Source organism: Trichosurus vulpecula, chromosome 6, assembly GCF_011100635.1.
Source record: "Trichosurus vulpecula isolate mTriVul1 chromosome 6, mTriVul1.pri, whole genome shotgun sequence".
NCBI classification, from domain to species: Eukaryota; Metazoa; Chordata; class Mammalia; order Diprotodontia; family Phalangeridae; genus Trichosurus; species Trichosurus vulpecula.
In genome coordinates, this window is record NC_050578.1 from 184,587,109 (window position 1) to 184,648,056 (window position 60,948).

The 60,948-nt window shown below is 40.8% G+C and overlaps 1 protein-coding gene across 1 annotated transcript; it reads left to right on the plus strand.

Annotated features, from left to right (window-relative positions):
- Positions 1-7,658: 7,658 nt before the first annotated feature.
- Positions 7,659-48,559, plus strand: LGI2 (leucine rich repeat LGI family member 2). The gene is made up of 8 exons (XM_036762307.1): positions 7,659-7,858; positions 10,044-10,115; positions 13,660-13,731; positions 20,877-20,948; positions 29,389-29,460; positions 30,187-30,356; positions 37,194-37,358; positions 46,458-48,559. The coding sequence occupies exons 1-8, from the start codon at positions 7,659-7,661 to the stop codon at positions 47,252-47,254; spliced, it is 1,620 nt and encodes a 539-aa protein (XP_036618202.1). The 3' UTR covers positions 47,255-48,559.
- Positions 48,560-60,948: the final 12,389 nt, after the last annotated feature.

The window sequence follows — 60,948 nt, forward strand, 5'->3', positions numbered from 1 at the left end:
AGAGTGGGCCATGTGAGAGTAGTCAGTAGGTGGGTGGGCAATGGTGGAAATCACAAATATAAAATCTGACATTTTTGTAAGCGTTCCCAACTTTACAAAGTGCTTTTGGGTTATATTGTTGCACAATAACCCTTTGAGGTTGAGGGCAGTTATCATTACACCCGTTTTTTATATGAGAACCCAAAGTTAAAAGAAGGTCACAACAGTTAGTTCTGACAGAAGTAGGACTAATAGCTGGGTCTTTAGACATCCAGGTAAGTGCATATTCTCCCTCCTTTTAATTAGGGATGTGGCACTGACTAAACTAGAACTTTTGAAAATTTAAAATTTTGAAGTTTTTTTAAATTAAAAATTCTAATTGAAAAAAATTTTTTAAATCATGACATTTTTAAAGAGACAATTCAAAGCCCTTTGAAACCTACCTCAGCTTTGCAGTCCCAGAGAGGAGGGATTTTCTATTAGTTCTTTACTGTGTTCTAAAGGGTTTTCGGAGACCTCTAAGAGCAACTTTAAATGGCAAGGCTTGAGTTAAAGTTACTAAACAAGAACAGGGCATTTCTTTAATGGAAAAGAAAAACCAATCAGAGAGACATTTCAAAATGGTAGTGTTAATAGCTAGTGTTCATATAGCACTTTAAGGTTTGCAAAGTACTTTACAAATAGTATCTTATTTGATCCTTACAACCACCCTGGGAAGTGTGACTACTGTTATCCCCATTTTACGGATATGGAAACTGAAGCAGGTAGAAGTTAAATGACTCACCCAGGATCATACAGCTAGGACTCATCTGAGGTCAAATTTGAACTCAGATCTTCTTGACTTCAGGGCCAGTGCTCTTTCCACTTTGCTGAAGGATAAGATGAATCTTTGTGCAAATGTCAAAGATATAAGAAATAGTAAATTATGAGTACAAGTCCAATTGTCTCTAGTCACGTAACAATTATTGGTATTTCCTCATACCTTACAGTGTGTGACAATATTAAAACACAGACCATTAATATCAAACAACCTTTCTTAAATGGTCATTTGGAAAGTTCGATAACTAGATTCTATTCCTATACCTTCCAGGAACCTATACTCCTATAATCTATTCAGTAGTAGACAACATAGAGATCTGGATTAATTTTTAAAATTTAATTTAATTAATTAAATTAACTTCCAGGAACAAGGAGGTGGTAGGCCTGTAATTTACCTTAGTACTAGAAACACTGTCAGGTAGAAGTTTTAGATTTGTCCCATTTGACCACAAGGGCAGAACTTGTACGTTCCACCAATGAATGGAAGCTGCAAAGAAACACGGTGTGAGGAGAGAGATTAAGAGACAATAATTAAACCCATACATGAGATCATTAAGGGTCAGGAACAGGGCTTGGAGGCCAGGAAAGGAGACATTTATTTTTAGGTGGTGGGAGGATGATGAACCAAAGAAGGCAAAGTCAAATAGGTAGAAGGAGAATTAGGGTAGTGAAATGTCATGTAAAGCTAATCGTGCCAATCCAATAAGAGACTAGGAGGGGAATGCTGCCAGGTCTCTGGGCTTAGTGTCCATGCATCCTGGAGTACTGGGCCCATACCAGTGGTATTCAGTGGCTAACAGAAATCATTAGACACTTTTGAGAGTGTAATTCCAATAGGGTTGTAGGACAGAAGTCATTGTGAAAGAGGAAGAGGAGTCAGAAGGTGGTGAGGGAGTGGAGGTCCCAAGCATTACTCTTTCTTTGGTGGAGGTAGCCATGATTATTCTTTCCAGGAGTTTTGGAGAAGTGGAGGAGAAGAGCTATACAGGAGGAAAGTTTAAGGAAACCATGGGGTCAAGGTAAAATTATTATTATTTGTTGCTTGTTTTTTAGGATGTGGGAAGACATGAAAACAGGAGAAGCTTAGGCACATTTCTCTAATGTTCACCCCCAGCAATGTCATCCTACCCTGGCTCACCTCCATGCTTTTGCCGATACAAATTGTTTGAAATGGTTTCTCCTCATACCGTGTTTCTTTGTAGTTTTCATTCATTGGTGGAATGTACCTGCTCTGCCCTTGTGGCCAAATGGGTCAGTCTAAGACTTCTACCTGACAGTGTTTCTGGTACTAAGGTCAATCATGGGACTGTCACCTCCTTGTTCCTGGAACTTTGAGCTCTCTTAATGCAGCCCAAGATTTTATTAGCTTATTTAGTTTCCATGGTAACTCATATTGAACTTGGAGCCCGCTAAAACTTCATTTGGTTTGCTCCTTTTCCTTGTACTTCTTACATTTTCCTTTTGTCTCATAGCTTTTCATAAATGCATCTTCCTGCCTAACCCTCTACCTCAGATCAGCTCATAATCACATTGAAAATTGGGCCTCTGTCATGGCTTTCTCTGTATCCCCAGAGTCTGACACATAGTAGATACAATATTTGTTGCATTAAATGGAATTGAGTTACAGGAATCACTTCTTTCTAGAACTATCCTCCCAGGAGAGTTCTTCTGTCCATAACATGGGAAAGATTCATTTTGGTGGGCCTCATGCCTTAGAATGATGGTCTAATAAATATTCCATAGTATTCTATTTTCCACGTTCTTTCTTTCATTCTTTTTCTTTTATTGGAGTCCTCTTGTACAAAATGACTAATATGGAAATGTTTTGTGTGATTGCGTATGTATAACCTATATCTGATTGCTTACCCTCTCAGGGAAGGGGGAGAGGAGGGAAGGAGGGTTAGAATTTTGAACTCAAAACTTTAAAAAATGTTAAAAATAGTTTTAGCATGTAATTGGGAGGATAAATAAATACATCTATCTATCTATCTGTCTATCTATCTATCTATCATAACCAAAGGCTCTTCTCCAGGACTTCCATGCAAACCAAGTTTTAGGGGGATCACTAATTTCAGCACATTAGAGAACACTCCTCTCTCTCTCTCTCTCTCTCTCTCTCTCTCTCTCTCTCTCTCAATCTTTACCATTTTCTATTCAAATAATTGACAATAAATACCATTCTAGGGTTTTCCTAATAAGTACACATACAATCTAGAGGGTTCAGTCTAAAATCCTCGGTTTAGTAAATGTTACAAGGGAAAAACACAGGCTAGAGAGTCAGAAGACTTGGTCTTGAATCCCATCTCTGACATTAATTAATTAATGTGATCACATTAGTTAATTAATATGATCTCAGTAAAGCCACTTAAAATAAAAGTGCATTTAATCAATACTGACTAGGAAGGTATTAGCTAGGAATTATTCTCCTTCCCACACAGAAATGGTCATCATCCCCATAGACCTTCATGCTATGCTCTCCAAGACAACTTAGTGCTGCTCCCCTGCTCTTTCTCCCTGGAGTTGTTAGATTTCACTCCCTCTGTTTCCCCATTGAGCTGCTGCTGGATTCTGCTGTTGGGCTTCTCTGCTGAGCTTCTGTTCTCATTTACTGCTGGACTTCTTCCCCCACAGAGAGGGATGCTGTTCTTTTGTGAAATAGCCCATGACTCAGACTGTTCAAGCTCTTTTTTCAGCCTGGACCGTAGCTATTCCCAGCCAGCACAGAAGAGAGCCCCTTAGATCAAAGTTTTTCTTTTTCTTTAAAAAAAAAACCCACCTTACTCCTCCTCAGCATGAACTCCCCAAGACTGACTTGATATTTAGATAGAAGTGAGTATTTACTTTCCACTCCCATAATGCCTCTGGCAGCTAGTTCCAAGGCCTTCCAAATTACCCTGGAGTTTTACTTGGGAACATGGGAGGGGCAGGCTGGAGCTGGCTACATTTCTGCAGCTATGCCCACGTCATTATCTCCCTAACACAAAACGATCTTTTTTGTCCTATCACCCTAAACTTTTGCTTATCTAATGCAGGTCAGGGAATGCCAGGGTCCAGTTTTTTCCCCCACAGTCTGATGAATTTAGGACCTGGGGGGTAGGGCACAATTGCTACTACATATAATGCTGTACTTCTTGAGAACCCCTATTTTTTCTTTTTAGGCAGTTACTAATCACTATTGTCAGCAGTAAAGCAGAGATTGAAAAATGATAGCTGGCAAGGACCTTTGAGACTACCTTGTTCAGCTTCCTTGTTTTAAAGATGAGGTTTCTGAGTCCAAGTTCACAGAGATAGTAAATAGCAGAGCTGGGATTGGAAGTCACTTACTCTGACTCCAAATCCAGTGGGCTTTTTTTTTTAAATTAATTCCTGCTAGCTGAGTTCAAATCCAGCCTCAGATGCTTACTAGCTATGTGACTCTGGGCAGGTCACTTAACCCTTCTAGCCTCAGTTTCCTCAACTGTAAAATGAGCTGGAGAAGGAAATGGCAAACCACTCCAATATCTTTGCCAAGAAAACCCCAATGGGGTCATGATTGAAATAACTGAATAACAATAATACCTTTTGATATGAGAAGTACACAAGATAAGAGAGTACATGATTTTCTAGCCAAAACGAGTGTCATGTGAGATCACAGGGATTTGACTCAAAAAATAAAGTTGTAGACTATAAACTCTAGGTATTTAACATAACAATCTAGGTCATTTTGAGCAAAATCCAGTCCCTCCTCTCCCCAATTTATCAATTTGACACAGTTTATCAAGTTTATATTTCTAAATATAGATCTGACCATGTGTGGTCTGATTACCTCTTTACTCAAAAAAATCTTCAGTGGGATCAAATTGCCTCTAGAATAAAATAAAAACTCTTCAATTCAACATTTAAAGCTCACTACAATGTTGTTTCCATTTAATTATTTTTCCAATTTAAAAAAATGTGATTGCCTTTCACTTACCCTCCAGTCCAATCAGACTGAGCTACTAGCTGTTTCCCAACCCTAACATTCTATCACCAGCCTCAGTAACTTTGGACAAATGGCCTCCTCTGTCTGGAATGCACCTCTGCTGGTAAAATCCCTAGCTTTACTTTGAAATGCAGCTAAGGTGTACCTTCTGTTTTCAGCCTTTCCTAATCCTCCCAGTTATCAGCACTTTTCCCTCTTACAATGATCTTGTTTATACTTTGAATTTACTTTTGTGAATGTTATATCTTTGCCAAAAGAATGTAATCTCCATGAGAGTAAGGACTGTTTTCTTTTCTATAATTTCTATATTCTTAACATTGACCACAGTGTAGGTGCATATAGTAAAAGCTTATTAAATGAAATTGAATTGAGCTGCCCCAATATTCAGATGCCACCCTAATACTTGTCGTATCTCTCACAGCCTTTGGAGGATGAAGTGCCCCATATCAGTAAATATTTGATTGCTCTAGAGATGATTGTAAGTTATTCCTATGGCAATGGAGCTTTGCCTCTTAAAGGACCTTCTATCTGATGATGTCAAAATATAAATCCATTTGCTCTGAACTACCATCAGGGCAGTGATTACCGCTGTCTTATCTCTAATGTTCTGGATGGTGTAGACCAATTATTTCTATTGTTCACTATTCTGGTTATGTTTCCAGTTCATTTGGTGGGGCATTCCCACTATGAACTATTCCATAGTCAGATAAAACTGGATATGCTGTTTTTTTCACAATTTCCCTTGGGAATCACATGTCAAATCCTGCTTGACCCTATGGACAACAGTGTATGTACTTATGTATCAACACCTGAATTAAGCGATTTTTCCCCCCAACATATTTTGGTGGTAGAGTTTTCCCATCAATAGCTCCAGTGTGCTTTTAAAACCTGTGCTGTTCTCCAGGGCTCTACTCCAAGAAGACCAAGAAAGAAGTCAGGGGTTCAGGGCCACAATGGCGGCATTCACATTTCTTCCTGCTTAAAGAAACCTTAAAAAAATCTTCTCAAAATATGGTGCCTATAATTTCCTTTCCCTGACCAGGGCCATAACTACATAGGGGTATTTGATTCCCTTTAGGAACATTTCGAGTCTAGCTGCAGACGACTCCTAGTCCTACATACATTTTCATTTATCTCTCCTCTTCTCCCACACCCTCAGGACAAAATCCCTGAATACTGAGGGTCCCACCAATGGTGCTTTAGTTTGTCCAGCATATACTTTTTTGGTTTTGGAGACTTGATATTTTGTCCATTGATGCAGCAGAGAAAGCCCTGGATTTGGAGTCAGAAAACTTGGGTTTGAATTTTAGAGCTGGTAAGTATTATCTAGGTGACCTTGGGCAAGTAAGTTTACTTTTCTAAACCTTAGATTCCTTATCAGTCAAATGAGGGAGCTGGGCTAGATAATTCCTTACATTTTTATAGCAACTTCAGATTTTTCCTAAACTAGTATATCAATGTTGAGGCAGCTAGGTGGTCCAGTGGGTGGCATGTTGGATTTGGGAGTCAGGAAGATCTGAGTTCAAATCCTGCCTCTGATACTTTCTAGTTGTGTGAACCTGAGTGAATCACTTAACCTCTATCTGCTTCAGTTTCCTCCTCTCTGAATGGTCATAATGATAGGTCATATACCCCAGGCTTCTTGTGAGAATCAAATGAGTAAAATTTGTTAAGTGTTTTGCAAACTTTAAAGGGCCATATAAATGCTAGCTATCATTATTACAGACTGGATTGTTTTCAAAGTCTCTTTCAATTCTAAAATCCAATGATACCCTGATCTCTAGAAGTTATCTTCCTTTTGGCACACTGATGGGTACCCCTGGGGGAAGGTCTGTCACTTTCTACCCCTGTGACTTTAGAGAAGTCACTTCAATTTCCTCAGCTGCCTTATCTGTTAAGTGAAGGATTTGGCCTGGATAATTAAGCTTCTAGAGCAACTTAACATTTATTATGTCATTAGACTATGATGACCCCTTAAGTTCCTTACAATTCTAAAAATTTGCCATCCCCTGAACTGTAACAGGTATCTTCCAACTTGCTTTGGCAGATGGTGGGGGAGGGGGGAAGCCCGACCTAGGAAGTGACCCTGGACAAGTGCCTTAACCTCTCTGATCCTCATCTTCTTCTTCTGTAAAATGGACTAGTAGACCTTTGAGGTGCCTTCCAGCTCTAAATCATGAGCCAGGACTGAGTGGCAGTGGGAAGGTAGAGAAGGGACCACCACCCTCTTTCCATTCTCCCAAAGGTACACAGTTCTTCCTTCCCAAGGTCAGCCTCTCTTCTCTTCCCACCTCCTGGAGCTCCAGGAGAAGTAGGTTGGAGGGACTGGTAGGGTATGAGATGGTGAAGATGGAGGGAGTTGGAGAGAAGAGGCCGGGCGATGAAGCTAACTCTGAACTCTCACTCTTAGGGGATTGGAAAAAAAAAGCTAAACACCTTTACCCCACCCCCACTTTTAGAAAGGCGCCCTTAATACATTATTCATTGGCCAGAAACGGGCTGCAGCTAAAGTGCTGATGTCAGGAAGGAGTCAGTTCAGCAAGCAAGATCAGCAGCAGCCCCAGCAGCGGCAGCAGCAGCAGCAGGAGTAGCAGCAGCAGCAGCAGCGCCAGCCGCCTCCCTCCCAGCTGCAACCAGAGCCCTGGCTATCGCCGGAGCACAGCGGGGAGAAAGAGCCAGCGTCGGGGTGGGGGCCGGGGGGCAGCATGCTGCTCGGCTGCGGCTCCGGCTCCCACACCCGCGGCTTCCATCCCTCGAGTAACAGCAGCGGCAGCGGCAGCAGCAGCAGCAGCAGAGACAGCGTGAGCGGGCGCGGCTGCAGCGTCGGCAGCACCCTGAGCAGCAGCGGCGGCAGCGCCCGGGAGCAGGGGCCGCGGGCTTAGGGGCCAGCGGCCGGGGCATGGCTCTGCTGAGGGGCTGCGGCGGCGGCAGCGGCGGGTCGCTGTTGCTGCTGCTGCTGGCCGCCGCGTGCCTGCTGCAGCGCGCCCAGGTGAGGCGGCTGGTCCGCTGCCCGGCCACTTGCAGCTGCACCAAGGAGTCCATCATCTGCGTCGGCTCCTCCTGGGTGCCCAGGATCGTCCCGGGTGACATCAGTTCCTTGTGAGTGGAACCTCCTCTTAACTCCCTCCTCCCTCTCGTTACCCCTACTGCCTCCTCGGGGACTTGCCTCCTGCACGAATGTGCCTCGGGATCAGACCCCCAACCTCTCCCCTCTTTCTTCCCCCTTTTCTCCCCACCCCCATTGCCTTTGTGTCTTCCTTTACTTTCTGTGGGGGCAGTGGGGCGTGGATCGGGGAGGGGGTACGCTGGAGATTGGCTAGGGAGAGGGCGTGTGGAAGGAGGGAGGGAGAACAAGGGGCTGGGGTGAGAAGGCCCCCAGGTGGGAGCATGCTGCACCACCCCATGGACCCTGAGGACCGGACGCTAAGTTGCTAAGTAGTGTGTCTATGTGTCTATATTTATGTGTGTGTGTGTGTGTCTGTGTGTGTAGCTCATGTGTTGTTCCTGGGTGCCCAAATTTAGGGTTGCTTTTCACCAGCCTTCAGGTGCCAGAGGTTGGTTAGATGGGGTTAAAAGCCCTCAGAGTGCCTTGAAGTAGATTCTTTCACATCGGGGTGGGGGACACCTGAAGGGGCAGGGGAACATGGAATAGGTGGCCAGGTGTCCAGGTGGAGTGCTGACTTGCCGCCTTTACCAGGGTTTGTCCATTTCTTCAACCCAGCTTTTGAAGTTGACTGCCTTTTCTGGGCTAGAGTAACTTGATGGTGTCTCTCCACCTCCTTGGCAGAGTTTCATTCAGTTACTTGAATCCAATGATCTCAAGCCCCATAGGTGGGAACACCTAATGGTTATGAACAAGTATCCCCTCAGGACTGAGGATCATTTCCTGCTCAAATAGCTTACTTGACAAAGGGCCAGTGAACCTTGGATAGGGGCTGAATCAGAGAAATAGAGGATTCCAGGGAGGCCAGGCTGTCAATGTACAGTTTACCTTCTCTTGTTCTTGGAAGAGGTCCCCAGCATGAAGCTGAAAGCTGAGGTTTTTCAAGTTTGTCCAGTAGGTCAGCTAAGGTGTTTCTTCCTCTGACCAGTGTTGGGCCAGTGAGAGCAGAGGCCTGTTTTGATGGGCAATCTTGACCAACTTCTTTAAAGTTGACTGTGACCCCTGACTATGTCACTTTGGATTCTTCATGTTGTCAGGCTCTTAACAGCTTCTCCAAACTGCAAATGAGGAAGGGCAGATAAGAGACTAAGTCAAGGTCACCTAGTGACCAAAATGAACCTAAGGTCTATGGACTGTTTTACCTAACAGATAGTTTTGCTACCCACAATACACTCCAGTTCAGGTGTCCTTAGCCCTTGCCAAGCTTTCATGGTTTATTCTGACCATGTTTCCTCATTTAATTAGCTGTGCTTTCAGCATTCTTCAGATCTTTTCCCAAGAAGTGCTAATTCTTGGAGTTTTCCTATTTGCTAACATTAAGATTGAATGAAGAGGCAGCATGTTGTATTGGTTAGGAGCCAGGAAGACCTGGATTCATGTCTTACCTCTGACATATACTGGCCATGTGAACCTGGGCAAGTCATTTTAACCTCTCACTGTCCTAGGAAACTTTCGAAGAGTTTAGGTTGCAGAGATTCTGATGTCCTTGGTAATAAGAGTGTCCTTACTCAGGAGATCCTTGTACCCAGGATTCAGTCCCTATCTCCTGTCTAAGAGAGGGAGCCTGCCAAAATAGCAGAAGACCAGAGTTCAGTTCCTGACACATAGTCATGTTGTGTGAACATGGGCCTGGCCACTTCACTTCTCTGCGCCTCTTAGGAATTACCAATGGGCTTAAATAGAGGGGGCTTGCATGACAGTATTTTCCTGCACTAATGAAATCACAGGTCCTCCACTAAAAGTTTGTAGCTGTACAAAGAAATTCAAGGGCAGGATTGAAGTAGTTATTCAAATCATTTCAGCTCAGCCCTAGAAGATTGGGAAGTTGTCTTGAATTATCCAAGACTTGGTTTTCTAAACTTTGATCAAATCCACCAGCTTTTTGCTTGCTTTTCCATTTTCCTGCTACATCTGAGGACACATAGGCCACTTCTGTGTAGCCCATGCTCTCCAAGGGAATGCCATGAATGTCCCTGCTGTAAAGTAGAAGGAAACGAAGCAAAGGTGGTAACAGTTGGGGGAGGGGGGAGTGTGGAACAACTGCTTGCACTGTCCAGCATGTTTTGGGGAATGCTAGAGTTTGTTCTTGGGGGTTGTTGGCCTTTTTCTTCCTCCTTTTAGGAGCCTGGTAAATGGAACATTTTCTGAAATCAAGGACCGAATGTTTTCTCATCTGCCTTCCTTGCAATTGCTGTAAGTATGGAAATGTCCCAAATAAGTTTATTGTTCCCTCTTCAATCCCTGCCCCTGTCTTAGCCTCTCCCTTTCTCCTCTGGTGTTCAGCACCCATCAATCAAACGGGCTTAACTTGACAAGTAGAGTCTGTGTACAGCATGTACGCTGCGATCTCTTTCATTCCTTCCTTCCTTCCTTCCTTGAGGCCACATAAATTTGTTTGGAATTTTTTTTTGTCCCTCCCCACTTAGTTATAAACCTTTACTCCCATGTTTTTTTCCTCTATGGGCCCCCGAATGCCTCTAGCAGTAATGTGCACATTGAGAAGGGAAAGCCAAAAGGAGGCTTTAGTGTGATCTCCAAGTATGCTTCCCTTACTCCCTTACTTTATTTTTTAGTTCTCTGTGTTGGAGTGGGCTGAAAGGCCATCTCTGAGAGCCTTTTGTAAATGGTGGAGTCATACCTAGTCTGGGGGAACAGACTTATTTGAGGATTTCTGAAGGCCCAGCTGTAAATCCCCCTCCTTGCTCTCTCATGCCCCTCACCCCCACCTCTTGGGATCACTTACATTGCTGTGTACCCATAACTAGGGCAAAACTGTTTAGGGACCTGGTCAATGCTTACCTAGGGACTACACGTTACATCCAGTACTGTGCTCTGCTACTCATTTTATGTTGGTTCGTGATGAAAACTTTTTTAAACACCTCGAATAACTTTCAAGAGTAAATTTAAAAAATGTAGTTGTTGGTGCATACATTTGTTGTGGTCAGTAGCTTAAAAATTAAGAAAGAAAGAAAACTAAAATGATTAACCTGGCATCTTCCTGTTGAAAATTATAATGAAAATGTCTTACCGTTATAGATCGTTTACCATTTTACAAAGTGTTTTCACATACTCTATCTTATTTGATATTAAAATGGCCAGATCCTAGGAATGAAGGCATTAACATGAATAAGTATAAATTAATGATTTAATGTTGCATTCACATTTTTATTTATTTTCTTTGATCATAAATTCTTAATTTGGTAGTCTCTAGTCATCATACCTTATCTAGGCATACATGCATGTTTATAAAATGCTTCATAGTTTGCAAAGCAGCAGTGTGGGGAACACTGAATTTGGAGTCAGAAGATACGAATTTGAATCGACTGCACTACTGACAATATGACCTGGATCTCACCACATAACATATTAGTCCAGTTTCCCTGTGGAAAATAGGAATGATAACATCTCCAGTGTGAACACGTGAAATTCAGATGAGGTATTATATACAAAGTTGTGTGAATGTCAGCTATTAACTTGAGAGGAGGTTGCTTTAGCTTTGAAGCCTAAGGGCTGGGTGAAAGCCTGAGTTCACATCCCATTTCATACCTGTGCGACCTGAGGAAAATCACTTAACCTCTCTGGCTCTCAGCTTTCTCATCTTTAAAATCAAGGAAATGGATTGGATGGATTTAGCTTGTCACACAGTAAGCACTTAATAAGTCAACAAACCAAATTAACAAGCATTTATTGAGCTTTTACCTTGTGGCAGGCAGGTGTTGAGCTAAGTGCTGGGATGCAAATATAAGCAGAAGGGAAGACAGTCACTGGCTTCAAGGAGCTTACTCTCTAATAAGACAATGCATAGAAAGAAGCCGAAAGGAACAGGGAAGGGAGCAGAGATGAAGGTACCTGGTGCGAGGGGTGGTGTGGAGATTGGAGAGAAAGTCCACGGAGTCCGGAGCACCTAGGAAAGGAATGAAGACCTGATTGGCTTGGGCATTCTCTTTAAAATGTGATCCTGGAAGGAAGAAGGCAACCAGAGAGAGAAGTCTCAGAGGTGGAGGGTACTTCCGGTGTGAGAAGTAGTTCCAGACTGGAGTGATCTTATATGAGGTTTATGGCATGGTAAAGAAAGTCCTAAGGAAATAAGTCAGGAGTTTGTCCTGGAGAGGAATGAAGGCATGTTTGGACTGATCATCCTCCTTAAAATGGGGGACCAGCTGATCAGAGGGAGAAGTTGCCGGAATGGATGGTATTTCCAATGTTAGAAGGATTGTCCTGAGGGTCATAAGAAACAGTGTATGTAAAACACCATATAAATATCAGGTTTTACTATTTATATCTATATCTCCTTGAATCCCTGTGTGGTAGGTAGAGTAAGCATTAGCTACTATCACCATTTTGCAGATCAGGGAAACTGAGGCACAGAGGGATTAGATTTTTTTAAGGTCACATTAGGGGCAGTTAGGTGGGGCAGCAAGCAGAGCACCGGCCCTGGAGTCAGGAGGACCTGAGTTCAACTCCAGTCTCAGACGCTTGACACACTTTCTAGCTGTGTGACCTTGGGCAAGTCATTTAACCCCAATTTCCTTGCCTTCCCCCCTCAAAAAAAATCACATTAGTAGTAACTTGAGTCACAGAGAGGTTAAGTACTTTACTCAAGGTTATACAGTTAATATGAGAATTAGGGGACTTTAAATGTGTGACCTTTCCACTGTAGCACACTCTTCTTTAGCTACTTTTTTGTGTCTTGAAGGAAATTAGAACTCTATGATATATCAAAGGAAACCAGGAAAGGAATGAATACATACTGATTTTCATGTTGAAATGTAAAAGAAAATCATACATCTTCCTGGCAAGGATATAGACTTTATGTGTAGAAATATTAAATATGCAATTTAAAAAATTAATTACAACTTCAATTTTGTGTAGAATTTTTTTAAAAAGTTTTCTTTAATAAGGATAATTCCCACATTTTCAGGTTATATCCAAAGTTAGTTGTACTAAGAACAAAATTCATCCCATTTGGGGTTTTCTTGGCAAAGATATTGGCGTGGTTTGCCATTTTCTTCTCCAGCTCATTTTATGGATGAGAAAAGTGAGGCAAAAAAGGTTAATTTTCTTGCTCTGGGTCACACAGCTAGTAAGTATCTGAGGCTGGATTTGAACTCAGGGAGATGAATCTTCTTGACTCCAGCCCCAGAACTCTATTTACTGCACCATCTACACTTTCAAGTACTTTGTTGTTTTCTGTACCCTCATATATCCATTAGGCTAGAATAGATGATCTTTAAAATCCCAGCTCTAAATTCCCTGATCCTATGGATCTCCTTTGAGCTTCACAAAGACCTTGTGAAGTGGGCAGGAGTTATTTTATCTTGAATTTGTATATGAGAAGACTGAGACCTAGAGAGATATGTTCCCTGAGGTCACATAGTAAGTAGTATTAATAGAATTAGTGCCAATGTCATTTCACCAATCCCCTACAGTTTAGTTGAATATGGTTCAACAGTGATTTTGAATTATGTTGAGGAACATCAAATAATATTCAATGAACAACCACAGGGTGAAAACATTCTATGATTAGCATTGCCTGAAGAAAGAGTGATAAAAGAATCCAAGCAGTTATTTTCAGTCATTGATCTTTGAGTGTTGGGATTGTCCTGTCATTCCCAGAAAAATAGTATCTCTTCCTACCGATTATGAGGTGACACAAGAAATCAACTGATGGGTCCGGTGAGAAGCAGAAAGGACATAACTGTGTTGCTAATGGGACTGTCTTTGGCTTTCCTTTCAGTTTGCTGAATTCTAACTCATTCACAGTTATACGAGATGATGCCTTTGCTGGTCTCTTTCACCTGGAGTACCTGTAAGTTCCAAGTTGGTGTTTGAGAAATTCAAGATGCTCTGGAGCAGGGGTGGGGAACCTGTGACCTCAAGGCCACATATGGCCTTCTAAACTTCACAGAACAAATCCCCTTAATAGAAGGATTTGTTCTGTAAAACTTGGACTCAGTCAAAAGGCCACACCCAAGGACCTAGAAGGCTTCTGTGTAGCCCATGCTCTCCAAGGGAATGCCATGAATGTCCCTGCTGTAAAGTAGAAGGAAACGAAGCAAAGGTGGTAACAGGAAGGTGGCCTCGAGGCTGCAGGTTTCCCACCCCTGCTCTGGAGGATTGCTGGGGGTCTTTCCTTTTTTAGGGTAACTGTCTTCTGGGAAGCATAGGAGTGGGGAAGATGAAAAAAGCTTTACCTTCTCATTTCAATGCTTTATTAGTTCCTACTTTTCTTTTCAAATAACATATGGGCTGTAATTATTGTTTTAATTCAATTCAGTTCAACAAATATTTATTAAAGACCTATATGACGTGCAAAATGCTCTGTGCAGATACAAGGATGAAAAATAACACAATTCTTGCCCTTAAGGAGCTTATGGTCTAAAGGGAGGTGTGTGGCTAAGATAAATACCTCTAATACAAAGTACAATTGTGATGGGGGAAAAGGAGAGATCCAGGTAAAACGTTCCAGGATATGCTTTATTTTTTGCATGTTATGGACCCATTTTTGGTAGTCTAGTGAAGCCTAAAAGACCCCTCCTCAGAATGATGTTTTTAATAACTGAAGGAAACTATAAATTTCAGTTATAGGTTAGTGAAAATAAAGGTGTAATTTTTTCCCTTCCAAGTTTACCAACCCGATGAAATCTATCCATAATTACCATGGTGAGGTAGGGAGAAGGCTGTCAGTGGTGGGGTGTCTCTGTGGAGCCCAGGTTAAAATTCCTCACTCTAAGGTAAATATTCTAAGAATAGACGAGAAGGCAGAACCCTTTTAGATGGGTGGGTGGGGGTGGGAATCAGAGAAGGTTTCATGAAGGACGTGGCCTCTTTGCTGGGCCTTGAAGGAGTAGTGAGTGAAGGAGAGAATGAAGAAGGGAGGCAGGAAGCGAGCAGAGAAGGGGAAATCCTCACCCAGGACTGGAATTTCTTTTGGAGGTAAGTGTGCAGTAAGCACAAATGAAGCTTCCTAGGTTGGATATTTTTAACTCTCTGTAACTACTCAATGATTTGCTGATATCAGCTAGACATAGAGACAAAGAATATTCGAGGCTGCTTTTTCTGGAGTCCATTATCCCCATCTCTGTGGAAAACTTCACAGTCCTTGTTTTGATTGCCCCTTGTCATGCTGTTTACAGTTTCTCCTGTGCTCTGCTTTTCTGGCTCTGCTAATTTTCTTCTCCCTTTTCAGATTTATATCCTCCTGTCTGTTTTCTGCTTTTCCACCAAATTCCTGTTTCTTCTTTCCACTTTCATGTCTTTTCCCCTCAAGTTCTTTCATCCTGCAATCTTTTAAACATTTTAATAACATTAATCCCGTTATCAGGTTAGTTTTCCCTACTTAGCATTCAAAGGGATTTTGAAGGCTTTGCCTATTTTCTTATCTGAAATCAACAGGTATATTTTAAAATTCAAAACACATGCTGGGTACAAGATAAGTCCCTCTGTACTAATTTTCAGCATGGAAGGAAGAAATGACTTTGCAAGAAATAATTTCCCCCATTCTATTTTCAGCATCAGGAATGTGGCGTAATATGAATTCAAAGCTTCATCAGAGTCTGTGAAAGTCAGTGAGTGTGAGTGTGTGTGTGTGTGTGTGTATGCAAAACTATTAGTTTCATGTCCTAGAAGGGGCACTTTAGGGATAGAATTAGAATAAGAAACTAGAACCTTGCAGAATTTCAAATAGTCCGGATGGCAGATCATTGTAAAATTTTCCATTATCCTTATTATTATTACTAATGGCAGTTGAAATTTTCAACACCATAAATCTCTGATTTTAGAAGCCAAGATCTCTATGTAAATAGTGAACATAATGGTGGAATAGCATGGTAACATTCTTTTGCATTCAGTATTTTTCCCAGGACCGTCTTGTTCAAGACAAAGTAATATGGCAAGTAAGTGCCACAGACTAAAATTTTAACATAGTGCTCTCTTGTTAGAATACAAATCCCATGTGTTCCTCAGAAGCTTCATGGACAACATAATAATGTTAATGGAGACACAGTATAGCATAGTAGAGAATTGTGGCCTCAGAGTTCACAAAGCCTTGGGTTCAAGATCTGCCTCTGGTACTGTCAAAGATAGCCATTGACCTGTCTTGGTTGAGGGGATTCCCAAACTTATGAAATCACAGGTCCATATCCCTTCCCATCCAAAAAATAATGATAATGGTAATTGATACTCATAGAGCGCTTTTTCCTGGTCAGTCCTGTAAGGTGGATGAGGAATCCGTAGAGTCAAAAGCTTAATACAGGGAGTCAGACATTTCTAGGCTAAATCCCTTTTAGCATAGGTGTATGAAAATGTTTGGCTCCTCTTTATTTCTTTTCCTGGTGGCTTTTAGGCCTTGAGAGCAACTTTCATGTAGTCTGCTTGCTCAGGAGTACATGTGCTAGTGACCGGGTCAGGTCATGAAAAGGTAGCCCCCTGGACAATAGAGTTGAAGGAGACCTCAGAGCATATCTGTTCCAGCTGAGGAATCCTTTCTGAGCTCTCCTTGACAAATGGTCATCCAGGCTTTGCAGGAAAAGCTCCAGTGAAGCCGGATTCCTCATGAGGCAGCCTAATTCACTTTTGGACAGCTCTAATTGGGAGCCAGTTTTCCCTTCAGAGTGAGTTAAAATATGCCATTGGTCCTAATTCTAGTAGGATGAGCCTTTTGTATCCACTCACCCCTCAGATACTTGATGGCAGCTCTCATTTCCCCCTACTACTCTCCTGAGCCTTCTCTTCCCACTTTGGAACAGGCATGGTTGGTCTCCAGCCCTTTGACCATTCTGGTGACCCTTCTCTGGAGGCACTCCCGCTGGTCAATGCCCTTCTTTAAAGGTGGGAGCTAGAGCTACACCCAAACCTCCAGATGCTTTGTCTTTAACCAAGTTTCTAAGCAATTGAATCATTAGGTCAAGTAGTCATGTTATATTACTGTTAAATTGGGCAAATTCAGAGCCACAGATACAACCAAATTAAAATTCTGTATGTGTGTTGTTTATGTCTGTAAGATGAATCAGATTTTGTGATTTGAGTCGTACACAGCTGTTACTGGTACTCCTCAGTGAACACCTACTCACTCTGTAGATTTTTCTTACTATACAGTTGGTAAATTGGGGAATGAGCTTCTTGTAACAAGAGTAGGTGACAGCTAGAGTGCCTCATGGTTTATGAAGCGCTTTATGGACATTATTTTACTTGATGCTACTGGCACCCATGAGCTAGGTAGGATGAATATTATTACGCTCTTTAACAGAAGGGGAAACTGAAATACAGAGAAAAGTAAGTGACTTGCCTATGATTACGTAGCCCTTTAGTAGCCAGATCTTTTGGCTCCAAATTTAGTAATTTTTCTTCTACAACATCATCCTGCTTCTCAACTCTGGAATTTGAGAAAATGTGCCTTAAGGGATTTCTGAGTTACTGGTATGACTACAGGAGACTTGGATACAGATTCTGTTCCCTGAATCATATTCCATATAGGAAAAATTCTACATATTGAATTTTTGTATAAGCAGGAAGAGAAGAATCAAGTTCTTATGTTACTGTGCTAGTGATAGGAAGGAGCTGTTTCCTCCTTTAGCCACTGGTGTAGCTGCTGCTGTGCTTAGCAAGCTGGAAGGATAAGTGACAAGGATCGAAGGATACCTCCTATAATTCCTTGTGGGCAGGAATAATGTCATATGTCAAATGGGACTTCCTACTAGATCATAAGTTTCTTATAGGCAGAGATGGTGAGTTCTATATCAAGTGAGACTTCTTATTAGATCATAAACTTCTTGTGGGCAGGGATGGTGAGGTCTATGACAAGTGGGGTTTCTTATTAGATCATAAACTTCTTGTAGGCAGGGATGGTGAGTTCTATGCCAAGTGGGACTTCCTATTAGATCATAAACTTCTTGTGGGCAGGGATGGTGAGTTCTATGCCAAGTGGGACTTCCTACTAAATCATGAGCTTCCTGTGGGCAGGGATAGTGAGTTCTATGCCAAGTGGGACTTCTTATTAGATCATAAGCTTCTTGTGGGCAGGGATGGTGAGTTCTATGCCAAGTGGGACTTCTTATTAGATCATAAACTTCTTGTGGGCAGGGATGGTGAGTTCTATGCCAAGTGGGACTTCCTTTAGATCATAAACTTCTTGTGGGCAGGGATGGTGAGTTCTATGCCAAGTGGGACTTCCTACTAAATCATGAGCTTCCTGTGGGCAGGGATAGTGAGTTCTATGCCAAGTAGGACTTCCTACTAAATCATGAGCTTCCTGTGGGCAGGGATAGTGAGTTCTATGCCAAGTGGGACTTCTTATTAGATCATAAGCTTCTTGTGGGCAGGAATGGTGGGTTCTATACCAAGTAGGAATTCCTACTAGACCATAAGCTTCTTGTGGGCAGGGAATGGTTTCCCCCAAGTCTCTGACCTATCTTCTTTTTTCTCTGTGTATTCTCTCACTTGTTTTCTTTATCAGCTCCCATGGGTCCAATTATAATCTCTATGCCAGTGACTCCCAGATCTATATATCTAGCCCTAATCTTTCTCCAGTCCCTCATTATCCACTGCCAAATTGGCATTTCAAACTGGATGCCATGTAGGCATCTCAAACTCACTATGTCCAAAACAGAACTTCTTACCTTTCCCCTCTAAACTCACTCCTCTTCCAAACTCCCATATTACTCCCCTCTTACTGTTGAGTATTGTTTTATTAGCCTTCCAGTCACCCATGTTTGAAACCTTGGTGTTGTTGTCCTTGATTTTCATTCTTACTCATCCCACATATCCATTCAGTGGCCAAACCCTATGATTTCATTTTGCACAATACTTCCTCCATAGTTCCCCTCTCTTCACTCACAGAGCCATTTCCCTAAATCAGCCCTAATCACCTCTCACCTGTACTGTTGAAATAGCCTTCTAGTTTCTCCTCACTCCTGTCTATCCACCACAGAGCTGCCAAAGTGATTTTCCTGAGGTGGAGGACTAAACATGTCATAACCTACTTAATAAACTCTGATGGTTCCCTATTACTTCTAGGATCAAGCCTAAACTCCGTTCTTTGATTTTAAAGCTTTGCACAACCTGGTCCCTGCCTATTTTTCCAGTCTTCTTATACTCCCTTCTAAGCACTTTGTTCACCCACTTGCTGCCCCTCAAACACTATGCTTCACATCCTAGCTCTGTGCCCTTTTTGCTGGTTGCCCCCCTCCATGCCTGGAATGTTCTCTTGCATCCTCTCTGTCTTTTATCTCCTTGACTTCCTTCAGTTCTCATCTCAAGTGCCACTTTCTACAAGAATCCTTTCTTAGTCCACCAACTACTATTACCACCTTCTCTCGAGTTACCTTCTGTTGACTCTGTAGCTATCTTGTATATAACTATTTGTGTGTATGGTGCTCCCCCATTAGAATGGAAGTAAGCTTCTTGAGGGCAGGAACAGTTTTTTGCCTTTTCTTTATATCCTCAGCATTTAGAGCAGTGCTTATCATTAGCAAGTGCTTAATGAATGTTTTTTAATTGACTAGTTGATTATAAAAAGGTGTTAAATAAATATTTGTTAAGTGAATGTCCATGGTTTCATTCCCTTCCTCAATCTCTTTTATTTCTTAGACATGACTACTTCCAAAATATTTCCTAGAAGAACACATAATGGGAGTTAGGCAAAAAATAAAGTTGTACAAGATGCCTATTTTAATTAATTTGTATACAAGTTTTTAGGGAGTAATTTATTCCAAATGTTCAGTGATTTCTCCTCTTTGTCAAAAGCAAGCCATTTTCTACCACTCTTCTGGAATAAATACTTGAATAGGGGATGCATTCCCATAGGAATGCCCATAGGGCCAGTCAGTTCAATAAACACATTCACTACCTACTATGTGCAGGGTATCTACTAAATCTCTGGTGCTGGAGACCAAATACAGACCCAAGATAGTCCCTCCTCTCAGAGAATGTACCTTCAAATGAGAAGAATAAGGACACAGTAACTGTGATGAAAGAGAGAATGAAATAAGTGTAAAGGAGATGGCCAGGCCAAGTGCTATGAAAAATTTGAGGAGAGAGAGATCATGTTCTCCTATGGGGTGGTCATGGAAGTCTTCATGGAGGAGTTGGTGTCTCATTTGGGCTTTGAAGGAAGGGACTTTAATAAATGAAGATGAAGGGGAGAGAGAAGAGAAGAGGAATGACTTCATTCTAGGTATGGGAAGGGGCAGTGTGAACAAATTAAGAGGTTTGATAGGACAGGACATGATGAGAATAGTGGGCAATGGTAAGTAGTCTAGTTTAGCAAGAATAAAAAGTATGTGAAAGAAAGTAGTATGAGAGAAGGTGGGAGGACTTAGTTAAAGCTTGAGGCAAAGGGCATTGAATGCTAGCCAGGAGTTTAGCCTTTATTCAGCAATCCATTGAAGGTTTCAAGTAGAGAAATGACTGAACCATAGTGCATTAAGAAGATGACTCGGTGTAGTGTGGATGGATCAGAGAAGGAAAAGACTGAAAGCTGGAGGACCAATTAGGAGGCAATTATAATAGTCTAGCTGTGAAAAGATGAGGGTCTGGACTAGCGCTATCAGTATCTGTATGCAATCACTGAATTGGCTTAACAGTCAGAGATACTGAAACATAAGCAGATTTGGGAGGGGGTGTACCTAGAAATGTTCTAGTATTGCTATAATGATTCCATGGAGCTTTATTATTTTCAAAGCATTCTTACTTACATTGTCTCCAGCTCTCAGGGCTTTAATGCCACTATTACAAGGAGCATACAAACACACACACACACACACACACACACACACACACACACACACATTCCCTCCTACCCTGCATTGAGAATTCCTGGTACATAAACTGCCATTCTTCAAAGATGCTTTTTATTCAGTTATTCTTTCTGAGATTGGTCAGGGACCACTGTGAAAAATAATTTTTAAAATGTTAGGATGACAGAATGCAGTTAATGATGCTTGCTTTTCTTTGTAGATTCATTGAAGGAAACAAAATTGAAACCATTTCAAGAAATGCATTCCGTGGGCTCCGTGACCTGACTCACCTGTAAGTCCTTTAAACTGTGTTGGGGACCATTGATGTGCTGAGTGAGATGCATCTTGCTGGGCATTTCTTTGTTCACTTGTGCAGTTACTACTGTGTGGCAGTACTCTCTCAAAGAATCCGGTTTGCACTCGGTCAGAGGCATTCCTCAGTCGTTTATGATACTCCTGCTAATTTGTATCATTCTCCCATTTCCACCATTCTCTGATCTCCAGTTTTGACCACTGTTGTGCCTGTTCTTTTTCTTCATTGTGATAGATCAGTTTTGTGTGCCAACCTTTCTGCAAAGTCAAAGTGAACTTTGGGGAGGGAGGTGGCCTGTTTCTAAGTGGAGGGGGTAAGAACTGGAAGGTTTCCCTTTTCAGTGGTCATGGAATCCTGAACAAGTTCAATGAATAATTTTTAATTTAGCCAAATTAGTAGAATTTTATAACTAAAGGGACCTTAAAGGTGATCCTGCCCATTTCCTTCATTAAACTAATGAGAAAACAAATGCCCCCTAAAGTTATGACTTCTCCAACATCGAAGAATGAGTAGGTCTTTTACAGCTCTCTATCCTGAATTCTTTTCCCTCATACCATGGTACCTTTTAATGATTTCTTTGAGTGCAAGCAATTTTTTTTAACATGAAATTAATCTGTGACTTGAATTATACCTTCCTTAATAACCTTTTTCCTTCAAAAAAAATTTGCAGATTGATTTGACTTGATACTTCGGAATAAGGCAAAAGCACCTCTTTTTTGTTAGAAATTCATGGAAACTCAAAATGATCATGCATTTCTGAAAATGTAAAAATATCCCATTGTCTTTGGTTAGTTAGGAACCAGGGCATGTCCATATGCAAAAAAAGCATCCTGTTGCATTTAAAGAGGGTGACATTGCCCAGCTATAATCAACTGTATGTAATGAAAAGAAAATTTAAAGGGGGAGATGGTGTGGAGAAAACGCCCTTTAAAAAGGTATAGTTATCTTAGCAGAAATTGGTTCCAGCTAGGTCCATTAGCATGGATAGATTGTCCTCATTGCTAAGTACTCTTAGAAAATCAACTTTAGATCCCTGCCTAGGGTAAAAGAAGACCAAGGGAGTGAGAAAGGATGAGAGAGGGGACAGAAAGTTAGGAAAAACATCTTTATGAACACAGAAATTGAATGTAGAAAGTGTTCTGGAGGTCTCAGTTGGGCTGGCATTATTTTTCCCAGATCACCTTCCTTCTTCCAGGGCCCAGAATCTTTTCAGAGTCAACTCCTGAGACATGTTCCTATATCCTATTGCTTTCTTTATGCTATAAAGAAATTTGGATCTCCTCCATGGAATTGCAATCTGAATTAAGCATGCTTAGCCAAAGCAGTTTTGTTGGCTAGAACAGGTTTTGGTAAGCAAATAGTTCTGAATAGCTGGCAAACAGCAGTTATGAACAGACAGTCAAGGTGCCCTTAAATGAGTAATGCCACTATTACAAGGAGCATACAAACACACACACACACACACACACACACACACACACACACACACACACATTCCCTCCTACCCTGCATTGAGAATTCCTGGTACATAAACTGCCATTCTTCAAAGATGCTTTTTATTCAGTTATTCTTTGGTCAGGGACCACTGTGAAAAATAATTTTTAAAATGTTAGGATGACAGAATGCAGTTAATGATGCATGCTTTTCTTTGTATCTAGCAAGTGGAAGCTAGATAACTATAGACCATGGAATGGTTGAGCTAGAAAGGGTCTTAGAGATCATCTTGAAAAAGGAGCTTTTTTTGTTTGTTTTGTTTTGTTCTGTTTTTGCCAAGGCTATGGATAGATTGTTAATGAAGGTTATAGCTATTTGACTGGCTGAGTTGAGCCAGACTGAAAAGTCTAGTTGACCCAGTTACCTATTGACTCACTTATATGGCCTTGAAGTACAAGTTCTGGTCTTGAGGCAGAAATGAAATTGAGCCTGTAGAGAAAGTGTGTGTGTGTGTGTGTGTGTGTGTGTGTGTGTGTGTGTGTGTGTGTGTGAGAGAGAGAGAGAGAGAGAGAGAGAGAGAGGTACAGAGAGAAGCTTGTTGTCCCTTTGGGGTTCATACTCCATAAATTTCCAGTGTTTAACTGGTGGTTGGTTAGGTACTTTACAGAGGATGCACTAAATTCTTTCCTTACTAAATGTAGTTTCCAGCATAGAAAACTTAGCTTCCAAGGGCACCTAACTTCCCCAGGGACTAGTTTGCAACTGGGGATACCTGGTTCAACAATCAGTGGACCGACATGTATTTATTGAGCACATGCTCATCACTTTGCCAGACACAGTGAAAGATAAAGAAATACAATTAGATATGGTCCTCATCCTTAAAGAATTTACTTCCTAGTTAAGGGGCTGTAACAACAATGAGACTTGCCCCTACTGTGGCTGTGTAAGACCAATAGTACCAGCACACAGGAGGGCTGCTAGCACAGGTTCTTTGATCTGCTTTTCTAAGGAAAGTAACTTTAAGGGGTTTACAATCTCACTTTAATTAAACATACATTTATCATTCACTTAGTTCAGGGGAAAAAGTCATCACCCTGAACTTCAGAGCAAATACAAACAGAAATTACAAGGAGAAATTATATAAACAGAGCAAAATAACACAAATCACCAGACAGGCTTCTAGTTGTCTGTCCAAGCAATACATAAACAGTTACCAGAGAGAGAAGCACCAATATCTGTGTTTTCAAAGGAGGGGGGAGGATCTTGACGGTTACCCAGAGTTTCTTCTGGCCAAATCACCCACACTCTTCCAATGAGTGAAATCCCCCAAAGCAAAACGCCAACCTCAGAGCTCATTGTACCCTGTTGAGGCCCCTGAGATCTCAGAGCCTACTCAGCAAAAAGGTGTGGGGTCTGGGGCTTTCTTGTTTCTTAAGCAGGTCGTCAAAGACTCTTGATTTAATCAAAGACTCCCAGTTGAAACAAAGGTCCTTGATTACCTCGGTGCTGAGAAGCACTCAAACAAAAAATAGCAAAAATTTGAAAGGCAAGACTCATCAAAGGTACTTGATTATCTCAGCATTCCAAAAGAGAAAACAGTAAAAAAGTCCCACCCAGATTAGCATTACAGGGGCAAGGCTAACACACATGAAAGAGTTTAAAAAAAACACCACCAACAATGCAGTCTGTAGTTGAAGACTAAATGGTGTGGTTTAGACTGTATGGAATTCAGGGAAGAGAGAGCTCAGGGAAGGCTAGATTAGAGCTCCATGGAAGAAGCCGGACTTTAGCAGAGTCTGAAGGGCAGGTAGAGTTAGATGGGCTGAGGGGTGAAGATGAAATAAGACAGTCCTTGTCCCCAAATAGCTTGTGTTCTAACAGGGAAGAAGGAGCAGGAAGAGACGATAAGTTAGGAACACCAATGACTTGTTTTTAGGTTCCTAGTCCAGGTAACCTTCCTATTCTTCTCTTTTCTTCATGTTTATCATAGCCAAGAATATTCTATTCAAAGAATTCCAACTCCTGCTGCATAGGTCAGTCATCTTTGCCATTAATGCACAGATATTCACTAAAGTGCAGATGGAGCCTCTTTCCTCTGGTGTGGAGAAAATGCAGAAATTTGTAGGCAAACCTGGGGATAGAAAAGGTTGGGAAGTTCCAGTCACTAACACATCCCTGGCCCTGGGCAAGTCCAAGTACAAATGATCACAGTTGTTACCACACACAGAGCACAATAGAAAATGGAAGGGAACATGTAAGGCACTGTGACTGGGACTAGGGTCACTACAAGATGTAGCCCGAACCTTTGTTGCTCTGCGTATGTATATATAAGATGTGGTATATAAAGTGGCAGGACTAAAAACAACAAACAGAGTTTTGATTTCAGATGAGTATCATCATCCTAAGTAGTGCCCTGGGAGGTGATATATTTATTTATTCCAATAATGTTGTCATTGCAGAAAGAATTTGTCTAGCTCCTCTTTTGGAGTTGCTTTCAAAGGTCATTTAGGAAGAATGCGAAAAAAAACCCCAAAACCCCAAAAACCCAAAACCCAAACCCAACATCTCATGACTTTATTTCTGTTATAACTACATATAGTTATATAATATTATATATGTATAATATATAATATAACATATATTATATGTATATATATATGTGTATATATATATATATATATATATATATATATATATATATATATATATACTATAATTATATTTTGTCTTACTCCAAATGGTGCTGTACAAAGTTGATTCCCCCCACCCCATTCATAAGATTTGGTTCCAGACCACTTCTGGCTGTTTCCAAGAATCCATCCTTAAAAGGTAAATATTGTGACACCCTCTCTTGCCCTCCCCTGCACCATCCCATGATGATGCTCAGTAGAATATACCGTAGGCTTGAGGATATTTCTTAATGAAGACTTTAAAAAATGTTTTGTTCAATGGCAGCGTGGTTAAAATTTAATAATGATAATACCAATAACTCACATTTCTGTAGTGCTTGCTGTAAGGTTTATAAAGGGCTTTTCTCACAGCAGCCAAGAGGTAGGATGTGTGAGTATTGTTCCCATTTATGGATGAAGACAGAGATGCCCCTAGATGTGAAGGGACCTTCAATATTAAAATTGGCACTTTGACCCAGATCTCCTGACTCCAGATCTTAAGCTTGTTTTGCTACAGCATGAGTAAAGACAACAACGTTTAGATAGTCTTTTGAGATTGCAAAGCACTTCGTGCATATCATCTCATTTGAGATAACAACTTTATGAGGTAGATGCTGTTGTTATCTCTGTTTTATTGGCGAGGAACCTGAGGCTGAGGTTAGGTGACTTCCCCAGGGTTACACAGCCACTAATTGTCTAAGGTTTTATTTGAACTTGGGCCTTTCTGACTCCAAGTCTAGCTCTTTGTCCAATATACTCCCTAGCTGCTTCAAACTAATAATAGGCATATAGTGACCCTGAAGGGCTATTTTGAAAATACCAACGTTCATTTGAATAAGTATGTTCGTTTTTTTTAAAAAGTCACATTTCTTTTGGGGGGCAACTTTTACATTCTAAGTTTAGTACCTATCAAGGAATAAAATGTTCAAACCAACAAATAGGGTTTTTAAATGAGATGATAGCCATAACCTGCAAAAAACTTAAAATTTGTAACTGTGTATTAAATTTGGCAAAGTAAGAACCAAACGAACCCTCATTTGCTTCCATATCCTACTGATATCTTTTTCTTCTGAGTCCCATTTCCTTGTAGTCAGATGTTTTCCATGTCTATCTATACACACACACATACACATACACACATATATACGCATACACATGCGCGTGCGCGCGCACGCACACACACACACACACACACTTCACAGCCTTATGGAAGCCTGGTTTTTAAAGGAACTCTCTAGGCACGGGTTATACTAGGTAAATTCTAAAGTCCCTTTGAATTCTTTAATGCTAAGGAAATTCCCAGATGTCTCGAAGGACCCCACTCCTGAGTAACAGCGCTCATTGTCTGGACTTTGTTCATTACCATTCAATTTCACGTTTCACCTTAGTGAACCTCACCAGCATCCACATATATTTACCTGAAACTTGCAGGATCCACAGAGAAACACAAATCATGTTTTAAAGTATGAAAGGGACATTGCCACTCTATGGCTCTCATTTAGGGCATTTCCTTTCTCTTAAACTTAAAAATCCTGAAGGACACAGAATCTTAAACAATTATTTAATTTCAGAAATAAAATAAATGACATGATTTTTAGTTGAAATGGAGAGCCAGTGACTTCCTGCAGAAATTGTTTTTCCTTTCTAACCTTTAATGTGAATTAAATTATTTCTGAGGTCTCCTCCAACTTTGGATTTGATAGGCAATCTAGATTTTTTGGCAACAGGATTTTGGCGGGCTGGTTCTATTACCAGATACATGGGGTAGTTGCTGTTTTGGTTTGACCTTAACTCCTCAAAATAGGACTATGAAACCTCAATCAACTGGAACTCAACTTAGCCCTACCTTCAATCACCTGAGTATCCCAAGCCCTGAATACTTTTACTTTCAAGAGGAAGAAAGCAATTACCACTCCAGGAAAGTTGTCCACATAAGAGATTTAGGTGTTTAAAAAACATCTTCAAAACTGTGTCTTGTGGTCAGGTCACATTCAATCTCCTAACCTTTCTACATTGATAGACCTATAGTCTTTTGTGTTGAGAATGATACTGAGGTGCTTAGAGATCCTGAATCACGAGAAAAAGAGTCAGCTGTGGCTGTTACAGACTATTTACTTAGGTTGCAAAGTGAAGTAATACATTTTATTTAATTTGTTTATATTTTAAAATTCTGATACATTTGGTGTTGATACAGTAGCTACATCCTAGCAAACCTATAAACAACATCCACCCCCCCCCACACCCCCATGGGCGAAGTACATTCCTTGAAAGGTATTAAGTGGAAACCACCCCCAATTGATAGCATATGCGAATTTCCACTTTTGCAATTTATGTTTAGCAGAAAGGAAGGACCCCTGCTTCAGCTTTAATAATTTGGTGCCAGCATCATCCATTGGCTATTGGGTCCTGTCTTCATTTACATTGTCATCATTTTATGTATTCTGCATTTAGTTTTGCTTTCTTTACTCATTTCAACCAAGGCTTCTCACATTTCACTGACTTTTACATATTTCTTGTTCCCCATGGCACAGAATTATCCCATTACATTCATAGAGCCCACGCTTGGTTCAATTAGCCTCTAGTATTTATACTCATGATTTATTTCTTGCTTTTTTGCTATTAACAAATAGTGCTCTTCTGAATATTTTCATACAAATGGGTCTTTTCCTACTGTCAGTGACCTCCTTAGAGGTACAACCCCAGTTAAGGGTTTATCAAATACAAACAGTTTAGTAACTTTTTTCACAATTTCATCCCCCCCTGAAAGTTTGGATCAATTCATAACCCCACCTTCAGTGAATACATTAGCAGAGTTTAGAAAGATTTGTTAAAAAATAAACCTTTGTTGATAGTTTTTGTTTTTTACATAGCCTAAATTTTATCCTGTATCCTTACAGGGATATAGGGATATAGGGAGAAATTTAGACAATGTAAAAACCCTCCCCCATTCCAGAGAGCTATCTTATATAACAAAAAAAGTTTTTAAAAAAGAAAAAAATAAGAAGGGGAAAAAGAAAAAAACCCAGCAAAATGATCAATACATAAAAAAAACCTGACAACATATGCAATGTTCCACATCTATGGACCCTTCCTACCACCTTAGCAGAGTAGTGAAGGCAGGTGTCTAGAAAGATTTTTTTCAACAATGAGTTGAAACAGAAAGGGTATCCATTTAACCTTGGCTACTTCAGTTTTTCAAAGACTTCATGATCTCACCAATGTGGGTACCCCTAACCCATCTATACCTTCACGCTTTTTTTTGTTCTGATTGATTTCCTTCCATGCCCTCCAATAAAACCTCAGAAAAGGGTCTACCAAGTATGCTGGGTGGATGGGGGCCTAGAATGCCTTCACACAGATAGCAGTGCAGTCCTCAGGCTGTCCATGTGTTGTATGTCACTCTCATTACGTGACTGACCCATTTCTTTTTCCAGTTATGGAATGACTGGATGTCTTTTGGGTGATATTTCTTCTTGAACGCGAACCATTGTTGGTTATATGCTGTAGTTTACTTATCTTTCCATTGTCCTTTGGGTGACACCCAGCTTTGATTCTTCAGAGATTATTTATAGTCCTATAACCTTATCAGAGGACTCACTTTTTGGTGTTAAAAAGATCAATTTTTACTTCAGAGAAAAGCTTGGGTTTAGTGAAAGCATGGTACAACTTCCCAGATTTTTCCTGTTTCCCATGCCAAGAATGAACTTCTGGTTACTGAGAAAATAATTGTTTATAATAGGCCATTCTCTGAAGAGCACAGGTCCTTGGGGGTCTGCTCAGGTTTAGTTTCTTTACACATTCAAGCTTTTGAAACCAAGACGTAAAAATAACTTTGCAACCAGGTACTTTACTGAGCCCTTTCTCAAAGCCCTTTCTTGTGTCTACTCTCAAGATATCAAAATGATTATGGTTGGACCATGTATAATTCCTTGAAGGAAGGAATGATGTCATATAGTCATAGAATATTAGTGTGGAAAAGGATCTCAGAGGTTATCCACTACAGCCTGTCATTTTATAAATGAGATTTTGTTTTGTTTTTTACAGATAAAATACTTTATAAATTGTTCTTGAATGAAAGAGGCAGATGTTTAATATTGCTTAGTGATTTATTGTCCTAAGAATACAGACCCTAAAATACAGTCTGAGTAGTCATGCTTTTTCTGATTTTCTAACCCCAGCATGCACTGACAAAGTTGAATATTTCTGAGTTGAAGGCATTAAGTCTTTATTTTACATCATTAGCTTTACTTAAGTGACTTTAGAATGAAGAGGAATAAAGTTAATAACCACATTGAAATGTAACTTTCTTCTTCCAGTTCTTTGGCCAATAACCACATAAAAACACTTCCAAGGGATGTCTTCAGTGATTTAGATTCACTGATTGAACTGTAAGTAATGCAAACCACATTTATATTTGCTTGCCATTATGGTCCAGTTAATTGTGGACTTTAAATGTTTTCCCCTCCCCCATTTGTGTGCATTCTTGCTGAAATCTGTGATAAAACTAGAGTATATTGTGTTATTCATATGTATATTGTGTGTACAGTGTACATTGTGTTAGCTTTTGTAATTTTCAAATGCATTTTTTGTTAAGGTTAAGTTACACTCTAAAGGTGGGCCCTTTTACTCTAACCCTTCCCCCTCTTATGGCTATTGGCTATTACTTATTTTATGGTGTTTGTCAATTTTTGTTTATGGTCAGGCTTGGTTTAGACAGCTCAATGTTGCAGTTGTGCTTGTGAAATATTTTCCTGTTATGTCCTGTTTAAGTGGGTGAGAACCTGTGTCAATAGGATTCTTATACCAAACTTGTTTTGCATGGAACAGTAACAATTTCAAAAGTATTTGAAGAGAGGGTGATGTGTCATCCTGATAGCGTTTTTCAGTGAGCAACAAGTGCTCTCTCTTTACCGTAAAACTAAAATCCTGAGCTCAGAAAACCTTTAAATAAAATTGCTGTGACAAGTAAAAAGAAGTAGGTTGCAATGATTGGGAAATTTCAAAAACCAGGTCCAATGTCTTGGGGAATTAAATATATTAGGGTACTAACAGTGCTACTGTTTTGCATTACTACCAACCATTTCAAACGTGTCTATTTCTGTGTGTTTTTTTAGAGATTTAAGGGGCAATAAGTTTGAGTGTGACTGCAAAGCCAAGTGGTTGTATTTGTGGTTAAAGATGACAAATTCCACTGTTTCTGATGTCCTATGTATTGGTCCACCAGAATATCAGGAAAAGAAGTTAAATGATGTGGCCAGTTTTGATTATGAATGCACCACTACAGGTATTCAGAATGTATCTTTTTAACCACACCATAACTGATTGAAGATTCATATTTAGAACCATTTCTTTTTTTATTCTCTGTTAGAATGTCTATGGGGAGTGAAACAGAAGCTTCAAAGGGGAGACTTTCTGTTATTAAAACTATTTTAGGAAGAATTCACAATTCTAGATGAAGTTAACACAATAGAGTAAGAAAAAAGAATTGGAGGTGAATTTTTATTGCAAAAGAATATTAAAAGAGCCAGGGAATTAAAATTCCACTAAGTCTAATCATGATCTGCCCTATGATTCCTATTTCATTAGTCAGCCCTCCAACTCAATAAATCAATCAGGCAGCTCCTTGTGAAAGGGCATGGTTAGGTAAATTGCAATTAGTGTTAGAAAGTGGATCAATAATTAGTGTTTGTACATCCGGGGGGAAATTTTTTTATGATGATTTGATTTTTTTCCCCAAAAGTAATATCCTGAGAATAACCTCAAGGTTCCAGTTTATGTTTTTTTGAAGATTTGTCAGACAACAAAATTAAAATATTAACTGCATGGAGTAACACAACAAAATATCAGTTTTATGTCTTCAAGATGAAAAGATCTGAGTTTTTGCCTCTTTTAAGGCAAGCTTTAAAGATAAAGTGGATCAATAAAGGAATGGTATGAAAGTTGCTTACCAAATATATAAAAATAAGCATTCAGACTGATAGTTGATATCTCCAAAGTCCCAGGGCATGCTAAAGGAGAAGCTATGAGAATGAGGAATGCAAATTCAAGGGAAAAAAAAGTGAAGCTAGGTAGTCAGAGCCAAAAAAAAATACAACAGAATGTTCAAGCTGGGAGACTTCCTTGGAGATCATCTGGAAATTATGCACAGGAAGAGACGGAGGCTCAGAAAAAGGAAGGTGATTTGCCCAGATTCACATAGTAAGTGGCAGAGCCAGTGCCCAGACCCATTTCTGGATTCATATCCAATCAGAGCTTTTCCCACTGTCCCATATTCTCTGCATTTGTTATTTCAGGGTCTATTCGATGAAAGAACAAACCAACCAGCCACAAAGGGAAAATGATTTTTTAGAATTTGACCTTTGTAAATAGGTGGCCATGCAAGCAATGTCTTGGTCTAATGGAAAACCTGGAATTTCAGGAAGACCCTGAAATTCTGTCCCCATCTTGTCATTCATGTCTGGACAGGGACTTCTTTGTGTGCCTAGATTTTTTGAGATTAAATGTGAATGTGCTTTAATCCTTTGCCAACCACTAGGGAGATATTTGTTATCTATTGGAAACCCATTGGCCATTATATTTATGCCTAATATTCCCCACCCCATCCCCCACTGGACCTTTTGTCTGATACCCATGTTTTTCATCCTTTCTTTTTTCCCCATCTCTATTCTTCTTCAGTGGAGAGTCATGCTCTAAGTCATTAACTTTGTCTGGTGCACCCTGTCCTTCCTGTTCATTCCTCTTTCTCTTAAAGTATCCTGGAATACGAACAACTTGTTAACTTTAGAACATTAGGGTTCTAATGGCCTGGAAGGGTGATGTCTTCCTGATCTTTGGGGCAGAGGGGAGATCTGGGTACCTGAAAAGACTCTATGTTAGGGGAGATTCCTGAAGTAGGACCCCATGAAGCATCACCTAAAAAAAAGTACAGGATCTGAATTCAAATCTGCCTTCAGACACTTACTAGCCGTGTCACCTTGGTCAACTCACTTAACTTCTGTTTATCTCATTTTCCTCAACTATAAATAATAATAGTACTTTCCTTTCAGGGTTGGTTTTTTTTTTTGAGAATCAAATGAGATAATGTGTATATAGCACTTAGCATAGTGCCTGGCACCCAGTAGGAGCTATATTAAGTGATAGCTACTATCATTGAGGTGGCATGGGAATGAGGAGGTGGCTTGGTCCAAAGTGGTCAGCACCTGAAATCTGCCCTAAACCTGGAATGCGTGGGGTAATAGAGGCCTGATAATGGATTTTAAACCATGCATAATCAATGGCCTTTCATTAATTAACATGAATTAGTCAGCACCTGACTGGTTTCAGGAGCGTGTCATAAAACTTTCTGATAAAGGGAAAAAATAGCATTTTTTGGCTTTGTTTTTGTTTTTTTTTTTTCCCTCCTGTAACAGAAACCAACCACCTAGTCTTTGGTTTCTTCCCTCACAATGAAATTGGCACAGAAAAATTATGACCTGCCAGACCATAGAAACACTGCATTGTAAAAACTGGGTCAAGAAATTATGAGTTATTGGCTTCCTCTTCTTTGCTCAGACCCTACTATACTCCCTCTGTTGCTTTTATAAAGGCTCGAGGAGAAGCTATCTTAAGGAACAATACCAAGAAAAACAGAAAGCCCAAAGCTAGAGCCTATGCTAAGTATTTGGAAAGGGGTCTCTTTTGTAGTGTGTAATTTTCCTCCCAAGTCACACTTGCACAAATGGAGCATTTAAGCATGCCATCCCTGTTTGCCCCTGTGGAGGAGAGAGGTGGGCTGTTGTTTCTTCCGTCCTATAGCAAAGCGACAGAGGCCATTAACACCACAAGTCACTGCAGCCAAGTTTCACCCGTGCATATTGAGCTCACAGCTCCGTTTCCCCTACCTCCCACCCCCAGCTTTAGGCTGATTTTAGCGATCTCATAGTATTACCTGTGTAGGGTGAAGTCGCCAGATTCCTTTGTGGGGTGTGTGTGTTGGGGGGGGGGAGTGAATTTTGCATCCTAATTGCTCCGTTGTCTCCCTTGTTTCAGGGGCTAATGAAAATGCAAACAGAAGCGATGCATTAATGTGCAGTTTCTCTCCCAATAGGATCTATATCGTGTATAATTTATTTAGTATGTTTGCTATAAATAGTCACATGAAATTCTGTTGATTCCAGTGGGAGTCAGATTTAAATTGTAACAGCCCCACTGACATCATGAGCTTGATCCAAAGAGAAGACAAGTGGCAGCTCTGACTCCAGAGAGTCCTATTAATACTTTATCACTTATGAGTTGATGTCATGCCAATATATGCAGTCTTTGAGAGGCTTTCAGGATGAGGATGCTTCTGCTAACTGCTATTTAATGGTAAATGAGGGATTTTATGTAAATGCCTTCAATCCCCCACACACCTTTTCCTTTCATCCTTCCCTTTTGTCTAAATGTCTCCCATTAAGAATTAGACTCACGGTTCCAGCCATTAACTGATTTCGTTATGCCAGATATTCAGTATACAGAAAGTATATGCAAACACTTTTACAAAAAGGATTCAGCAACAGTGGGGCATAATGGGACCAGTAAAGAACAGAGTTTCTAGAATTTGGTTTTGGAATTATCTTACTCTTTTTTGCAGTTATAACTTCTCATTTCATGACTCTTTAAAGACTAAAAGTACTACTGAATTGCAAACCCTGCCAGTTTAAAAGAACCACATATTTAATGGAACGCTAATGTATCTGAGAATTAAGAGTGCAGTTAGGAGCCTAATGTGAACCAGGAAGTCATGAGTTATGAGTGAGATGGGACTTGTTTGGCACTCTTGGCAGATTTGGGTTATACTTATAAAACAGGAAACCCAATAAAGAAAGCTGAAAGTTGTCTCTGTTGTAATTAAAAGAACACAGCTGTATTCTTTGCATCCTTCTACACATCCTTAGAACAGTGAACATGTAACTCCCACCGACTCCCCCTCCTTCCCTTTTTTTCATTTGTCATCTTTATATTTACAAGAAAATTGGCAAAGCCTTGTTCTTCCTTTTCCATGAGCCCTGTTAGCAAAAGAAGGACGAACCTGGTTTTACTCACTGCTGAGTATCTGTAGCAAAGCCTAATTATCTGAATTCCAAATTTTGTTAGTGTTGTCTTCCTTTCTGTTGACGGACAACCTACTCTACTGTCATTCTGATCCTTTTTTTGTTTCTTCCCACCTCTTGTGCCTAGACCATCCCAATCATCCCAATATCCTTTCTGCTCCAGTCATCTCTTCCCTGCCAGCATCAATTCATTCAGCGGAGGCCTACTGACAGCAATAGCTTTTGGCCAACTGAAGTGATGGAAGGAGCCTCTACTGGCTTTTTTCTAAGAGATGCCCAAGTTTTACTGAGAAATCCTATGTAAGGAGTCAACACTCATTAAGCCAACAAGTATTTATTGAATGGGTGGCTAGGTGGTGCCATAATACATAGAGCACTGGGCTTCGAATCAGGAAGAGTCATTTTCCTGAGTTCAAATCTGGCCTCAGACACTTACTAGCTGTGTGACCCTGGGCAAGTCACTTAACCCAGTTTGCCTCAGTTTTCTCATCTACAAAATGAAGGATATAGCAAACCATACCAGTATCTCTGCCAAGAAAACCCTAAATGGGGCCATGAAGAAACTGAAACCTGACTTATTGAGTATGTCCTGGGGGTCCTAGTGCTAGGAGTGTGGAGGGTACAAGGGAAGAAGGTATTGTCCATACGCTTAAAAAGTCTGGCTGGCAAACAGAACTAGGATTTTAAAACTATCACTACCAGCAGAATATGAGTTTAATTGTGACTGGAACAGAGGAGGTGACAGGTGAAGTGATCGTCCTTTCTTAGACTCATGCCCTCACTTTGTTTATTTGACAAGTAGTCTCCTGCTCTTTTCATACCTTACCTCTGCCTCCTTTCCTGCCCAACCCAACCATGTCTCTTCAGCTGCTTATTTCCCATTTCCTCCCCTCTTCAACACTTCTTGTCTCATTTGGTTAACTCCTTCCTCATTTTCTACACCACTTCTTTCATCTTTCCCTTACCTTTTTTGGTCATGTGCAAGCCCTCAAATTCTCTTTCTCTCTGTTTCTCTCTTTCTCTGTCTCTGTCCATCTCTCTCTCTCTCTCTCTCTCTGTCTCCGTCTGTCTTTCTGTCCATCTCTCTCTCTCTCTCTCTCTCTCTCTCTCTCTCTCTCTCAATCTCTCCCAGTTCCCCTGACTCTTCCCTGAATACCCCTCTCTTCCTTCCTTCCAACTTGCCCCTTATCAATTGAAGTGACTTTAGTGAGGCAATCTAAGCAAAAATAAAATTAACAAGTTTATTGAATGCTTACTGTGTACAAGAGTAGTATGGGGGATAAAAGCATAAAACTGAGTAATTTCTTCAAATATATTCCTGTCTACTGGAAGAGATAAGGCATAAACATATAAAAAATTAGAAATAGATATAATACCTTAAAACAAAGAGAGTATATAATACATGCTCAACAAGTGGTACAGACAGTAAGTACCAGGAGTCTTGAAGTAAAGGAACACTTGATTGGGATGGTCACAGAAAGCTTTGTGGAAAATGCAGTTCTTGTGTCAGATCTTAAAAAATCAATAAGATTTTGATTTATGGAGAAATGTAGGAGACAGGAAAGAGGCCCCTTCCTGGCATAAATCACTTACCTTTATGCCATCAATCTACAATGCTTAAGAGTTAGCCAATATTTAACTTGAGCCCTATTGACAGCAGCAGGGCAGTGTGGTGTAGTGGAGAGAGAACTAGCTTTAAATCCAAGAAGTCCTGGGTTCAAGTTCCATCTCTGATACTAATTGGCCACCTGACAATTAGGGCAAGTCACTAGTGCCCCCAGATAGTTCTCCAAGACCGAAAGAGAAACCTATCTGCATTGGTAGAGGGAGTTGCCTTACTTGGGAATTTTTTAAATAAATGAAATTGTAGATCTAATCCCTATCCCCTGAGAGCATCTGGGTAAAATGTATCCATTTATTTTGTAGGCTAATCATTGGTCACAGGATAGTATTTATTATTGGATGGTTTTTTGGAGATTCTTCCAGCCCCGGATTTCTCTAGGCCACATAACTACTGATCCAGCATCACTTCTTAGAAAATATTCACTTAATCCTCACACAGTTAGACAGGCATGCCAGCATTTGAGTGCCATGCTAGGTATCTTTTGTAGAGGAATATAGGGAGGTACACTGAGCTGCCACCAAATGTGCTGAAAATAAAGAAATTGCTAATGAGATGGTAATGAGAAATAATCACCCGTGGCTACCCAAATCCCACAGTAACCCCCCAACTTCTCTATAGAATCAGGGAGTCAATAAGTAACCAAATTCAGGTTATTTCCCCACTCCTCATCACGGATTAACCTGCAAGTCACTAGCACAGCTCTGGAAGGAGCCTAAATAGAAAAGAAATGCCACTGAGACGCCATAGTCTCTACTATTGCCTGATTCTTATAAGACAGGTCAGGTTTTCCAACCTAAGCTTGACAGCCTCCCTTTTCAGTATTTTCTGTGTTATTGTTTTCACTAATTAGCCACAGTTTTTCCATCAGAAGCCCAGGATCTGAGAGAACAGGTATGTCAGGCTGCCTTTCTCAGTTCTTGACTTCACAGAAATTCGTCTGTTAAACAAAAACAATAGACTACACCTGAGGCTTGAGGATGTGATTCCATTTCAAACTCTGAAAGCACCGTAGTGAAACTGACACAACGCGCAAGCTTTGCGTCAACTTCTCAGGTTGAGTTTTTTGACATGCGGCCTCTGTGGCATATAGCTTTTCCCCCGCAACTTTAAAAGCTGTTCCTGCCAATTTTATTAGAAAGATTTGAAATCCCTTAACTTACTTCTGAAGCCACTCACCTGGAGGGAAACTTAATAGGAGCAGTAACATAGGCTGCAAATCCCGTGCAAACCATAATCTTTCCAGGATCCCCCACAGTGAATTCTATTTTGATGCTTTTAGTGAGTCTAAACATGTTCTCTTTTCTTTGTCTCTCCCTCACCAGTCTGGCAGTACTATTGATAAATGAGGCAGGAGATAAGTGACTGTGGGTACTTCCAGTGGGTGATTTTTATGGTCATTGTTTGTTTTTTTAATTTCTGGTTTTAGATTTTGTGGTGCATCAGACTTTGCCCTACCAGTCTGTTTCTGTGGATACATTCAACTCTAAGAATGATGTTTTTGTGGCCATCGCACAGCCCAGTATGGAAAACTGTATGGTCTTAGAGTGGGACCACATTGAAATGAATTTCAGGAGCTATGACAATATTACAGGTACGTTTATGGCCCTAATCGGTTTTATCTACCAACATTCAGCATTGTCTAAGGCCTATGAAAGAAGAAATGTTCTCTGTCATAAAGGGAGATCTTGAAAGCTAGACTCCATAAATGCATCCTAGCGTACACACAAACACACATTTTCTCTCTTCCCTTTGCTCCTTGTTGTTTTTTCTGCCTGGAATGGTGAAAATATTCTCTGGTGACTCTCATCAAGTGAGGTTGGGGTGGGAGGAGAGAGAAGAAAAGGAAACGTATCATTTTTTTAGAATATTACCAACTGCTATTGGTAGGATATGTGTTTAAATTAAATGTCCAGGAGCAGCGATAGGTCATAGAGTCATCCACAGTCTCCTGCCTTGATCCTCCCTCTTGTCCTTGAAGTTTTGGTTTCAGGTTTTGGCTAACTGGGAAATGCCTAATTGTGCTCCATCTAATTGGAAGTATACCCTCCTAAGCCAGGCTAATAGCCCTTTCCTGGTTTGCGTGCCCATGTTCCCCGTTGACTTTGTGACATTTTTGGAGATACAAGGTCAATTAGGGCAGGTCAAGAGCCATTTCTTTTGTTTTATAACTATTTTAGAGAATCTTAACTGAGTCTGAATTGAATTCTAGAAATTGATTCTAGAAACATAGAGAAAGCAGTGAAGAGAGGCAGACATAGTGTCTTCCATCTTGGAGAACATCAGCACCCACCCAACTATTATTATTCCAGCAGTCACAGTTTTCTGATCATAGAGCTAAGCCTACTATGTAGCCAAGTTTTTTTGTTTTAGTTTCTTTTTCTTTTGGTAGCCTAAGATAGTGAGTGTTATTGCTTCTGGGAAAAATCAGCCCACTTAACACTCTTCTTTTTCCAAGTTCTGACATAGACCTACCTCCTTTTCCACACTGATGATCTGGCTATGCCATTATACCATACATGTGCTCATAGTCAAAGAATACTAGAGGTGAAAAGGACCTCAGAGTACACCTAGTCTCAGATTTTCCATGATTCTAGGTCTAACATTCCTCCCCCTCTCCCCTCAACCCTCCCCCCCACTCTACAAGGTCACTTAACAGGTAAATGACAGGGCTACTTCTTTTGATTCGAAGTGTGATTTGCTTACCACTTTACCCCACAGCTTTTTATTTTTTCTGTAGGAAAGTGGAGATCCTCTCTACCCTCATAAAATTGTGAAAGGTTACCCTAAGCTGTCTAGTAATAGAGCCCGTTCCCTTAGCATCCAGGCTGCCTGCCCCTGACCTAAGCATCTAAATTGGACTTCACAAAATTGCTTGGCAATCTCTTGAGTGGTCCCCTGGAATGGGATTTAGTCTTGTTTAGGCATCAAGAACCAGTTTGGAACCCCTCTCCTGAGTAGCTCCCTCTCCTGAGCTGAAACAAGTTTCCGTGGAACTGCCTTTTTTTTTTTCTTCTTTGAATTGCCTGTGGCGATGTCACAGTGCTCAGCTGATTTCAATTAGACCCTTCAAGTGGAAGCTGGGTGAATGATTTAGCATGCTGGCTTCTTAAAAGGCCACAGTGATTTTGAAATGGCAACAACATATGTTATATATAAAGTTAATCATTTAAAAGTCATGAGAAAGCAGGTTTCTTCACACCATCGGTCTCCCTAAGGTGGCTAAACTTAATCCTCCCCACTCCCCAAGATGGTTTATGCTCCACCCCCCATATTTTGCAGCAACTGAATCCATATAACTTTGAGTTTTGAGGACCATTAAAATGTTCTTCTCCTGTAAAGATAATTTTAGAGACCTCCATCAATAGGGCACGTAAGTGTTGTTTTCTAAGTCGTGTGATAGATTTGCATTGGCCTCTTTATACATTGTTAAGTAGCTCCCCCCCCACTTATGTCCAAGGAAAAGTATTTTGGAAGAAAAACACTGGCTAACGGTATATATCTATGGTCACATAATGGAATGAGAAATCAACTAGCCTACATGAGGATTGAACTCAGGACCTTGGAATCCATAAGCACAGGTTTCTAACCAACTGAGCTAACTAGTCCTTGTCATGAATGGAGTAGTGACATGCTTTATTTAAAACACATTTGAAACCGATGGAGTCCAACCTTTCTAAATGGGATATTTCAGCTTATTTTGTTAGGTCATAAGGTAGTATGTTGGTCTTGGACCTAGCCAGACCTGAATGTGAATCCTAATTTAGACACTATACCTGTGACTTAACTTCTCCCATCTTCAGAGTCCTCATCCATAAAATGGGACCAACAATAGCCACATGTACCATGGGATTATTGTGAAGATCAAAGGATATATATATATGTATATGTATATGTATACGTATACGTATACGTATACGTATACGCACACATATACACATATACACTTATATAGTATGTATTATGTGTATGTATATATAATTTATACATATATGTATATATAAACATACATATATATGAAGCCCTTTGCCAATTTTCATCACTACTAGTTCTTATGATGTAGAAGGTTGGGCTAGATGCTCTCTGAGGTTCCTTCCAGCACTAGAGCTATGATTCTATCACTGTTATTGTTATATTATGATTATGGCACTGAGTTCCATAGCCACATTAATTTTATTTAGGATCCCTGTTTACAAAGTAGGATATTAAAAAAAACCCTAATTTATCTCATTTTAGATAAGTATACCTTGAGGCTTTTTGCTATAGAAAAGAATAGACTGGGCAGGATTATTCTGTTTAGGACTGCATGTCCAGTCTGCATGGACTATTTTTAACTCCTTCATTTACATCAGTCATTTCTCAGTATTCCCCCTTCCCCATCACACACACACACACACACACACACACACACACACACACACACTGACTCTGCTTTTGCAAAGCTGACAAAGCAACTCCATGTGATGATATATGCAACACTTCATGCCCACAGTCCCCCTAAATCTCTACGGAGAAGAGAGGATATGCACATGCATATGTATATGTATATGTGTATATGAGTATATATACATATATTTGTATATACATATGTAATACACATTTAATCATCTATTCTCTAGAACAGTTACTCAACTGCCTTTTTCGTTATTTTCATATGCGTTATTGGAATCATTGTATATTTTGTTCTCTCAGTTCTTCACTCTATCCCTTTATATAATTCTTCCCTATTTTTCTGAATCTCTTATAGTCATTGTTTCTTTTGGCACAATAGTATTCTATTACATTCACATAATACAATTTGTTCTACCATTCATTCTCCAATTAATGGATACTTACTTTCTTTTCAGGTTTGTTTTTTTTTTTGTTTTTTGGGGTTTTTTTGCTACCACAAAGTTATGTTATTTGGCACTGACGTTTCTTGGTAATCTTGGCTAAAAGGATTCATCTTTCAGAAATTTGCTCTAGTTTCCCATCTAGGAGATCAGATCGTGTGTGTGTGTGTGTGTGTGTGTGTGTGTGTGTGTGTGTGTGTGTGTGAACATACACACACATATCCACGTAACAAAAAAAAATTCCTGGTCCAAGCCCACTCATTTCAAGATGTATTTTATGCAGTAAAACTCCAGTGTGCCAAAATGCTCAGACAATTGCTTTTAGGAAATTTGACTTATGATTTACAAAGCCCTTTCTTCTCAATAACCCTATAAAGAATGTAGTACAAATAATATTAGCTCCATTCTAGAGATAAAGAAACTGAAGCCCAGACAGGTAAACTGACTTGGGTACTATAACACAGTTTATAAGGGGCAGACCTGGGATTAGAACTCTGATCTTTTGTCTCCAAGGCCAGACCTGTTGGGACTAATTAGATAATTTGGATATTCCTTTGGGCTTCAGTGATAATATGCCAGGATCTTATTTGTAAGATAGGAATATGCTGATCACAACATTCAGGCTCTTGGAGCCAGATTTGCTAGTTTATCTCTGCCAGCATTCCCAATGGGATCTTGATGTCCTTTACAATATGTCACTTTACAACAGGATGTCCTGTTTCTCTTAAAATCAAGCAGCCTCCTTGGTTTTTCTCTCTTGTTTCTTATTAGTGAGATGGTGTCTAATCACCATATTTTATGAGCTTTCTTCATGATTAGTAAGAAAACTGTCACTAACATTTATGCTATGAAGAGGCAAAGAAGCCTAGACTATTTTCTTATGAGGATACTTTCATAAAAAACATAGATTCTTAGAGCCGAATGTCCATTTAATTCAACAAACATTGAAGTGCCTACTGTGGCCAAAGCACTGTGCTAGTTCCAAGGGAAGATGTTTCCTGCCCTCATGAAGCTTAGAGTCTTATGGGGGATATGACAAAATCACAGATAACTATAATTTGAAAGAATACATTCTAAATGCATTAAAGTCCTCTCTGAGGGCCAGGGACCAACAGTAGGAGAAGGAAGAGGAAGAGAATGAGCATTCATATATCACCTGCCATATGTGCTAGGCCACAGACTAAGCACTTTAAAAATATCTCATTTTATCCTCATCACAGCCCTGCAAGGTAGATAACTAGAGGGAAACAGGATGGCTTCATGGGGGATTTGACATTTTAGTTGAGTTTTAAAGGATGAGCAGTAATAATAATAGCTAGCATTTCTATAGTACTTTAAGGTTTGTAAAACAGCTTACAAATGCCTCATTTTATCCTCACAACAACCCTGGAAGGTAGGTGCTATTTTGATCCCATTTTACAAATGGGGAAACCAAGGCAGACAAAGGTTAGGTAATTTGCCTTGAGTTATCCAGCTGGAAGGGTTGAGGTTGGATTGGAACTCAGGTCTTGCTGACTCTAAGTCTACTACTTTATCCATTGCCTCTAGCTGGTAGGGATTATATAAGCAAAAAAGGCTATTTAAAGTCTAGGGAATTGTGTGAGTGAAGATGTGAAGGTGAAAAAAGTTCAGGGCATGTTCAGGGGACAGAGAATGGTTTGGTTTGGTTGGAACACAGAATAAGTTAAGGGAATTAAGTAGCATAAGATAAAATTGGAAAGTTAGGATGGGACCAGATTGTGTATATCTTTAAATGGCAGACAGGGAAATTTGAACTTTACCTGATAGGCAGTAAGAGACTGCCAAGCTTTTTTTAAGCAGAGGAGTGATATGAAGAGAGCTATGTATTAAAAAGATGGTTCCGTCAATAGTGGAAAGGACTGATTGGAAAGAAAGACAGAGAGTAGAGTCAGGAAAACCTCTTAGGTTTCTACAATTCATAATTTTCTTTTTCTGTTTTTACTCTTCCTGGTTTAGGTATCAATATCATATTTATTTCATAAAAGGAGTTTGGTAGTTCAGGGGGTGGATAATGCAGGGGGGTGACAATGGGAATACAGAGGGAGTGAGTTGGAGAGCTTTTATGGAGGAAGGCTCTCCAGGGCTTGATAATTTATTGGATGACCAGTCTAGCCAATGGAGCAGTGAGGGAGAGAGAAGGCTCAAAGATAACAAAATTTTGGGTTGAATGGTGGTCACTAAGAAAAAAAAGTGAAGTTAGAGGAGGAGGTTTACAGAGAAACACATTAAACTTGGTTTGGGGTATGTTGAGTTAGAAGTGTTGGTGTAACATCCAGGTGGAGAGGTCATATTGGTGCTTAGAGACGCAAGGTCTGGAGCTGAAAGAGACATAAAATAGTCTAGTCCAATTCTCATTTTACAGATTTATTTTAGGGTAAGTAGCAGGATCTTACAGTTACAATTAGAAACCCTTCTTGCTAGTGTTTCAGTATAGGAGACTCCTAGGAATTTCTCAGGAATGAACTGGCTTCGTAGCAGATGCAGGGACATCAGGGCTCCCAGAGAATGTCATTTCACCCCCTCAGGAAGAAGGGCTGCTAATTAGCCTAATCTCACAATATTGAGAGGTCTGCAAGAGACACATCCTGATGCTCCAAAGATGCCATTTCAAATAAGGCTCCTATGTTTGTTGTCAGGCCATCTGGTCTCTTAGTGCTGAACTAACATTCCTGGAAACAGCGGCTCCATTCTGGAAATGCAAATTCAGCACACTCTAGGGCAGGTGGATCTAATGAGAGAAGCTGGCTGTCCTAACAACTTAAACTAATAAATTTTAAAAATGTGAAAAGCAAAATAGGAAGAGGTGGTAGGGACAAGTGACCAGAGTATATCACTTCCCCCTTTTCAGTTCTGTTAAACATGTAGGGATCGGAAGACTTTGCATTAATTACATTGATTCTTACCTGTCCCTTCTTTACCACCTCTGGTAAAGCAAAATCTGTACAGTTTGTACCATTGCAGCTGTTTCCTATTTGAGGAATTCCTCAATTCCTTCCTATTTGAGGAAGCAAAAAAACAAAAAAAAAAACAAAAACAACCAGTTCCCCACGTATTTCGCATAGTTTGTAAGTTGTCCTTCTATTATGTGTCCCATAGGGATCTGGGATAGGGCCATAAAGTGGATAATGCTTACTTCCACTTATTTTTCAGGATTATACTTCATGTTTGAATTCCTCATGTGTTCTTCTGGCTTTTCAAAAGACCATAAAGTACACTGGAAGTGACATAGCTCTGACAGGAAGCAAAGAGAAGGATCTGGGAATGGACAAGAGGACCTGTCCAGGGTCCTGCTTGCCTTCCCTAGTGCAAAGGAGAAAAGTCTGAACTTTTCTGTGATATTATCTGCATCTCTTCAAATGTTTTATAAATATCACTGAACCCAAGGATCACCTGGATCATAGGGGCAGCATGATGGATGGTGAAGAGTATGGCCTTCCATCCTTGGAGAGAAACTGCAGTTGCTATAAAACACAAAACAGCAGTAGTGATGACAATGAGGAATGAATAAAGAGAAGGAACAACTAATAAGGTGCTGAAAACAAAGGAGGTGAAAGTCTCTCCTCCCTGAGCACTGCTCGCCCTGATTATCACCTCAGTAACTATGGGTTGGTCCCTGGTTGTGTCAGGGAGTCCCCAGCCCCACCTCCCCCCCCCCCCCATGGGGTTCTCAGTTCCTTTTGCATAGGACTCAAATGAAGCAGGGCAAATTTGCATCTTTCCCAGACCTTGTTTACCTATAATGTCCACATTATTCCTAGACACTATTCACCTATGGTGCATTCTCTGCCCTCATTACTCTGTCTGCCTGTGTGGTGCCCACATTTTCTGCATATTGAGTTGGTGACAGTTTTGTTCATGTCTTTGAAATTATTTATTTTGAAGAGATGTTCAAGTTCACCTTAGTTATTGACTCCCCACCTCACCCCACTAGCCTCTGCAGAATAACATCAGCACTTTCCATTGGCAGGAGACTCTTGAAGAAAGGCAGAGGGGAAATATACTAATGAGGATTATAGGATTTAGTTTACTGAGTTCTCAGTCCAAATCTCTTCAACCACAGCAAAGCTAAGTGGATAAATGGGGTAACTATCCCAATTAAAAAAAAATTCAGTTCATCCTCCTTACTTCTCTGCATACTTCTTCCTTCTTTGGTTTCTCATGCTAGCTTGTTCCAATTCTTTTCCTTCTTTCATTTAACACTTTAAAATAGGACTCTTAGCTGTGTGTGTGTGTGTGTGTGTGTGTGTGCGCGCGCGCGCGTGTGCGTTATGGACCCTTTTGGCAGCCTGGTGAAGCCTATGGGCCCCTTCTCAGAATAATGTCTTTAGCACATAAAATAAAATGCATGGTATCACAAAGGAAACCAATTACGTTGAAGTGCATTTATGAAAATATGTATTTTTTAAAAAACCAAGTTCATGGATAAGAACTCCTTCCTTTAAATGAAAGTAGCCGGGATTGCTAATGACTCCACAAACTAGTGTTTTCCTGGGAGAAGCTGGAGAAAGCAGCTCTCCACTTGGTTAAGTGCTGGCTCAGGTTGTCCGTCTGATCAGCTGAGTCTGGCACTTCTCTCTGCTGCTTCTGCACTGTGGGGACCTAGGTCAAGCAGGCTGTTGAATTAAGGTGAAGAAAAGCAGAAGAGTGGAAGAAAAGACTCTTAGGGAGTGCTCCTAGGAAATAATAGCACTAGGCCTGGGCTTCTCAGGGGAAGCCAAAAGGAGAAGTCAAGGAAGGGTTCCTGCAGCTTCCAAGAACAAAGCTCACTTCTGTCCAAATTGCCTAGGGAATTGAGGAAAACATACTCATTGAATTTCCTACATCAAAAGTCAGCAACTTTTCGGAAGGCAGCTGCTACTTTGCTTACAGAACACAGGTCTGGAAGGTGGAAGTAACCAGGGAATGGAAGTAGGGGTGTGATTAGAAGGTGATAGTGCCCCAGAATAGGTGGCAGTCATCAAGTCAGCCTTGGAAAATCATTATGCACCATCCTGCTGTGCTGTAGGTAGTCAGTGTTTGATATAAGTAATTCAGATAATTTGTTCATTTGTTCATTCACTCACAATTACTGGAAAGAGGGCTGGATCTCTTTCCAGACAATAGAGACCTAGGTTTGAATCCCATCTCTAACACTTCTGAGCTATGCTTGACCACATAAAAAAGTCATGAACTTCTCTTACCATCCTCAACATCCTCATCTGTAAAGTGGGGTTAAGAATTCCAGTAATAATTACCTCACGGGGTTTAGGGGAGGAACAAATGAGAGAACATATCTAAAGTCCTTTGTAAGCTATAATGTTTGTAACAGATCATAGATATGGCACCTTTTCTCATCCATCAATCCATTTATTCAATAATCATGGCACCGAAGGGTCAACACCAAAGTAGTTTTAAATAAAAGGCATTAAGGGCAGCTTTTTTTGGGGGGGGGTGGAAGGGAGAGGGACTTTTTTTCATTTATCAGGATTGTTAATACAATTTTGCCCTTTGATTTTCTTGATTGATGACACTTAATACTGAGGACTCACATATCTCTAAAGCCATTGGATCTTTTTTTCCCCTTTCTGTATCCTTACAGAAAACAAATCCTGTGCTTCCCTTATTATCCCATACCAAATGTAGCTGGGGCTTCTTTCACTGCCACAGTTCTCTATGAGTGAAGATAAAGGAACAACATGAAAACCATTTGTTTTGTTTTAATTGCTATGTTTTACTAATGAGCTCTTTTCCTCTGAGGGACCCCAAAGTACTTGAAAAATAATTTCTCTGGCTATCTTAGGTGACACAGCTGGACTATAGCTGCACTAACACCCTTCCTTCCCTTTTGTCTTGGGGAACAGGTCAGTCCATAGTGGGATGTAAGGCAATCCTGATCGAAGACCAGGTCTTTGTGGTGGTGGCACAGCTTTTTGGTGGCTCACACATATACAAGTATGATGAAAGCTGGACCAAGTTTGTCAAATTCCAGGACATTGAAGTTTCTCGGATTTCAAAGCCCAACGACATAGAGCTGTTTCAGATCGATGATGAAAGGTTCTTTGTCATTGCAGATAGCTCTAAAGCTGGTTTGTCAACCGTTTATAAATGGAATAGCAAAGGATTCTACTCTTACCAATCTCTGCATGAATGGTTCAGGGACACAGATGCTGAGTTTGTTGACATAGATGGAAAATCCCATTTAATCCTCTCCAGTCGCTCCCAGGTCCCCATCATACTGCAGTGGAATAAAAGTTCTAAGAAGTTTGTCCCACATGGTGACATTCCCAATATGGAGGATGTATTGGCCGTGAAGAGCTTTAGAATGCAGAACAACCTATACATTTCCCTTACTCGGTTCATTGGGGATTCCAGAGTCATGAAATGGAATAGTAAGCAGTTTGTGGAGATCCAGGCTCTCCCATCCCGGGGGGCCATGACCCTTCAGCCCTTTTCCTTTAAGGATAATCACTACCTAGCACTGGGAAGTGACTACACCTTCTCCCAGATTTACCAGTGGGATAAGGAGAAGCAGATCTTCAGAAAGTTTAAGGAGATCTATGTGCAGGCACCTCGTTCATTCACAGCCGTATCCACAGACAGAAGAGATTTTTTTTCGCCTCTAGCTTCAAAGGAAAAACACAAATATTTGAACATGTAATTGTGGATTTGAGCTTGTGAAGGCATAAGGAGTGAGTGTAACATACAATGACATTGGCTCTTAAGAGAAAAGGAGAAGAAGAGAGCCACGGCTCTGATTGGGGAAGTTGTTAGAAGTTTTCAGAACTTTTAGAACTCACATTTTAATCAGGGATTGCATTTACTTGGCTAACTGCATGACATATCCACTCTCATTTTAAAAGACATTTGAAGGCCTGTAATTATTGAGAAAAGCTTGCAGCCTATCTGCATTAACTCTTACCATCAAGAAAGGAAATGTGATTTTTTTTTAAATAAAGGAGGAGAAAATTGGATCATATGGACAGCTCTGATAACTAAATGAAAAATTTGGGAACTATCCATTCCACCTTAGTGATTGTTTCAGTAAGAATGCTTAAAACAAAAGTCAGCTAAAAACATTTGCTGATGATTAGTATAAAATCTTATAATGTCAGCACTCAGCAAAGTTATTTTGGGCCATCTTGGTTTCATGAAATTGATGTCCAGCCTTCTTTTGTCCTTCTTTGAATAAAATGAAGGATATTGTTTTAATTCACAATGATGTCACGTGCTAGGGATGTTAATTCTATAGTATTTGCAATTTTTTTGTCCACTACTCAAGAAGACAAACGATAAACATCTTAGAGGCCTCAATGTGTTAGAGGCTTGGCAGCAGTGTTAAAGGTTTTTCTGCCTTCCATTAGAGCCTCAAAATTGGCCTACGTAGAGACCATAAGTGTTTAAGGGTAGTCTGTGTGAACTAAAATTGTTGAATTCCTAGTATCTGCTTACCCCAAAGCATCCCTTGAGTTTGTTGGGTAACCCAACTGACAGGCCAAAGATTGAATGATGTCACATACTTGGCCCTCAGAGAGATGAATACTGGGGAGGCAGGCACCTCCGTCCACTGCTGTTGATCATTCTATAGATTTTTTTCTAAAAGAGATTTGTCTTAGAGAATCATACTAAGTCATAGGGGATCTTTCATGAAAGACAGCTTGCTTAGAAAGCCACAGGCAGTCCTTTGGTTTCTGCATGCCTCTCTCTCCCCCTACCAGACAATGTTCCTATATAATATATGTATGCATACCTACATGTATCTACCACTTATCTGTAGTTCTGCTTAGAGTTTGGTGATGCCACTGTTAGCAACACAGTGAGCTGCTGACTCATCTTTTCTGCTTCTCTCCACCCCTACTGGCTCCTGACATAAGGTACTGCAGGTGCCAGGCTGTGAAAGTCCCAGATCCCCTCAATGAGCAAAGTTCTTTCCTGGTTTAGTAATAGCAATGCTTAACAACCACAACCACAACCACAACCACCACCAACTTTTGGGGCTAGAGAGTGCCCACAGGCAGATCCACTTCCAGTTCAAGGAGGGGGAAGGGAGCAGAGGGCCCTTAGGCTTATCACAAGGGACTGCATATCGAGCCGGATGAGCTGAGTCATAGAGACCAGTTCCATGATTCACAGGACCAAGTTGTCCCCGATCAAAATAAGCCTTTTTTTTTTTTACTCATAATGAAGTTTTTCTTTTCTGTCCTCTGGCCCCAGTTTTGTGGAGGTTTCTCATTGGAGGCTCTGAATAGTTAACACCGTTTATGACTCTAGTTTTCTTTGAAATATATCAGGCAAGATTTTTTAAGACTGCCTATATAAAGGGAAACCAACCACCTCTGTTCCAGCAGTGAAGTTAGCACAATGTTATTGCACCAGTTTTTTTTAAAGTCCATTTGCCAAGTCATGGGTAGGTAGCAACCTAGCTACAAATATGAGTGTTTACTGCCTATAAACAGAGCGATCTGTAGGCAGCAACCCTTAGGAGGGTGATGCCATGATGTTCTAGCAGCACCCTTGGGTGCACTATGAGACTGCAGGCAAAGAGTTTCTAGCCCAGAAGATGAGTGGATCTAATGAACCAGCCCACATATAACCAGAAGTGTTACCACTTTGACATTTATTTCCAGTCGAGCACTAAATTAATGCGCAAGAAGAAGTCCGCTTTCATTTTTTCCCCTAAGCATATTTTAGATTTCTTTTTTTTTTCCTGCTTAAGTTGTATCTTCTGTGCTTTATTTGAACTGATGACACAAGCCCCAGAGGCTTCCACATCTCCCCTGACCCTAGGAGGTAGGAGCACCCGGGCTACCCTATAGCTCTCTCACTAGCCATGAAGATGGCTAGTGGACACTTCTTAATTCTGTCCAGCTTCTGTCCAGCTTGTGTTACAAACTGGACAAGTAGCATAGGGGAAGTTTTAAAAAATGACTCCATGCACCAGCCCAGCTCCATGCAGTATTCTGTACCCCAGCTGCTAGTGATGAGCGCACCTGAAGAGGCATAACCTCATGCTACTGCCTCAACTGACTGGTATCCCAGTTCCTTTTCTGACAGCAGAAAATAGGGATTTAAATTTTGCACACAATAGGGATCACCAGGAACCACTGGTTTTCTTGAGAACAGATGGGCACTAGTGAGTAGAGGAAAATATTTCTAAGTCACCTAGGTGGGACAGTGGATAGAGTGCTGGACTTGGAATCAAGATTGAGGATGAATTCAAAATCCTGCCTAAAATATATGTGTGACCTAGCCGTGTGACCCTGGGCCAGTCACTTAAACTCTCTCAGCCTCAGTTTCCGCATCTATAAGATGGGGAAAATAAGAACACCTACCTCTCAGGGTTGTTGTGAGGATCAGATGAGCTAATATGTAAAGTGCTTCGCAAACCCAACAGTGTTCTTTCTATAAATGCTGGCTACTATCATCGCCATCATTTAAAAAGTGTGTGATGGAAGACGCAAAAGCAAACTCTCCTTTAGCTCCAATTCATTTGAGATTTGGTGGAGGGGAGAGAAGGGGTGTTTTTCTGTTTTTGTTTGTAAGAGAGAATGAAATACTATGGACCCCTGATATATTGAGCCCATTGGGGAAATCATTTGTCCAGTTACTATCTTTAAAGAAGTAGGAAAAGTTCTAGCAGGAACTGGTTAAAGCCATATACAGCGGATGACTCTTACCACAGGAAACTCTTTCCCCATAAGCAACTTCTAGAACACCAACAGACCAGTGAAATATTTGAGCCCATCCCCCTTTGGAGGGCAGTTTTATTGGTGGCTGTTCCTGTCTCCAGGCCAAGACCTCTGATCTCTCACTTTGCTCACATCCAATCTCTCTATTTTCTCTTGGTCCTGGCTTCTTATTCTGAGACCCTGTGTGCAGTGACTCGGACTAGCCCACCTACCTTAAAGCCCAGAGGGACTTTGAAACCTCAAAGGGTAGAGGATGGATGTCAGGTACAGACATTCCCTTGAGTTCATCATTGTTCTCTGGGGCTGCAAGTAATCATAATGCCTTTCCAACAACATCTCCTACTCTATCAGAGCACTTTTACCTAGTTTATCTCCTTTGATATTCATCACGGGTTTTTTTTTTCAGTTTAGATGGAAGCAGGTATTGTCTCATTTTTGCTGGTGAAGAAACATAAGGAACGGGGATAACTTAGAATCAAAAATTAATAGGATCACAGATTTAGAGCTAGAAAGGGCCTTAGAAAGTCCAACTAACTTATTTTACAGATAAGGAAACTGAGGTACAGAGAAGTTAAGTGACTTTCCCAGGGTCACACTGCTACTAAGTGTCTGAGGTGGGATTTGAACCCAGGTCTTTTGACTCCCAAGTCCAGAATGTAAAGGGAGCTTTGTGATCTTGGGCAAATCACTTCCCCACTCAAGGCCTTGATTTTTCTTGTTTGTCAAATGAGGGGATTGGACTGGATGATCTTCCCATCTCTCCTTTGCCTTTGGAGATCACCTAGTCCATCCCTTCATTTTTAAGATGAGGAAACAAAGGACCAGAAAAGTGACAAACTGGAACAAGTCCCCGGGTTCTTGCCAGCACTTACACCGGACTGGTTCTGTGTGTTTGTTTTCTCCTATCCTGGAGGCAGCAATGCCCCTGGAAATGACACCAACAACAAAGCCCCCAAGTTATGGAGGGAAATGTCAATCAGTGAGCAGTGACAGAGTCTTCGAGAAGTTCCTTCTACTTTCCAAAGAGCATTCCTGCCTCACCCAATGCATTCTTCTTCTTGAAAGAGGGAGGAAAGTACTGAGTGCCAAGGCTGGTGGGGCTTTCTGGAAAAAATGGAAAAAAACCTCAGGAGCACTGAAGATGCTAGAGAATGACTCCCAGGCTGTCGTCACTCTTGGGGAATGGGACAGTAGAAAAGACACCGTGGTGTTCTCCCGCAGAGTGAGAGACTGTTTATTTTTAGGAAAGAAATCAGCGTGGGATGCTAGAGGTTTGGCTGCTAGGAGCAGTCACGATGGAAATTTCTTCCACTGTGGGTATCACGAAAGAGAAATGAAGGTCTGTAGGAGGGGAGTTTATTTACATACCCTCTAAAGAAAATCATGTTAGCAAGGGAAATTGACTCTTCTGTTGAAAGATTAGCACCCCCCCCTCCCCTGTCCCCACACACTGGCAGCTTCTAGGGATGATTCCTCCATTAAAAGATGGCTGACTGGAGATTTCAGGCAAACAGCACAAAGAAAAGATGGAGGTGTTAATGGAAGGAGCCCGATGGTGCAGAGTGTGGGAGGACATTAAGGAGAATGGGGGCCAGGAGGAGCTCTGGGAGGCTGGGGAAGGTGGGAGGCAGGGGAAAAGAGGGAGAACGCACAGCATTAGAGAACGAAAGGTTTTTCTTTGCCTGAAACAGTCAGAATCACCTAGGAGAGAACTGGGCAAGAAGGTAGCATCCCAGTTATTAATGTAGAGAAGCAGCCTAAGTGAGACCGAGGAGGTACAGTGTTAAAAGGGGGATTCCATTGTAAAGTTCCTGATCCAGATGAAAGCTTAGCTCTTTCCTTCCATCCATGAGAATAACCCCATTCTGTTTCTATGGCTTGTTAGAGCATCATCTAAGTCTTTTTCTAGTAGTAAACTATGCATCCCCTATCAATGTCCTTTGACTATCAGGAATGTATCAGGACTGTGATTAAATAGGCCAATATGCCATTTGGTACAGTTTTTATGTATTTTGTGTATTTTAAATGCATAACTTAGGTACAATAACAGTAGTTTATATATGAAAGTACATTTTACAGTATGCAGGTTACAACGAATGCATTTAAGGTTGTATAAATTTAGCTCCTTTTGGTAAATAGATTCAATGAATTATCTGCCTCTTAAATCCATGTACCCTTAAAAATACAAATAAAAAGTAGCACATGATTAACCTGGCTTTTGCTTACTGTTCTGATTGAATACAGAAGACACACCCTAAGAAGATGCAACAAATAAGGAAAGCCATTCCACTGAAATCCACTCTGTTCAACAAGGGCCGACCGGTTTAGAGGAGGGATGTTAGAGGTCATTGAGCGTAGCCTCCTTATTCTACAAATGAGAAACTGAAGCTTAGAGAGGCTAAGTGATTTGTTCAAAGTTAAACAGCTAATGACAAAACTGGTCCAGGAGCCCATTAGCCTTTGAAGCTTAGTCATTCTTCTATCAGGAGGTAACTTCAGAGTCATCCTGGGAAAAGCTGAGTCGTGTAGCGCAGTAATGTCAAACACCTATAAATGGAGCCAGAACTAAACCATGCATAAAGATGCTTGTGCTGCATTAGAAAACTGCATATTAATCATATCTGTGTTCTGTTGCATGTATTATTTCATGTTTTATCAGTTTGTTAAATATTTCCCAATTACATTTTAATCTGGTTCCCTTCCTCTCCTCTCTACACTCCTTAGTGGCTTCGAGGGTGAATGTTTGACACCACCATGGTGAATGTGGTGCTGGAGTTGGAGTTAGGAAGACTTCCATTCAAATTCTGTCTCTGATATAAATTAACTATGTGACCAAAGGCAAATGATTCAACTGCTCTGGGCCTCAGTTTATAAGTCCCCCATAAAATGGAGATTATAATGATGCTAGTAATGCTGATTTCACAGGGTTGTTATGATGCTCAATGATACCTTTGGAATGCTATACAAATGTAAAGTATTATATAAATGTCAGTGTCCGTCCAGTACCTGGAAACAGATATATAGTTTCAGTGAGCACATTGAGGAGTTTTCAAGCTAAAGCAGTGCCTGAGCTGAGTCTGTCCAAGGCACTTTTCAAAGTTCTCAAGTCCCCTAAGTGAGAGGAGCTCAACCTGGCAGATAGCCACAGGCACGAGGTCAATTTGGATAGTTTGATTCTGCCTGCAGTCACATCTCTCCCGTAGAATGCAGGGGCTGGTTGTGGAAGACTTTGATTAAGAAGTGGCTCAGCTCTACCATCCACATCTTTTGGTTAATTTTGCTGGTTAACAGAAGGAAAGTCTGGGAAATAAATGGTAATTATTTATCCATCATCTATTCAACAAACTCACACTTAAGATTTACTATGTGCTTTCCTCCCAACAGCTCTGTAAAATTAGTGGTGCAAATAATAATCACCATTTCACAGACAAGGAAACTGCCTTAAAGGTTGTTAACTTTTCCTGAGTTTTCTAGAAAGGCATTCTATGCAAAGAAGTTGCTGTCAGGTTTGGGTTAGCTATTTTTTCCCCCTAGAATTAGTGAAAAAGGATTTATGCAGCACTTACTGTGTATCACCAAGAGACTCACGGCATGGTGGACAACCTAGCCTCCAAGGCAAGAATACCTGGATTTAAGGCCCATCTCTGACCCATATGAGCTGTGTGACTCTGCCTGGGCAAATCACTTAACCTCTCACTGTTAGAGCCCAGTGGGGTCAAATTCAAATAGAAATGGATCCCTCCATATGTGTGTGTGCATGTGTGTGTGTATGTGTGGATACAGGGCGTTCCTAAAGTCTGGACACATAGGCAAAAATGCATATTTTCAAGAAATGAAATGAATGAAATTTTCAACCACATTTTATTTAATTGAAATATTAACAGCTAATATTAACAGCTAGTGAATGTCAGGGTTAGGATTTAAATCCAGAACTTCTTGATTTTTCATTCCAGCTGCCCCTCCTCACCCAATCTATATGACTTCCAAGATCCCTTCCCGTTCTGCAGTCCTTTGAGCTCTGCTCTAACCTGAGGTATCTTTGAGAATGGGGGCAGGGAGAATGCATAGTCAGAAGAGGTTCACACCTGGGAGACTGACCCAATGCAAGGTCAGGGACAGTTTGCCTTCACAGCTATTCTGATCATCCAATACCCTCACCAGGTTGCAAACTCAACAATTAGAACCAGCGAGTGGCCCCAGCGCCTCTGAGGAGTCAGGAGAAAGAAGGGGACTATGGATGATGGGATGTAGGATGAGGATGGGGATGAAGTAAATAATATATTTAAAAAGACAAACCAGGTTGCCAGATATTGATCCAAGCTATTCCTATTGCTAAGCACGGCTCTTCCAACTGGCCACAGAAGCCAGCTGGAGCCTGGGAGCAAGGGAAACAGGCACATTAGCAATATGGCTCAGAGGGGACAATGCTAAGTGAATGGACTATTCATCAGGTGGCCTGAGCCAACCCTTCTTCCCTACAGCAGTTTTCTGAAGGGCTCTCAGCTCAATTCCTTTCATAAATAATAATAGCTGACAGTCAGATAGCATTTTAAGGTTTGCAAAGTACTTTATATACATTATTTCATTTAGATCTCACAACAAGATGGTGAGAGAGACATGTCTCCTTGGGGCATCATAATCTCTCTGGCTCAGATAAGGAAACTAGAGAGGCTGTTAATTGCCCAGGGTTACACAGCAAGTAAATGTATGAAAGGGGATTGGAACACAAGAGCTCCTGGTGCTAACTCTGCTGTCCCCACACACTTACCTTCTCAGAGGAATTCTAGGAACATGAATTTAGAGCTAGAAAACATTAGTGATCAGCTAGCCCCACTCCTTTTTATAGTTAAGGGAGCAGGGAAGTTCAATGAATAGCATAGTTAGGATTCAAACCCAAGGCTTTTGCTTTCAAATCTAGGATTCTTCTCGAAAACTCTTGTAATCACAGCCAGACTCTAGTTCACTAACTTGGAGAATCATAAAATTTTGAAACCAGAAGAAATTTTTGAGATGACTTTGCCAAATCTTCCTATCTTACACTTGAGGAAACCAAGGCATGGAGAAAGGAGGTGACTTCCCAAGAGTCACAGAGTGACAGAGCTGAGACCCCATAGGTGCCAATTGTGGGGGTGGATAGAGGCTGCCATGGGGATGCTCTCAAGCACAGAACCAAAACAATCCTGGGATGAGGTCTAGCAATCTGAGAAGACAGCTTGGCTCATTAACACCAGCAGTGTCCGAATGGCTCTAAGGCACTTGCTGTCAGTATCCATTGGCAGGATTCTATCCAATGTGGGTCACTGCAGTACCGAATAGGAGCAAGGTTGGGGTGAGAGAGAACATGATCACACCAGGCATTGGCAGCAAGGGGTGAGGAACAACACAGTGATGAGAGCACAGTGTGCCTGCTGATGCCACAGGGAGCCCAGAAGCCCCAGGACATCTCTGTGTCACAGAGGCCTGGCCAGAGTTAGCAGGATCTCTTGCTGGCCTTGAAAATCCTGCTTGCTTCTATACTCTGGATGATAAAGGGTTGTGAGGACAAAAACTAACAAGCATCCACATTTATGTAGTGCTTTATAGTTTATGTAACCCATAAAAGCTCTGAAGATCCTTATTCCAACTCCTACTTTCATAGATGAGTCTCAGGTCCCAGAGCAAGGCTACATCTGGCCCTTGGGGGTCTAGGGATGGATACCCCTGAGGAGTGCAAGGATTCTCTAACGCCATTGACTTCAGCCCCCACCAGGGTGCTTCTCAACAAGATTATCATCAGCCAACCAGCTTGAAGTAGTTTTTATAAACAGATATTTGCTAAGGTTGTACAGTAAGAACAGTTAGTATAAAACATCCTCCCAAAAGTCTGTGATACAGACTCCAACAAATATATGCAGAGTCCAGGGGAAAGTGGTGTCAGGCTTAGAGAACACATGACAAAGGGGTAACTCATAGCTTCCAGTAGCTGCATGCCCTTTTCCTCCATGTTTGGGGATACTCAAAATGCTCCCCTTATGCACAGTGTAGTTTCTTTGTTGTCTCCTTATGAATTGACACCCAGTCTTTCCTTGGCTCCCAATGTAGACAGTGTCCCTTGATGGTCTGGGAATGCCAATGGGAAGATGGAATGTCCAACATCCTGCAGACTCTTTGAAGCTCACCAGGTCCTTCTCTAGCCAAAAGGGGTGGCAGGAAAGGAGACCTAGACCAAGGCTGAAGTAGTGACCTCTTATTCATCCTCCAGGTGGCTCTTCCTTATTGTTCCAACCTCTTGAATGACTCCAGTCCTAAACCAGCTTGCTCCTTTATAGATGATCACTGGAGTAGACAAAATTTCCTTGATCTATCTGAACTCTTCTCCCTAGGCAACTTCATTCCAATTTGATGTACTTTTCTTACTTAAGGTCTAGGATTGATAGTGTTCCACTGGGTATTTTATCACTTACTTTGAGTGGGGTGGGATGCTATGGTTGGGTGAGTCCATCAATGCCACCCTTACATTTGTAAAGCACTATTTCATTTTATCCTTGAAACAACCTAAAGCAAGTTTCCTGACTCTTGGTGCAATAACCTTTTTTTCTGTTATACCATAGTGTAAGCACTTGTGAAGCACCTACTTTGTGCTAGGCACTGGGGATACAAATGCAAAAGCAGGATGGCTCTTGCCTTCAAGGAGTTTATACTTTGGTCTACTGTGGAAGAGGGCTACAGAAGGTTCACAGATAAGGAAATACAAGATTATGCAAAATAAATGCAAAGTGATTGGGGGCAGTTGGAGTGGGGGGGGTGCGGTTAGAGGTACCAACAAAGGAGAACCAGGAAATATTGTTTGAAGGAGATAGAACTTGCAATGAACCTTGATGGGAGATAGGAGATGGAAGTGAGGAAGGAAGACATTCTGGGCATGGAGGACAATCTGTGCAAAAGAGGCAGATTATGAAGGACTTTAAATGCTGGGCAGAGGAGATTATATTTTATCCTAGAGGTAACTGGGGGAGGAGACGGTCCCATGTTCAGATCTGTGCCTTATGAATATAAATTTGGCAGCTGTATGGAGAATGTAGTGAAAAGAGAGGCAAGGTGCAGAGGTCATAACAGATGAAGGTGTGATCTATCCTGGGCATGTTTAGACTTTGATAGGGAACTCTTAAAAAAGTAAACTAATCACAAGAAATTAATAATCTAATGCAATTTTAATTTATATTACCACAGGTTATTAGCATTGGCAGGAATCATCTAGTCAAAAGTCCAAATTTTACAAACAAGGAAATTTGGGACCAGAAAAGGGAAGGGATTTGCCCAAGGTTGCACACTAAGTTAGTAAAAAACTAGGTTTGAAAAAAGACCATGGCTCATGTCATGATTTTGTTACCCCAGGTAAGCTGCCGAACCTCTTATTGATCAGAGGTTATTATGGTTGTTTAGTTGTTTTCAGTTGTGTCCAACTCTTTGTGACTTTTTAGGGGTTTCTTAGCAAAGGTACTGAAGTGGTTTGCCATTTCCTTCTTTAGCTCATTTTTACAAATGAGGAAACTGAGGCAAATGGGGTTAAGTGACTTGCCCAGGGTTATAGAGCTAGTAAGTGTCTGAGACTAGATTTGAACTCAGGACTAGATCTGAGACTAGATTTGAACTTCTGGACTCCAGGCCTGGCACTATATCCACAGCACCATCTAGCTGCTACTTTTGCTAAACCTCCTCCCACTACTTAAATCTGCTCTTCCTAAGTCATTGTATTACTTCATGTCCAGATTCAGGTGGCTTAATTTTCCTTAGCTGTTGGGGACCTCATAAGAACTATTAATAAAAATCAAAACATTGAAGTTGTCTCCATATGCCTTTGCCTTGAGCAGGAGAAAGCCTGGCACTTTGAAGTTTTGGAGGAAGAGTTCAGCTATACCCATCAGGGTTCCAGCAGGTGGAAGCAGCGTACAGGCAGCTATTCAAAATGCTAGTTTCAAGTTGTGGTATATAAAGGTTGTGCAATGAAATGATGAGCAGAAATGATGAGCAGACAAATTTCAGAAAAACCTGCAAAGACTTACATGAACTGATGCTGAGGGAAATGGGCAGAAGCAGGAGAACATTGTACGCGGTAACAGCAACTTTGTGTGATGATCAACTGTGATAGACTTAGCTCTTCTCAGCAAGGCAATGATCCAAGAAAATTCGAAAAGACTACTGATAGAAAATGCCATCCACATCCAGAGAAAGAAATATGGAGTCTGAATGCAGATCGAAGCATACTATTTTAACTTTCTTTTTTGTGTCTTTTTTTCCTTTTGTTCTGTTTCTTCTCTCACAATATGATTAATGTAGAAATACATTTAACATGATTGCACATGTATAACCTATATCAAATTGCTTGCTGTTTTGGGGAGGGGAGAAGGGGAGAAGGAAGAAGGGAGGGAGAGAGGGAGAAAAATTTGAAACTCAAAATCTTATAAAAAAATGGATGTTGAAAACTATCCTTACATGTAATTGGAAAAAAAAATACTATTTACATAAAAAATACTTGTTGCCCAACTAACCAGGTCTACAGCCTCCCCCAACCTTCCCTATCTAGCCTTCATTCTATCTCCTCACCCCAGCTCACTCAGTTCACCTTGAAAAACTGAGAACAAACATTCTCCTCAGTCCCAAGCTCAGGATCATTTCAGTGCCACCTAGAGAAATGAAACTGAATGATCTTTCCCAGAAGCCAGTGTAGCCAGTCCTTGAATACATCTTCTACCTGCAGGATTCCATCTATATAAACTTGCATAACCTGCCTCTCTGGTCCTCAAAAAAACTTGGACTAGATAACATCTAAATTTCCTTCTAATTCCAGGATTCCATGGTTAGAATTCATATTTTAAGATTCTATTTGATAGCATTTCAGATACTATGGCAGGTCAGTTGGGGGATAGAAGGCCTTTTAGCACTACATTGTGTAAACAACATATTCCACTAATGGATAAGACTATTCCTGATCCTTGGGGTCTACAAACTAAGTATCCAGCTCTCTTCCTAGTGCTCCCCATTTATTCAGAATACCCTTTTCCAGTTGACTAGTTGTCCATGGATCTTCCTTCATTGTTATCCTGAGCTTCAGTACAGTGCCAGCACCCTAGGCTTTTATAGTTAAGATTTATGAATGAAACATCATTCTAGAGGCAAAAACTTTACAAATCTGTAGACCTGCTGAAAGCTCATTGGGTGATATGATAGGGACATGGGTCTTATCAGAAAGGGACCCTGGGCTTATCATACAGTTTTACTACTGTACTCGAATGAGCTGTGAGTAGTTGACAAAGAGAAACATCCCGATGAAATTGCAGCCTTGACAATGATAACTAATGATGTACAATAGCAGTGTCTGGCCTGTAATCAGCTCAAACTATACTTAGCTATTTAAGAGTCCATTCTGCTCCCATGGAAGGAATACTGTGTGCAGGGAGAGCTCTATATCTCCCCCCTCCGCCCCCCAATATGCTTCCTTCTTCATCACTGGGCTCCACGCTGAAAAAGTACCAGCTTTGTGACATAGCTGCAAATTACAGCCCAAAAAATCTGGATTCTCAACTAGATCGGAGTCTTCTTACTCACAAAGAAAATCTGTTTTATGCTTAATTATAGTCTATCATTACCCACAATCTCATAATGATCCCAAATCCCTAGCAAAATGATTGGAGGAAAAAAAAATGAAGAAGCAATTCAAACATAGCTTGAAAAGACCCAGACATATGCCGTGGAATGAGCAGACAACAGCATTCTCTGGAAACAATTGTGAAATGAAGATTGGTGCTTTGAAATAATCAACTACCATCCAGGTCCCCACCTCCATTTAGCAGGGTCTGAAGCTCCATGTTAACTTCACACACTTTCTGAATTTCTAATTTTGTTTATTCTGAACTCTTTGCCTTAGGAAATGGGGAGCTGTTCCCCCAGATAAACTGATGCTAAAAACCAATGAGCTCACTCTGATAGACCTGAAATCCCAATTCCAGAGTGGAATTCAAGTTAATGGCGCAGAAGGAAGTTTTGATGGGTCAGATAAGAGGCACCACTAACAATAGTGGGCCTTGTAAATCAAGTTTTCTTTGTCAGTTTCAATGTACTGTGTATATAGTGGGTTTCCCCACCCCTCCTTCCCTTTAGAGTGCATGGGACCCTGGGAGCTCCCTCTTGTGGCTATTTCTATAAATGAATAGTCTGCTGCTTTTTAAATTTTTTTTCCCCCAAGCAAAACCCTGGTGATCAGTATTCAGAAGGAGCTGGTATATCCTTGGTATGGAAAAATATCTGGGACCTTGAGAATTCTCAAATGTCTATCTGTTTCATCTCGCAAAAACTGGGATTGGGAAGAACTCAAAAATTGTCTGGCACCCCAGGTTATTATCGGGAGCCAGAGACCATTTGAAAAGATGTGAATTTCAAAAGATGTTTCTCTTTCTGAATCTCTGTGACCTCTGGTGAGCTGCTTCCCAGCTCTGGGACTCCGTGTCCTCATTTGTAAAATAAGGAGCTTGGACAAGCTGGTCTCTAAGATCCCCTCAGTGCAAAATCCTATGATCCTACTTATTCTGTGGCTAATTCCTTCTTCCTTTATCCACTGAGGTGTCAAAAAACAAAAACAAATTTCTCTTATCCTTCAAAGCAAGATCCTTTGCAATAACAAATACATTTT

What these genes read in the sequence shown, in the direction of transcription:
- LGI2 (XM_036762307.1), top strand. Translation starts at nt 7,659, where the DNA reads ATGGCTCTGCTGAGGGGCTGCGGCGGCGGCAGCGGCGGGTCGCTGTTG. An exon ending in CTCTTTCACCTGGAGTACCT is followed by an intron (nt 13,732 to 20,876) that starts GTAAGTTCCAAG and finishes TTTTCTTTGTAG; the next exon opens with ATTCATTGAAGGAAACAAAA. An exon ending in TTAGATTCACTGATTGAACT is followed by an intron (nt 29,461 to 30,186) that starts GTAAGTAATGCA and finishes GTGTTTTTTTAG; the next exon opens with AGATTTAAGGGGCAATAAGT.